At 41.2% G+C, this 72,089-nt stretch overlaps 4 protein-coding genes and 3 long non-coding RNA genes across 7 annotated transcripts; 5 read left to right on the top strand and 2 right to left on the bottom strand.

The window, feature by feature from the left end:
- Nucleotides 1-7,600: 7,600 nt before the first annotated feature.
- LOC134309253 (uncharacterized) lies at nucleotides 7,601-9,195 on the top strand. Its single transcript, XR_010011019.1, has 3 exons — nucleotides 7,601-7,645; nucleotides 8,182-8,282; nucleotides 9,151-9,195. It is a non-coding gene; the product is annotated as an uncharacterized LOC134309253 (long non-coding RNA).
- A 647-nt stretch (nucleotides 9,196-9,842) lies between these two features.
- LOC134309252 (uncharacterized) lies at nucleotides 9,843-10,537 on the top strand. Its single transcript, XR_010011018.1, has 3 exons — nucleotides 9,843-9,959; nucleotides 10,094-10,144; nucleotides 10,491-10,537. It is a non-coding gene; the product is annotated as an uncharacterized LOC134309252 (long non-coding RNA).
- A 199-nt stretch (nucleotides 10,538-10,736) lies between these two features.
- LOC134301900 (serine/threonine-protein kinase pim-1-like) lies at nucleotides 10,737-15,611 on the top strand. The gene is made up of 8 exons (XM_062986826.1): nucleotides 10,737-10,746; nucleotides 10,872-10,969; nucleotides 11,608-11,658; nucleotides 11,751-12,126; nucleotides 12,222-12,398; nucleotides 13,127-13,239; nucleotides 14,711-14,968; nucleotides 15,446-15,611. Exons 1-7 carry the CDS (start codon nucleotides 10,737-10,739, stop codon nucleotides 14,780-14,782), a joined length of 897 nt encoding a protein of 298 aa, XP_062842896.1. The 3' UTR covers nucleotides 14,783-14,968; nucleotides 15,446-15,611.
- A 2,513-nt stretch (nucleotides 15,612-18,124) lies between these two features.
- On the bottom strand, nucleotides 18,125-19,439 carry LOC134309251 (uncharacterized). The gene is made up of 2 exons (XR_010011017.1): nucleotides 19,379-19,439; nucleotides 18,125-18,308 (listed from the first exon to the last, which is right to left on the bottom strand). It is a non-coding gene; the product is annotated as an uncharacterized LOC134309251 (long non-coding RNA).
- Nucleotides 19,440-40,846: 21,407 nt separating this feature from the next.
- LOC134309250 (serine/threonine-protein kinase pim-1-like) lies at nucleotides 40,847-44,866 on the top strand. The gene is made up of 6 exons (XM_062990901.1): nucleotides 40,847-40,891; nucleotides 40,984-41,359; nucleotides 41,455-41,631; nucleotides 42,368-42,480; nucleotides 43,962-44,236; nucleotides 44,713-44,866. The coding sequence occupies exons 2-5, from the start codon at nucleotides 41,023-41,025 to the stop codon at nucleotides 44,031-44,033; spliced, it is 699 nt and encodes a 232-aa protein (XP_062846971.1). The 5' UTR covers nucleotides 40,847-40,891; nucleotides 40,984-41,022; the 3' UTR covers nucleotides 44,034-44,236; nucleotides 44,713-44,866.
- A 9,518-nt stretch (nucleotides 44,867-54,384) lies between these two features.
- amdhd2 (amidohydrolase domain containing 2) lies at nucleotides 54,385-66,999 on the top strand. Its single transcript, XM_063016852.1, has 12 exons — nucleotides 54,385-54,467; nucleotides 56,492-56,606; nucleotides 56,735-56,871; nucleotides 58,695-58,834; nucleotides 61,337-61,391; nucleotides 62,378-62,590; nucleotides 62,678-62,766; nucleotides 64,034-64,178; nucleotides 64,301-64,408; nucleotides 64,482-64,550; nucleotides 64,639-64,740; nucleotides 65,907-66,999. The coding sequence occupies exons 2-12, from the start codon at nucleotides 56,524-56,526 to the stop codon at nucleotides 65,978-65,980; spliced, it is 1,215 nt and encodes a 404-aa protein (XP_062872922.1). The 5' UTR covers nucleotides 54,385-54,467; nucleotides 56,492-56,523; the 3' UTR covers nucleotides 65,981-66,999.
- Nucleotides 67,000-70,281: 3,282 nt separating this feature from the next.
- On the bottom strand, nucleotides 70,282-71,282 carry LOC134301889 (jmjC domain-containing protein 8-like). The gene is made up of 4 exons (XM_062986818.1): nucleotides 71,141-71,282; nucleotides 70,662-70,729; nucleotides 70,444-70,578; nucleotides 70,282-70,362 (listed from the first exon to the last, which is right to left on the bottom strand). Exons 1-4 carry the CDS (start codon nucleotides 71,280-71,282, stop codon nucleotides 70,282-70,284), a joined length of 426 nt encoding a protein of 141 aa, XP_062842888.1.
- Between the last annotated feature and the right edge of the window lie 807 nt (nucleotides 71,283-72,089).

The following is a 72,089-nucleotide window of genomic DNA, read 5'->3' as shown; positions in this document are numbered from 1 at the left end:
CGCACAAACTTTCATCTCTCGCTACTTGTTGATGTGCATGTTTGGACGTGGTATCATTAAACCTTTCATCACTTCTCACGTGTGTTTTCGTGACAAAACGTAGTTTTGGAGAGCAGAGAAGCTCGCCTGTGATTCCCCCTGGTGATAGATGGTGTAGTGTAAAACCCCCCATCGCCGATCAGTCGTGTAGTGTGAACATTACAGCGACCAGGTGTTAATCAGAGTGTCGTGTAGTGTAAACTTGGCATAAGCTGTTCAACAGCCAGGTGTATGTTTACATTTACAATGTTGTAGCGTGTCAGACATATAAAATAATAATAAAAAATGAATGTTACTGTTTTCTGTTTTGGATTAATTATTTATGTAAACAAAATACAAATATTTTTAATAATGAGTGTTCTTTGTACAATTTTCACATTCGTTCTCTGAACATCTGTACATATTTAAACAAAACCTGTTAATGTAACTAAAATATGCCTAAATGTGTTGAATCGAAATTGAATCGAAAATCAAATCGAAAATCGAAAATCGAAGATCGAATCGAATCGGGACCTTGTGAATCGGAATCGAATCGATCCAGGAAATTAGTGGCGATACCCAGCCCTACCCACACACACATTACCCAATTATACACACACACATGTCACACACACTTCAGTACACAATTATCACACGTTATACACACACATTACACACACACACATTACCCAATTACACACACACACTTCACACACGTCAGTTCACATTCAACACACCTTACACACACGTCAGTACACAATCACACCTTACACACACAACACACACACATTACCCAATTATACACACACACATTACCCAATTATACACACACACGTCACACACACGTCAGTACACAATTATCACACGTTATACGCACACATTACACACACATTACCCTATTATACACACACGTCAGTTCACATTCAACACACCTTACACATGTCAATACACAATCACACCTTACACACACATAACACACACACACACACACACACAATACCCAATTACACACACACGTCAGTTCACAGTCAACACACCTTACACACACATAACACTCAACACACACACACACATTACCCAATTATACACACACGTCAGTTCACATTCAACACACCTTACACACATGTCAATACACAATCACACCTTACACACACATAACACACACACAATACCCAATTACACACACACGTCAGTTCACAGTCAACACACCTTACACACACATAACACTCAACACACACACACACATTACCTAATTATACACACACGTCAGTTCACAGTCAACACACCTTACACACACGTCAGTACACTATCACATCTTACGCATAACACACACACACACACACACACACACATTGCCCAATTATACACACACAGGTCACACACACATCAGTACACAATTATCACACGTTATACGCACACATTACACACATCACCCAATTATACACACACATTACACAATCATTATATATACACACAAACACACATCAGTACAGTCATCACACCTTACACACGTTACCCAATTATACACACACACACGTTACCCAATTATACACACACGTTACACCATCATTACACACGTTACCCAATTATACACACAAGTTACCCAATTATACACACACGTTACACCATCATTACACACGTTACCCAATTATACACACAAGTTACCCAATTATACACACACGTTACACCATCATTACACACGTTACACCATCATTACACACGTTACCCAATTATACACACAAGTTACCCAATTATACACACACGTTACACCATCATTACACACGTTACACTATCATTACACACGTTACCAAATTATACACACAAGTTACCCAATTATACACACACATTACACAATCATTACACACACGTTACCCAATTATACACACACATCACACCATCACACACAAGTTACTCAATTATACACACACCTTACACACACACACACACACACACACACGTTACCCAATTGTACACACGCGTTACTCAATCATTATGCACACACACACAATAAACACAACCATTATTAAAACACGTTACATTATACACACACTCATTACACAATCATTACACACACACACACACACAGACACACACTTTTACAAGTGATCAATGAACAGAGAGATAAAGAAATACTTACTACAAAAGAGAGAGAACCACTGATGTCCACACACAATTCATCTCTACACACACACACACACACACACACACAATTTACAACTATTGCTGTGTATTTACCTTAAAAGAACAATAACATCAATAAAAATAATAATAATAGTAATAACAGTAATAGTAATAATGATATTAAAAATATGGAGCACCTTGTTTTAATGGCTGTAATGGTCTTCAATCTTCTGTAAAAGCTTTTTATAACATTTCAGTGTGTCTGTGAAGATTTACATTTATTTACATTTATGACATTTAGCAGATGCTTTTTATCCAGAGCAGCTTACAGTTGTGACCGTATGTATACAGTCCAAGCAACTAAGAGTTAGAAGCCTTGCAGGGACCCAGCAGTGGCAATGAGGCAGATGTGGGGCTTGAACTGGCAACTATATGATTTCTGGTCCAGTACCTCGACTTCTGAAGACCATTTGTATGATCAGCCATGTTAGATGATATGGTCTGGCTCATAGTCGACATGTCAATTCATCACTAAGCTGTTCAGGTCAGGGCTCTGTGCAGACCACTGGAGTTCCTTCCAACCAAACTCATCAACACAGTGATACTGCAAGAGGAAATGGCTACGATGAACAAAGTGGCAGCATATATTTATCTACCATTGGGTGGCGACTGGTGTTATTGTAGGACCTGGTGGTCAGCGAGAAGGTGTCGGGCTTGATTCTCAGGAGCGGACCAGGTCCTTTATGTATGGAGATTGCATGTTCCCTCCGGGTTCAGCAGATAAGATCAAACCATGTTCTGTGTCTGTCTGAAAACCTAGTGAGCTGCCTTGCTGCCTACTACCTACCTAATCAGCTGCCTCAGCAGAGAGGATTCTAATAAGACATTGAACTCATAATTTAGATTATTTAGATGCACTACTTATTTAGCTTACTATTACTATTACTATATCAGGCCATTTAAACCAACGGGCTGAGGCGACACAACCCGCTAGCAACCCGCGTCTCCCTCCGTGTACCGCAAACAGTTAAACTGTCCCTGACGAGCCTGAATTTACAAATAAACGACACTTGTGCACCTTTATACCAATTAAAAATCACTGAGAATTTATTTACATTTAAAAAGATCTCTGTTGGTAAGGCACCTCAGTAGGAGCATTTTAAGGAATCTAGGAATTTAGACATGCCCTCTTCTCAGGAGTGTAGGATGATGTAAAATGTGTCTATGTAGAGAGATCACGAGGTTTTCACACAGACCCTGTATACAGTATAGACAGAATATGGGATATATAGACAATATTTTAAGGTGCATATACACTGCCTGGCCAAAAAAAAGGTCACACATATTTGGTTGGACCGCCTTTAGCTTTGATAACGGCACGCATTCGCTGTGGCATCGTTTCCACAAGCTTCTGCAATGTCACAACATTTATTTCTGTCCAGAGTTGCATTAATTTTTCCCCAAGATCTTGTATTGATGATGGGAGATTTGGACCACTGCGCAAAGTCTTCTCCAGCACATCACAAAGATTCTCAATGGGGTTCAGGTCTGGACTCTGTGGTGGCTAATCCATGTGTGAAAATGATGTATCATGCTCCCTGAACCACTCCTTTACAATTTGAGCCCGATGAATCCTGGCATTGTCATCTTGGAAAATGCCCGTGCCATCAGGGAAGAAAAAATCCATTGATGGAATAACCTGGTGGTTCAGTATATTCAGGTAGTCAGCTGACCTCATTCTTTGGGCGCATAATGTCGCTGAACCTAGACCTGCAGCAACCCCAGATCATAGCACTGCCCCCACAGGCTTGTACGGTAGGCACTAGGCATGATGCGTGTAGTGTGAGAGGCTCTTAATCAGGAGGACTAGGTACGATATATACAGTGTATACATGGGTAGAGTTATATGGGAATGGTCCTTGTTTAGGAGGATGATAATCTGGGGAGAGAAGCTGTGTCATTAAGGCTCTCACCATTAGTCTTCACTGAGATGAAAACCTTTGGCCAGGGAGTGACCCGAGCGTGAGGGGTCAGCCATAACCTTCCCTGTCCTCTTCCTTAGAAGTAGTAGCAGTAGTAGCTCAGTGGGGAGCAATGTTGTCAATCAAAATGTTGTGGGTTTGATTCTCTGCTCTGCTAAGAAGCCACTAATGGGACTTTGAGCAAGGGGTAAAGTCTCACAGCTCCAGGGCGCCTAACTATAGCTGAGCCTCTGCTTCCAAACAAACTGGGATAAGTACAAAAAATAATTTATTGTACTTTATTGTACAAATAAGGAAACCTGAAAATTTTTTAATGTACTTCATTCCATGAACCCTAAGAATTAATAATTTAAAAAACTATACAGTACCAGAGCCTTTTAAAGTGCCTCGAAAAGAAGGAATAGTTGGATTCCTCTTAAGAATTACAGGGTGACCAAAGTATTTAAAGAAAGAAACAGGTTAAGATGATCTAGAGTCCCAAAATATTATGAAGAATGTCATATAAAAGTTTATGTAAGGTAATAGAGTGCACCTTTGTACCTTATACTTACACAAACGAGGGTAGATCACCCCTCCAAAAAGTGGTCAGTGCAAAGAAGGCAATATATGTGGCTCATTTTATATGCCAGGACAATTATTGGCATATACATATATTCAGGCCAAGGCTCATTGATGCGCGTGGGGAGCCAATTGGTGTACAACAGGCCAATTGGTGTACATGTGGCTGCTCAGCCCAGCCAGCAGGCAGAGCAGAGATTCAATATGATGTATTTGAGATCCCAGCTCTGGTGTTCCAGTGTGTGTTTTTATCGCCACCTGAGCGGCTGGAATAGAATTATTTAATATAACTGTGTGAATGAAACTTGTGGTGCATGTTGTTGAAAACGTTTGATTTATTTGTATATTTGGGGCGGCGTGGTGGCTCGGTAGGTAGCACTGTCGTCCCACAGCAAGAAGGTCCTGGGTTCGATCCCCAGATGGGACGGTCCGGGTCCTTTCTGTGTGGAGTTTGCATGTTCTCCCCGTGTCTGCGTAAGTTTCCTCCGGGTGCTCCAGTTTTCACCCACAGTCCAAAGACATGCAAGTGAGGTGAATTGGAGACTAAATTGTCCATGACTGTGTTTGACATTAAACTTGTGAACTGATGAACCTTGTGTAGTGAGTAACTACCGTTCCTGTCATGAATGTAACCAAAGTGTAAAACATGACGTTAAAATCCTAATAAACAAACACTGTCAAACCGAGGGGAACTTTAGTAGCTACAATGAACCTGACTGCATATATTTGGACTGTGGAAGAAAACAGGAGCACTTAGGTTACGCAGACATGGGGAGAACATGCAAACTCCACACAGAAAGGACCCAGACTACCCCACCAGGGAATCGAAGCCAGGACCTTTTTGCTGTGAGGCGACAGTGCTACCCAGGAGCCACCTAATAATTGTAATAATAATAATAATCAACTGGAAAGTTGGAACTGTGACTTGATTTTGTAATGCAAAATGGCTGCAGTGGACAAGGGTACAGGTACTGGACTGGCCTGTTTGCAGTCCTGACCTGTCCCCAATAGAGAATGTGTGGAGAATTTATAAACAAAAATTGCAGGAAGAAACTGACACATTTGCAGCCAAAACGTCTTTTAAGTGTTGTGAGAAGGAACAGCGACATTACGAGGTGGTAAATGCTTTACTTTGAGATGTATCTAATTCACAAATAGGTAATATGTCTTTTTACCTAGCTTTACCAGGGCTGCCAATAATTGTTGAAGGAGCTGTATGCAGCATATACAGTTGTGCGTATATACAACCCCAAATCAGAAAAAGTTTAGACTGTGTGAAAAATAATTAAAAAAGTGTTTTTATATGTTTACTTTGGCTTTGTTAATGTACAACCTCAAATCAGAAAAAGTTGGGACAGTAAGGAAAATGCAAATAAAATAAAAACACAGCGTTTCTTACATTTACTTTGACTTTTATTTGATTGCAGACAGGATGAACCTGAGATATTTCATGTTTTATTTACTTATCTTAATTTCATTTATTAATAAACAACCATTCCTGCATTTCAGGCTTGTCTGCAACCAAATAAAAGTCAAAGTAAATGTAAAAAATTTAAGTTTTTTTATTATTTGCTTTTTCCATGCTGTCCCAACTTTTTCTGATTTGGGGTTGTATTTACTTTGGCTTTGTTAGTGTACATAATGTGTCAGTTTGCAGGAAGAACGGGACAAAATAACACCTGAAACACTAAATCACTTGGTCTCCTCAGTGCCAAAACGTCTTTTAAGTGTGGTGAAAAGGAATGGCGACATTAAAAAGTGGTAAATGCTTTACTGTCCCAACTTTTTTTGGAATGAGGAAAGCCAGAAATGCAGGAATGGATGTATATTAACAAGTGAAATGAAGCTGACCCGACAAAACATGAAATATTATGGTTCATACAATCTGCAGTTATATAAAAGTCAAAGTAAATGTAAGAGTTGTGTGTTTTTTATTATTTGCTTTTTCCATGCTGTCCCAACTCTTTCTGATTTGGGGTTGTTATTGAACGCAGGTACATGTGTGGAGTAGTTTCCATATATAGTAATGCTAAACTCAAGCCTACAGTGAAAGGTGCTCTGCAATGTTCCGGCATTGTGACATCACTCTGACATCACAGTGGATGTGAGCTCCAGTGGAAGAGCATTCTGTATTTAGTGAAGCTTCACTGTCTCCACTCCTCACTCACGATGGCTTCTCCTGTGATGCAGAGGTTCTTGTGTTTGATATTTTGCGGTGCTCCTCCTCAAACTTTTTCTCAGGACGATTCGAACGATGAGGGGAGACAGGAGGACGACCTGGGTGTGGAGAACAGGATCCTCATGGAGGGATTTCTGTATAAGAAGAGCAGCAGTGTGTTTAAAACATGGAAGAGGTTTGTGGAGAGCTAAATCATGTGCTGGGCTGTAATATTCAGTATATACACCGACTAGGCATAACATTATGACCACTGACAGGTGAAGTGAGTAACACTGATTATCTCTTCATCACGGCACCTGTTAGTAGGTGGGATATATTAGGCAGCAAGTGAACATTTTATCCTCAAAGTTGATGTTAGAAGCAGGAAAAATGGACATGCGTGAGGATTTGAGCCAGTTTGACAAGGGCCAAACTGTGATGGCTAGACGACAGCACACCTTCAGGGGTCTAGTGGAGCCCGTGCCTCGGCGGGTCAGGGCTATTTTGGCAGCAAAAGGGGGGCCAATACAATATTAGGATATTATATATATATATATTAGTCATAATGTTATGCCTAGTCCGTGTATAAAGATTCCTCTTTAATCATCTCATACAGGCATGGATTAGAATTGATCACATCTATTTAAAGCGTTAAACAAACCTGGTTATTTAAATACACAATAAAAACTATCACAAATGCACTCAAAACAATAAAATAATAATAAAAATGTTTCATTTCTGTGTTTTTCTCTGCAGGCGGTTCTTTATTATCCAGAATAATCAGCTGTTGTACGAGAAAAGGTTTAAGGTTAGTCACATGGCAGTTCTACACTGAGATCAGCTCTCTGAGCAGCCTTATTTATTTATTTATTAGGATTTTAATATCGTTTTACACACTTTGGTTACATTCATGACAGGAACAGTAGTTACTGGTTACACAAGGTTTATGAGTTCACAAGTTTTGCTGGGGGCGGCACGGTGGCTCAGTGGGCAGCACTGACGCCTCACAGCAAGAATGTCCTGGGTTCGATCCCCAGGTGGGGCGGTCTGAGTTCATTCTGTGTGGAGTTTGTATGTTCTCCCCGTGTTTGCGTGGAATTCCTCTGGGAGCTCCGGTTTCCCCTAGAGTACAAAGACAAGTGAGGTGAATTGGAAACACTAAATCGTCCATGATTGTGTTTGATATAACCTTGTGTAATGAGTAACTACCGTTCCTGTCATGAATGTAACCAAAGTGTGTAAAACTATGACATTAACATCCAAACAAACAAACATTTTTGCTGCTTGTTTCATCTGTGCTTGATTTTACTGGCTTGATTTCCAATCTGATGTGTTTTTTCCCAGCGTAACCTCACAGTTCTGATGGAAGATCTGCAGCTGTGTTCAGTCCAATGCTGTGAGGACGTCAGGCGCCGCTTCTGTTTTCAGGTGGTTTCACCAACAAAGTAAGTCCAGTTTTAAAATAATCATAATTAAACTTTATTATATTCTGTTATTTATAAATCAGCTTTCCCTAGCTGTGGAAAATATAGCAAGTCAAAAAAGCCGGTTTAAGCTTGTCAGGGTGGCTGTGAGAGCAGCTAAACCGACCCAGACCAAGTAAATCAAACAAAGCGTTTCACGTTTACATTATCTGCATTTAGCAGACGCTTTTATTTAAAGCGACTTACAGTACTGCGACAGTATATTGTCTAAGCAATTGAAGGTTAAGGGCCTTGCTCAAGGGCCCAACAGTAGCAACCTGGCAGTGATGGGGCTTAAACCAGCTAACTTTTGATTAATAGTCCAGTACCTTAACTGACCTTTTAAGCTAGCTCAAGCTAGTCGCTTACAGCGAGAAGGTACGTAGCTTCTGGTAGCTCCTGGGTTTGATCCTCAGGTGGAGCCGTCCGGGTCCTTTCTGTAGGGAGTTTGCATGTTCTCCCCGTGGCTGCATGGATTTCCTCCGGGAGCTCTGGTCTCCTCCCACAGTCCAAAGACGTGTACTGAGGTGAATTGGAGATACAAAATTGTCCATGACTGTGTTTGCCCTGAACTTGTGAACTGATGTAATGTCATGGAGCTGCCATATAGCACCACAGTAGCAACACCGGGGCTCTGCTTAAACTGTCCAACACCCTTTCCACCCACCCGTCTAGTCTGCTGCGTTTTTGTGTAATATGCAGATGCATTTATGCAGCATTTGAGCTATCCCACTTATCTAAACATGACGTAACCATTAGCGGTATCTCGGGTACAGTATGTGTTATCTGTTAGTGTTAATATGTAAGTTTGCATTCTATATGATACGCTTATATCACTACGTGTGTCCAGGAGTCGTACGTTTCAGGCCGATTCAGAGGCGAGCAGACAGGCTTGGATTGAAGCCATTCGTAATGTGGCTCATATTGAAAGAACAGAAGAGACTGAGGTACATTTTTTTTTAAGTCAACATACACACAACTTTTAGATTTACACAAATATGGTAAATAATTATAATTATATAAGAATAAAAAATGACACAACATAATGTCCAGAAAGACGCCTCTAAGAAGGATGGGTCTGAGATTAAGTCTTGCTCCTCTTGCAAGGGAATATTATTCTTGCCACTGTTGTTATCTGTAGCACTGTCCCCTCACAGCGAGAAGGTCCTGGGTTTGATCCCCAGGTGGGGCGGTCCTGGTCCTTTCTGTGCCGAATTAGCATGTTCTCCCTGTGTCGATGTGGGTTTCCTCTGTGAGCTCCGGTTTCCTCCCACAGTCCAAAAACATGCAGTCAGATTAATTGTAGACACTGAATTGGGTTTGTGTATGTATGTGTGTGTGTGTGTGTGTGTGTGTGTGTGTGTGTGTGTGTCTGCCCTGCGATGGACTGGCAGTGTTACTGTGTGCATTGCGCCCATTGAAAAGCTAGTAAAGGCTCTAGCACCCCCAGTGACCCAAATTGGATAAATGGTTAAGTGAGTAAGCGAGTAAGTGATTGAGTGAGTGAGTATTTAACACTAGTTTAATGTGTTTGACAGAAATCAGAAGGGTGCGAAGTTTGTTTGGAGTCAAATTCCATTCAAATCGTATCGAATGGAGAAATTAAGTTGGAGGTCTTGGAAGACTCCCACCAACCACAAGCATCATCTAAACCTCCAGGTACCTTCAAAATCACATTTCAGTCCAACAATCTGAGCAGACTATTAAGAACTAATTTTTACTCCATCAGAAATCTAACTTTTTGGCTTTTCTTTCTTTTAACCCTGCATCCTTTCAATCTTTGACCTATGTAGCTATGGCCAGTCTTGGAAAAGTTATCTGTGATGCTGCTGATGAGAACAATGGTAAGTACAGCAAGATCCATGCTACCAGCATCACCTATTATGCCGGTGTTTTTCACATACCCAGCTCTCTATGGGCTTGTGTTAATGTTTTTTTCTTTATTTAAACTCCTCTCTCACATTTTTAAAATCATAATTATACATTTACACAAATGTAGTCAATAAGCCAGGACAACTTTAGTGTCTTTAACTGGCATAATATATTTTTGAGACCTACAAAGCGTAGGTGTGTATATGTTATATTAGCAGTGAAATACTGACTGCATGCTTAACCCTTAGACAATGACTTGTAATTGGTATATATAATACATGATTGCTGATACTAATAGAAAAGGTGTGTGTGTTAAAGATGCTGAAGGAAAAATCGACAACGAAGGACGCCAAGAGGAAATGACCACCAGCACAAACCTAAACAACCTGAACCACAAAGGTCAGCCACATCTCCACTAATCCCTGTTACATGTTTTCTTTCATGTGGGTAAACTGGTGAGGTTTCATAATTGAGTTTGTTTAGTGTTTCATGCACATCCATTGCTATTAATTCTCTAATATGATTCATATGTTTTAACCCTATTTAGCCCTATCTTGTTCCAACATGAATTTTGGTCATATTAGCATATAAACACGTTATATATTGCTGACAGGCTTTAGTAATATAGAGCTAAATCTTTGCCTGATATAAATGATATTATTTACTAAACATAACTTCTATCAAATAAATCATTCACAGAGAGTTTTGATAGCCAGTATAGCACTAAGTATAAGCTGCTGGGAAAAGGAGGCTGTGGTTCGGTCTATGAAGGAGTTTGTAAGGCAGATGGGAAGCAGGTGAGTATCAGATGTACTGTTTTTATCATATCAATACAATCTTCAAACTTCTTCAAGCTTCTGACAGTATATGTGCATTTACATTATAAAGGTTATTCGGCTTTCGTGGTAAAAAGCTAAAACTGGTAATTCGTTCACTAAACTGTCACTTATACCTCTACAACCAATCAAGAGAGAGTTTTTATTTTATTTATTGCTTTGGATTAGAAGAACAACTGAAATTCTGCCCAAAATCTGAATTCGGAAGCTCTGATTGGTTTATACAGGACTGACCCACGACTGCACTTTGGAACACATGAGCACTGATTCATGGAGTTGTTTACGCTCTCCGTACACACCGCTGAGCTGCACTGCACTCGTCAAAGTGTAGGTGATAAGATGCATACGGCATGCTGCCCACGTGTCGGAGGGGGCGTGGGTTAGCTTCGTTCTCCTCAATCAGAGCCAGGGATCGGCATTGGTGGAGTGGAAGCATGATGCAATCGGGCAATTGGACGTGATAAAAAGGGAGAAAAACGGGAGAAAAGTGCATAAACAAAATATAAAAAAAGACATGATTTGATTTGTTTGGTGAGGATGAGTACATTACAATAACACTTGTATTAAAAATCTACTAATATTTTTACTTGTGTGTATAGGTTGCCATCAAATATGTGTCGAAGACTCACTACCAACGATTTACCACTATTGTAAGTGACATTTTCAGTTTACCTGCCTGCTTATCTAAGGTTAAATCTATCGACTCTAAAACTCTTACTCACCTCGTCTCTTATACTATTAGCCCGAGGAGACGGACTCGCTTCCTGTAGAGGTGGCATTGATGCAGATGGTGTCCAGGCCGCCTTGCAGTCCACACGTGCTAAAGCTTCTGGAGTGGTTTGACACGCCTCAGCAATACATCCTGATTCTGGAGCGACCCGTTCCCTGCAAAGACCTCTTACACTTAGTAACCAGTAAAGACAAACTGAGTATGGAGCTCGCTCGACACATCATGTGGCAGGTGGTTCTGGCTACACGTCACTGCCATGATCGTGGGGTCTTACATAGGGACATCAAGCTTCAGAACGTCCTTATAAACACTGATACTCTAGAGGTCAAGCTGATAGACTTCGGCTGCGGTGACCTTCTCAAGGAAACTCCCTACAAAACATTTGCAGGTAAGTACACATTAGGGGTGAACGTTTACAGCACAGGATAAACCGGTTTTAGGGGAAGAAACTTATTACTAAGTGTTTTTTCTCTGTTCATGTAGGAACGAGGCTATATGCTCCACCTGAGTGGATTACAAATGAAGCATATCATGGCTGCCCTGCAGCCATCTGGAGTCTAGGTGTATTGCTGTTTCTGTTGGTTTGTGGACGCTTGCCTTTTTGGACTAATGAGCAGATTGTTGATGGGCGTCTGTTTTTTAAACATGGTGTGTCTAAGGGTAAGAAAATATTTACAAAATATTTACATAACAATATATATATTCTTACATTTACACAAACTATATTTTGAATTTGCAGTATAAGTCAATACTCACTCACTCACTTTCTTAACTGCTTATCCAATTGGACAATGGGTGCAAGGTACACAGTACCACCCTGGACGGGGTGCCAGTCCATTGCAGGGCACACACACACACACATTCACCTATATGGCAATGTTTCCAATGAACCTGACTGCATGTTTTTGGACTGTGGGAGGAAACCGGAGCTCCCCGAGGAAACCCACGCAGACACGGGGAGAACATACAAACTCACTGCACAGAAAGGACCCAGGACCTTCTTGCTGTGAGATGACAATGCTACCCACCGAGCCACTGCGCCGCCCATAAGTCAATACTATGTCAGAAAATGCATTAACCCCTGATTTGTCTACTTGACCATTTGAGTCTAAATACTTGTGTACAAATTAGCTGTATTTAAAAAATCTTGTTTGGGCCGTGTCGACTTTTAAACCTATATGTTAACTTACACAAATCATCCATGAAAAAAATCATATTCGTGATCATCTTGTTTGGTCGAGGCTCATTAAAAATACTGTGTGCACTAGTAGAAATATTCATTGTTTGTTGTTGGTTTAGTCCCAAGAAACTAAGAAATGCAAATAAATAATTTTTGAACATTATTTTCTTGGTTAAAGTAACAAATTGAATTATTATTGCACTCACAGCCTGCAGTAATCTGATTGAAAAATGCCTTCAGAAAAATCCCAGTAAGCGTCCAAGCCTGGAAGAGATCCTTCAGGACGAGTGGTTTGAAAAGGAACATGAATATCAAGTCCAGGTTAGTCCAAATAAAATAAAACAGAGATCATTAGCTAAGAGACGTTACAGTAATGTTGCCTAGATCTCACGGATTATATTACAATATTACAAAAGTACAGGTTCCAATGTTAAAATGTAAACTTATCAAGCATTCGTTTCATTGTACTGTATAAGTACAGTATTGCTGCCACACAGATGAAAAAAAAGCCGTTAGTATGTTGTTATAATTGAGAAAAGGATCTGTTAAAACAACGTACAGTAGAACCTTGAGTTACGAACCGTTTACCATACGAACATTTCGGGTTACGAACGATCTGTTTCAACTTAACGTACGAACAAATTTCGGATTAATAACCGCAATTCGCGAAACACGTGACATCACGAACAAGTTGACTCCGACCATCTCTCTCTCTCTCTCTCTCTCTCTATATATATATATATACAGTGAGTGAACATTCGGACAGCGGACGGTGTTTTTTCGGTGTTTTCTTTATATTTTGTAAAATTCAATATTAAAATGTCCCCAAAGAAGGTGCAGAGGAAGTGCAGTGGTGAGAAAATGAACAAATCTATTACTATTTGTTGTTGTATAATTACTCCTGCCAGTAGCTGTCACTGTGTATCAGACAGAGGGAACAGTGAGTGAGAGAGAAGAAGGAAATCGCTGAGTAAAGTATTCTTTCTTTCGTGCAATTACACTTACAAAATACAACACTACTGAAATAAAGAAAGAAAATAATAGAGAAATATGAGAGTTATTGTTGTTTCTGGTAGATACATTTTATAAAAGAAGGAAATGTATTATGGTGTATGATACAGCACACGTACTGTACTGAAATGTGATGTGTGTTTATGTACAGTACTACTGTGTATTGTTGTTTATTATTGTTTATTACAGTATTATCTATTCTATAATTTAAGATTTAAGGGAAAATATACTTGTATTTATAACAAAAAAGACAAACGGATTAATACTATTAATTATTTCTTATGGGAAAAATAAGTTTAACTAATGAACATTAACTTAAGAACAACCCTTCAAAATCAATTAAATTCGTAAGTCAAGGGTCCACTGTATATCACAATCACAGGAAATACGTCTATGGTCTTTTGTGTATTTGATGGCGCAGTTGACTGAATTAATCAAATTTTACTTCATGCTTGGCTTAAGCCACAGTGAAATTTTGGTGTCACTGAGATGGTATTTTTATTAGTATTCGAACACTGCGAAGGATTCTTAAATCTCAGTCTTTATATAGACGTGAAAACCGGTCAGATATCTTAGACATTGCACTAATCATAATGGAGAATCTTCATGGTTACAAGCTACAGCATCTTAAATGTCTGCACTATTCTCATTTTAACGAGACCCTTTTCTCGTTATAACGACATACTGACGGCTTTTTTTTTTATTTGTGTGGCAGTAATACACTTCTGTATATAACCCTCTGTGTTGATATTTTTATCTTCTTGTCTTCTTTATTTTACAGACAGATGTAGATCTTGAGACGCAGATGAGTGAGCAGAGCAGTAACAATCATAACAATCACCACGTCTCATAAAACTGTCTTCTATTTGTACAGGATTTGTAATTGTACAGGATTTATAATTGTACAGGATTTATAATTGTACAGGTTTCCTGAGGTTGCAGGTAACAGTAAAAACAATGAAACTAATAAAGCTTTTACTAGTTTACCAGGAAAAAGAAGATCTAAGCGCAGAATGTGATTCAAGAACACTGGCAGTAGGTAAGTAGGCGTTTAAGAAGAACCAGTTCAATATGATCCTGTTATACAGAATTAGATAAACATGAGTACTGGATTTAGGGGTAAAGACTAAATCTACGTAAATTATACATATACTGCATTATGACGGTGTGTTAGGGACACCGCTAGATCTTGTTGTAGTGTGTATGATGTTAGCAGGTGTACGATGGGTTTGATGAATCGGATCCAGCTCACCGATCACTGTAAACTCCACTGTACTCGTATGTAGAAGCATTAAGTCAGGTGATGTATAAAAAACAAACATAAATAAAAACACAGCCTGGTGTAATTCATTTAATGCTTCTTTATATTTTGAAATCAGTATTTACAGGATCTCCTGGACATGAAAAAATACCGTAACAGTAAATTTTCTTTAAATGAATATTTTCCACACTTACTGGGCTGGATTGTGTATAATGGTATTTCTTTTCTTTTTTTTTTTTTTACTATTATTTGCAGGTGAACAAGCATCTCTCTTTGAAAGCTGAGGAGACTGAGGAGACCTTCTTACCATTATGCAACTTGTTATCAGCAGCTTTAGGATATATGTTATTATGTTAGTTTTACCAGTAAAAAGCTCGACTGTAAATAATCACATTGTATAATAAAGACATGAACTATGTAATTGTTTGTGTGTTATTACTTTAGGTAAAACTGATTGGTCAATCATAATGACGTCATGAATTAAACGTTCCATAACAATCTAAATCTGGGTAGCACTGCTACCTCACAGCAAGAAAGGACCGGGTTTGATTCCCCGGCTAGACGGCCAGGGTCGTTTCTGTGTGGAGATTGCATGTTTTCCCTGTGTCTGCATGGGTTTCCTCCCAAAAGTCCAAATACAATATTTACACCCTTTACTCAGTACCTATAAAACACCTTTTTGGGTGCAATTATATCTGCAGGTCGTCCTGGATATGTCTCTTAAAGCTTTTTATCTGGAGTTTGGAAGTTTATTCCCTTATTCATGGAAGATCGGATGGTGACCATCTGTGACCTCCTATCATTGAGTCTCATCACAGAATGGTCTGATTTCAGTATAGACAGTGTGACCAGTACCGTAAAACAGGGTTTAGATGTGCACTAAAACTTTCAGTGTAGACAATCCAACAATCCAATTATTCACACACTAAACACAACCATTACAAACACACACACCTCAGTACACAATCATTACACATTACACACATATACAGTGTATCACAAAAGTGAGTACACCCCTCACATTTCTGCAAATATTTCATTATATCTTTTCATGGGACAACACTATAGACATGAAACTTGGATATAACTTAGAGTAGTCAGTGTACAGCTTGTATAGCAGTGTAGATTTACTGTCTTCTGAAAATAACTTAACACACAGCCATTAATGTCTAAATAGCTGGCAACATAAGTGAGTACACCCCACAGTGAACATGTCCAAATTGTGCCCAAATGTGTCGTTGTCCCTCCCTGGTGTCATGTGTCAAGGTCCCAGGTGTAAATGGGGAGCAGGGCTGTTAAATTTGGTGTTTTGGGTACAATTCTCTCATACTGGCCACTGGATATTCAACATGGCACCTCATGGCAAAGAACTCTCTGAGGATGTGAGAAATAGAATTGTTGCTCTCCACAAAGATGGCCTGGGCTATAAGAAGATTGCTAACACCCTGAAACTGAGCTACAGCATGGTGGCCAAGGTCATACAGCGGTTTTCCAGGACAGGTTCCACTCGGAACAGGCTTCGCCAGGGTCGACCAAAGAAGTTGAGTCCACATGTTCGGCGTCATATATAGAGGTTGGCTTTAAAAAATAGACACATGAGTGCTGCCAGCATTGCTGCAGAGGTTGAAGACGTGGGAGGTCAGCCTGTCAGTGCTCAGACCATACGCCGCACACTGCATCAACTCGGTCTGCATGGTCGTCATCCCATAAGGAAGCTGACGCACAAGAAAGCCAGCAAACAGTTTGCTGAAGACAAGCAGTCCAAGAACATGGATTACTGGAATGCCCTGTGGTCTGACGAGACCAAGATAAACTTGTTTGGCTCAGATGGTGTCCAGCATGTGTGGCGGCGCCCTGGTGAGAAGTACCAAGACAACTGTATCTTGCCTACAGTCAAGCATGGTGGTGGTAGCATCATGGTCTTGGGCTGCATGAGTGTTGCTGGCACTGGGGAGCTGCAGTTCATTGAGGGAAACATGAATTCCAACATGTACTGTGACATTCTGAAACAGAGCATGATCCCCTCCCTTCGAAAACTGGGCCTCATGGCAGTTTTCTAACAGGATAACGACCCCAAACACAACCTCCAAGATGACAACTGCCTTGCTGAGGAAGCTGAAGGTAAAGGGGATGGACTAAACCCAATTGAGCACCTGTGGCGCATCCTCAAGTGGAAGGTGGAGGAGTTCAAGGTGTCTAACATCCACCAGCTCCGTGATGTCATCATGGAGGAGTGGAAGAGGATTCCAGTAGCAACCTGTGCAGCTCTGGTGAATTCCATGCCCAGGAGGGTTAAGGCAGTGCTGGATAATAATGGTGGTCACACAAAATATTGACACTTTGGGCACAATTTGGACATGTTCACTGTGGGGTGTACTCACTTATGTTGCCAGCCATTTAGACATTAATGGCTGTGTGTTGAGTTATTTTCAGAAGACAGTAAATCTACACTGCTATACAAGTTGTACACTGACTACTCTAAGTTATATCCAAGTTTTATTTCTATAGTGTTGTCCCATGAAAAGATATAATAAAATATTTGCAGAAATGTGAGGGGTGTACTCACTTTTGTGATACACTGTACATATTACACATGATTACACAATCATTTTATACAGACACACGTCAGTACACAATCACACCTTACACACAACACACACATGCACAATTATACACACACGTCAGTACACAATCACCCCTAACACACCTAACACTCACACACACACATTACCTACACTCTAAAAAGTCATGTGTTAACATGTACGGAGTGTGCTCAGGGACGACACATACTGTGTTGATTTAAACACAGTAAATGTGTCATCCTGTTTTTGCACACCCACCGTGTCAGGATAATTAACACACACAATGTGTTGTTCTTACACAATGTGTGTTGATTATGTGTAATCAAGAAAATGGGTAAAATAAAGACGAATACACGTGTAGCCATTTTATTTTACTGTATAATATTACTAATGTTTAAATACCATTCTTTTTTGTGACAAGTAATACATTAAAACAAAATTACAAACAGTTTTACAGTAAAAGTACAAAATATATCTTTCTTGAACTTTTCTTTTCCATTCTTAAAGATGACTCGTAAAAGCTCTGTTTCTCTGTCCTAAAAGAAAGACAAAAAATATCATTACAAGGTACTGTGTTTCTCTCTCAGAGAGTCTTGTGTAATCACAATACAAAATATTAACTGAATTAGACATTTACAACATTAAATATTTGATTAGTCAACCAACCAAATGAGTAATCAGCGAACACAACTAATATTCCTCCAAATTTGTCATGTCTCTAATATTCACATAAGCTGTTTAACAAATATTAAACAAGTCACCTGAAAACTACAGTTACAGCATACAAGCTAAAATGTTTCCTTTACCAGAATAAAGTAAATCGGATGATGTATTTTGGAAGAGTTGTGCTTTACCCTAAATACATCCACCACTACCAGCTTTAACGCTAATAACAATGAGCAATGTTCCTAACGATTCGATTTAAAGAACCGATTCTTCCGAACCGATTCTGCACTTCCGAACCGACTGCATTAGGTCCTTTTAAACTCTAATGAATCAATCGATTCAGTTTTTCGATTCGTTTAAACGGATGATTTAAAAGAACCGATTCAGTAAAACGAACTGAGCTAAACTAAGCTAAAGAAAAATGTAAAAATGATTAAAATTCGCTTCTCATAATGAGATTTAACTGAAATAATGTTACTCAATCACTGTAACCACACAGTCCCGATAGTTCAGTTAAGTAAGTTACCCTGAGAACACTGAACACACAGAGAGTTGCTATGGTAACCTCATCCACAGTCATTCTGTTGCGGCGCCTTTTTGACCAAACTAAAAGTCCAATTAATGGTTAGCCAGTTAGCTAACGATAAATAATACCAATAAAAAGAAAGACTAGTCAGGTTTAACAGAACATTTATTACTGAATAGGAAGAGAAAAGCAAACTTAGGTTTATATTAATGTAATTCAGTGCCTCCTTTTTTACCTAACTAAGTCAATTGTGAGTCTATTGTAAGTTAAAACAGGTCACAGGGTTAAAACCTACTTTTTATAGCTTTGCTTGACTTCATAAAACACACAACAAAACACTGATAAACATGAACTAAATAAACATTAATAAAACACTCAATACTAGTTTGAAACACCACTGCTTTTGAAACTTACCAGTAAGGACGGGTCCTGCTCCAGAATGGTCCAAAAAGAGGAAATCAACCATGAAACACAGATATACTTGATAGGAGAAATGTGATTGGTTAACGCATATTTTTATTTATTTATTTATTTTCCATGGGAAATAATCTATGTTTCTAGTCAGAAATGCCATTATTTTATCCAACAAATTTAAGTAAAATTCAATAAATATATATTTTTAAACAATGTATTTTTTCACAATTCTACACATGAATGTTTAGACTAACTATTGGAGTTACTTTACATGTCTGTGTAAAAAGTGGCCAGAAATGACACAACACATGTTACAGACCGCAGGACACAGTATAGCTGTGTAGAAAAAATGACACATTACTTATTAGAGTGTATAATTATACACACACGTCAGTTCACAGTCAACACACCTTACACACATAACACACAACACACATTACCCAATTATACACACACGTCAGTTCACATTCAACACACCTTACACACACGTCAGTACACAATCACACCTTACACACACACAACACACAACACACACACAATACCCAATTACACACACACACACGTCACACACACGTCAGTTCACAGTCAACACAACTTACACACACGTCAGTACACAATCACACCTTACACACACACAACACACAACACACTCACATTACCCAATTATACACACACGTCAGTACACAATCACACCTTACACACACATAACACACAACACACTCACATTACCCAATTATACACACACGTCAGTACACAATCACACCTTACACACACATAACACACACACACACATAACACACACACACACATTACCCAATTATACACACACGTCACACACACGTCAGTACACAATTATCACACGTTATACGCACTCATTACACACACATTACCCTATTATACACACACGTCACACACACGTCAGTTCACAGTCAACACACCTTACACACACGTCAGTACACAATCACACTTTACACACACATAACACACACCCACACATAGGGGTGGGTCTATAAAATCGATTTTTCGATTCGAATCGATCTTTATTTGAACGATCCGATATCGATTCATATAACCGCGAGATCGATCTTTTAAATACGCCCCTTTTTACGGTGCACACGGAAATCTGTTACCCCCTTTAATTTCTCGTGACCAGCCAGTGTTTTTTCATGCAACGAGATCTGACCTGCACATCAGTTTAGCATGGCAGAAGCTCAGGTTATGACCACTACACAACTTTTTGCACTGATTTTCGCTCGGCGACGGGTCGGTGCTGGATTCGGGAGGAACTCGGTGTTCGCTCTGCGATCAAAACTCGGCTCTCAGTCAATGTGAGAAACAGCGAGGGGAAACACAGGGGAGAGGTTGTAAACAGGTGGTGGAGCGCAATATAGTTTCTATCAGAATACATCAGCACACGCGAGTTTTACAGTATTTCTGACCTGATCGTTCTCTACAAAACAAAATATTTATTAACCTCCAACTCACTATAGAACAAGCCATGATGCTCGTGTTGCCAAATCCACTCAGATTCATTTATTTCATCAGCGCACAAACTTTCATCTCTCGCTACTTGTTGATGTGCATGTTTGGACGTGGTATCATTAAACCTTTCATCACTTCTCACGTGTGTTTTCGTGACAAAACGTAGTTTTGGAGAGCAGAGAAGCTCGCCTGTGATTCCCCCTGGTGATAGATGGTGTAGTGTAAAACCCCCCATCGCCGATCAGTCGTGTAGTGTGAACATTACAGCGACCAGGTGTTAATCAGAGTGTCGTGTAGTGTAAACTTGGCATAAGCTGTTCAACAGCCAGGTGTATGTTTACATTTACAATGTTGTAGCGTGTCAGACATATAAAATAATAATAAAAAATGAATGTTACTGTTTTCTGTTTTGGATTAATTATTTATGTAAACAAAATACAAATATTTTTAATAATGAGTGTTCTTTGTACAATTTTCACATTCGTTCTCTGAACATCTGTACATATTTAAACAAAACCTGTTAATGTAACTAAAATATGCCTAAATGTGTTGAATCGAAATTGAATCGAAAATCAAATCGAAAATCGAAAATCGAAGATCGAATCGAATCGGGACCTTGTGAATCGGAATCGAATCGATCCAGGAAATTAGTGGCGATACCCAGCCCTACCCACACACACATTACCCAATTATACACACACACATGTCACACACACTTCAGTACACAATTATCACACGTTATACACACACATTACACACACACACATTACCCAATTACACACACACACTTCACACACGTCAGTTCACATTCAACACACCTTACACACACGTCAGTACACAATCACACCTTACACACACAACACACACACATTACCCAATTATACACACACACATTACCCAATTATACACACACACGTCACACACACGTCAGTACACAATTATCACACGTTATACGCACACATTACACACACATTACCCTATTATACACACACGTCAGTTCACATTCAACACACCTTACACATGTCAATACCCAATCACACCTTACACACACATAACACACACACACACACAATACCCAATTACACACACACGTCAGTTCACAGTCAACACACCTTACACACACATAACACTCAACACACACACACACATTACCCAATTATACACACACGTCAGTTCACATTCAACACACCTTACACACATGTCAATACACAATCACACCTTACACACACATAACACACACACAATACCCAATTACACACACACGTCAGTTCACAGTCAACACACCTTACACACACATAACACTCAACACACACACACACATTACCTAATTATACACACACGTCAGTTCACAGTCAACACACCTTACACACACGTCAGTACACTATCACATCTTACGCATAACACACACACACACACACACACACACATTGCCCAATTATACACACACAGGTCACACACACATCAGTACACAATTATCACACGTTATACGCACACATTACACACATCACCCAATTATACACACACATTACACAATCATTATATATACACACAAACACACATCAGTACAGTCATCACACCTTACACACGTTACCCAATTATACACACACACACGTTACCCAATTATACACACACGTTACACCATCATTACACACGTTACCCAATTATACACACAAGTTACCCAATTATACACACACGTTACACCATCATTACACACGTTACCCAATTATACACACAAGTTACCCAATTATACACACACGTTACACCATCATTACACACGTTACACCATCATTACACACGTTACCCAATTATACACACAAGTTACCCAATTATACACACACGTTACACCATCATTACACACGTTACACTATCATTACACACGTTACCAAATTATACACACAAGTTACCCAATTATACACACACATTACACAATCATTACACACACGTTACCCAATTATACACACACATCACACCATCACACACAAGTTACTCAATTATACACACACCTTACACACACACACACACACACACACACGTTACCCAATTGTACACACGCGTTACTCAATCATTATGCACACACACAATAAACACAACCATTATTAAAACACGTTACATTATACACACACTCATTACACAATCATTACACACACACACACACACAGACACACACTTTTACAAGTGATCAATGAACAGAGAGATAAAGAAATACTTACTACAAAAGAGAGAGAACCACTGATGTCCACACACAATTCATCTCTACACACACACACACACACACACACAATTTACAACTATTGCTGTGTATTTACCTTAAAAGAACAATAACATCAATAAAAATAATAATAATAGTAATAACAGTAATAGTAATAATGATATTAAAAATATGGAGCACCTTGTTTTAATGGCTGTAATGGTCTTCAATCTTCTGTAAAAGCTTTTTATAACATTTCAGTGTGTCTGTGAAGATTTACATTTATTTACATTTATGACATTTAGCAGATGCTTTTTATCCAGAGCAGCTTACAGTTGTGACCGTATGTATACAGTCCAAGCAACTAAGAGTTAGAAGCCTTGCAGGGACCCAGCAGTGGCAATGAGGCAGATGTGGGGCTTGAACTGGCAACTATATGATTTCTGGTCCAGTACCTCGACTTCTGAAGACCATTTGTATGATCAGCCATGTTAGATGATATGGTCTGGCTCATAGTCGACATGTCAATTCATCACTAAGCTGTTCAGGTCAGGGCTCTGTGCAGACCACTGGAGTTCCTTCCAACCAAACTCATCAACACAGTGATACTGCAAGAGGAAATGGCTACGATGAACAAAGTGGCAGCATATATTTATCTACCATTGGGTGGTGACTGGTGTTATTGTAGGACCTGGTGGTCAGCGAGAAGGTGTCGGGCTTGATTCTCAGGAGCGGACCAGGTCCTTTATGTATGGAGATTGCATGTTCCCTCCGGGTTCAGCAGATAAGATCAAACCATGTTCTGTGTCTGTCTGAAAACCTAGTGAGCTGCCTTGCTGCCTACTACCTACCTAATCAGCTGCCTCAGCAGAGAGGATTCTAATAAGACATTGAACTCATAATTTAGATTATTTAGATGCACTACTTATTTAGCTTACTATTACTATTACTATATCAGGCCATTTAAACCAACGGGCTGAGGCGACACAACCCGCTAGCAACCCGCGTCTCCCTCCGTGTACCGCAAACAGTTAAACTGTCCCTGACGAGCCTGAATTTACAAATAAACGACACTTGTGCTGTTATAATGAGAGAGGCGTAGGACCCAAAGGTGCGGAGCAAAAAATAATATTTATTAACAATAAATAATATAAATACAGTACAACATAAACAAAACTCAAACAGAAGACAATTCGGGAAATCCCGAACGAGGCCGCTGGTGTCGCTGGCAACTGAAAAGGAAACACAAAACAAAGAAATAGAAAAGGAGCTGAAGCGAGGCGCGAACCCGGGTTGTACACACGCGTTACTCAATCATTATGCACACACACAATAAACACAACCATTATTAAAACACGTTACATTATACACACACTCATTACACAATCATTACACACACACACACACACAGACACACACTTTTACAAGTGATCAATGAACAGAGAGATAAAGAAATACTTACTACAAAAGAGAGAGAACCACTGATGTCCACACACAATTCATCTCTACACACACACACACACACACACACACACACACAATTTACAACTATTGCTGTGTATTTACCTTAAAAGAACAATAACATCAATAAAAATAATAATAATAGTAATAACAGTAATAGTAATAATGATATTAAAAATATGGAGCACCTTGTTTTAATGGCTGTAATGGTCTTCAATCTTCTGTAAAAGCTTTTTATAACATTTCAGTGTGTCTGTGAAGATTTACATTTATTTACATTTATGACATTTAGCAGATGCTTTTTATCCAGAGCAGCTTACAGTTGTGACCGTATGTATACAGTCCAAGCAACTAAGAGTTAGAAGCCTTGCAGGGACCCAGCAGTGGCAATGAGGCAGATGTGGGGCTTGAACTGGCAACTATATGATTTCTGGTCCAGTACCTCGACTTCTGAAGACCATTTGTATGATCAGCCATGTTAGATGATATGGTCTGGCTCATAGTCGACATGTCAATTCATCACTAAGCTGTTCAGGTCAGGGCTCTGTGCAGACCACTGGAGTTCCTTCCAACCAAACTCATCAACACAGTGATACTGTAAGAGGAAATGGCTACGATGAACAAAGTGGCAGCATATATTTATCTACCATTGGGTGGCGACTGGTGTTATTGTAGGACCTGGTGGTCAGCGAGAAGGTGTCGGGCTTGATTCTCAGGAGCGGACCAGGTCCTTTATGTATGGAGATTGCATGTTCCCTCCGGGTTCAGCAGATAAGATCAAACCATGTTCTGTGTCTGTCTGAAAACCTAGTGAGCTGCCTTGCTGCCTACTACCTACCTAATCAGCTGCCTCAGCAGAGAGGATTCTAATAAGACATTGAACTCATAATTTAGATTATTTAGATGCACTACTTATTTAGCTTACTATTACTATTACTATATCAGGCCATTTAAACCAACGGGCTGAGGCGACACAACCCGCTAGCAACCCGCGTCTCCCTCCGTGTACCGCAAACAGTTAAACTGTCCCTGACGAGCCTGAATTTACAAATAAACGACACTTGTGCTGTTATAATGAGAGAGGCGTAGGACCCAAAGGTGCGGAGCAAAAAATAATATTTATTAACAATAAATAATATAAATACAGTACAACATAAACAAAACTCAAACAGAAGACAATTCGGGAAATCCCGAACGAGGCCGCTGGTGTCGCTGGCAACTGAAAAGGAAACACAAAACAAAGAAATAGAAAAGGAGCTGAAGCGAGGCGCGAACCCGGGTCGCGCACTCGCAGTGCAATGGTAAGTCCCACTAAGCTACGGTGTAGCCAGGACAACAGGCTCGCCTACTAAATAAGAGGCAGTTGAAAAGAGGGGGAAATATGGAAATAATCCGTTACAGAGACAAAACTAACACAAGGGTGCTATTTAACAGCAGCAAATCGGTTGTGTCACCAGCATTTAGAGGCTGGGAAGAAACCGATATTTACTTTGACACAAGGTTCAAATGAGTGGATTAGAACCGGGGATTCTCGAGTGGAGGAGCGGAGAGTTACCGCTGCACCAAACAGGCAGAGAATAGCCCGGGAAAAACACACGCCTTTAATGGCCTGCGGAATGTGGCTGTTAGCCCAAAGCTAACCCGCTGCTAGCTTGGCAAGCAGGGAACAAGCGGCAAAGCCAAAACAACCGCAGCGCGAGGGCTGCACCTAATCGCACCGGCTCTCCCTAATCAGTGAAACAAAAACCCTAGTTACCTCAGCCTTACAGCTTACACACCCAACCGCTCTAGGAAGCGCCTGGGGTAACCGTTCTTGCCCTGATAAAAGGAATGGCTGGTGCAGAGCAGCCGTGTGACAAACACAGAACAAAGGTGCGACGCCTGCAGACTGGCGACGCCCCCTTAAATAGGGAGCTGACAGCTGCAGGTCGTTGCCCTAATCAGCTGGCCTCCTATTTGAGGCCATGCTGCTCTTTGTTCTGTAACGCCTGCAACGCTGGGAACTGGTGGTATGTTCACCAGACGTCGCAGGCACCCTAACAGGACCCCCCCCTCTAGGGACAGCTCCCGAGGTCCCAAGACCCGCGGACCGGTTTCTTCGGTACTCACGGATCAGTTCAGGGTCCAGGATGCGTCGAGCCGGTACCCATGAACGTTCCTCGGGGCCGTAACCTTCCCAATCCACCAGGTATTGGGTGCTGCCCTGCACTTTCCTGCTATCCAGGAGACGGCGGACCGTAAATGCAGGGGCACCCTGGATGATACGAGGGGCGGGAGGTTGTGGGGGGGGTAAAGCTCCCCTACCCGCGAACGGGCGAAGTTGGGAGACATGGAAGGTCGGATGCGCCTTCATCCTGGGGGGCAACTCCAACCTATATGTCACCGGGTTAATCCGTCGGACTACCTTGAACGGGCCAATGTACCTCGGTGCCAGCTTGTGAGTGGTACCTTTGACGGGGAGATCCCTCGTCGATAGGAGGACACGTTGGCCCGGACGGAACGTAAGAGCCGGCTGCCGCCTACGGTCAGCATTGCGCTTCATGGAGCGCTGAGAGGCCAAAAGGGCCTGTCTTGCTTTCCGCCAGGCGGCGCGGCAGCGACGGATATGTTGCTGCACAGTCGGCACCGCAACCTCTTGTTCCTGATCAGGAAACAGCGGAGGGGGATAGCCGAACTGTGCCTCAAATGGTGACATACCCAGAGCGGCATGGTGCAGGGTATTGTGAGCAAATTCAGCCCACAACAGCTTATCCGCCCAAGTGGCTGGATTACCTGCAGTCAAGCACCGAAGCATCTTGCCTAGATCTTGAATGACCCGCTCCGATTGCCCGTTGGACTCGGGATGATATCCCGAGGATAAGCTGGCCGTCGCGCCAAGAAGTTGGCAAAAGGCTCGCCAGCACTGGCTAATGAACTGTGGACCCCGATCCGACACAATGTCGGACGGGACCCCATGTGCTCTCACCACATGTTGCAGAACAGCCTGTGCGGTAGCCATGGCGGACGGGAGCTTGGGCATCGGAACGAAAAGGCAAGATTTAGTGAACCGGTCTACAATCACCAGTACCACCGTGAATCCCCTGGATTTTGGCAAACCCGTGACAAAATCCAGTGCCAGGTGGGACCACGGTCTAGAGGGTACTGGTAATGGATGGAGGAGTCCACGAGGACGCTCTCGTGTGCTTTTATTAGTCGCACAGACAGCGCAGGTACGGACAAAGTCCTTAACCTGACTCTCCATCCCCGGCCACCAGAACCTTCGACGCAAGAACACCAGGGTCTTAGAGACTCCTGGGTGAGCCGCAAATGAGGACGCGTGAGCCCATTCAAACACCTGACGACGGACTGTTGATGGTACAAACATCCGGTCAGGCGGACCTCCACCTGGGTCGGGCTCAACAACTTGAGCGTCTCTCACTGTTTTGAATATACCCCATGTTACTGGGGCAGCAATTTGACTAGGGGGAATGATAGGATCAGGGTCGGTTTCCGGTCTGGTCGGTTCCCACTGCCTAGACAACGAGTCAGGCTTTACATTTTTCGACCCTGGTCTATAAGACAGGGTGAAATGAAACCGACCAAAAAAAAGTGACCACCGAGCCTGACGGGAATTCATCCGCTTCGCTTGCTGGATAAACGACAGATTCTTATGGTCTGTCCAGACAAGGAAGGGATGTTTCGCCCCCTCTAGCCAATGTCGCCACTCATCAAGCGCCAGCTTGATGGCCAAAAGCTCCTTATCTCCTACCGGGTAGTTACGCTCAGCAGGAGTTAGACGGTGCGAAAAGAAAGCGCATGGGTGGAGCTTCTTTTCCGGACCCCCTCTCTGGGACAAAACCGCCCCAACCCCAATGTCAGAGGCATCCACTTCTACTATGAAAGGTTCCTCTGGGTCGGGCAACTGCAATACAGGAGCAGTTGTCAAGAGAGACTTGAGCCTATTGAAGGCTTGTTGGGCCTGCACCGTCCATTTAAACGGACCCTTCCCTGTGAGAGCCGTCAAAGGAGCGGCGACCGAACTGAAGTTCCGAATGAACCGCCGGAAAAAGTTTGCAAAGCCCAGAAATCTTTGCACATGGCGTACGGAACTAGGAGTTGGCCAATCCTCCACAGATTTGATCTTAGCCGGATCCATTCGCAGGGCACCTTGGGAAATTATAAACCCCAAAAAAGACACTGATGGGGTATGGAAAACGGACTTCTCCAGCTTGACGAACAAATGATGGTCGAGCAAAAGCTGGAGAACCCGACGAACGTGCCTGACGTGTTCTTCGATGGATCGGCTAAAGATTAAGATATCGTCCAGATAGACATAGACGTATCTGTCAAGGGCCTCCCGCAAAGCCTCATTGATAAAGCGTTGGAAGACCGCGGGGGCATTCATTAACCCAAAGGGCATCACTAGATATTCATAGTGTCCCGTGGGCGTAATGAACGCAGTCTTCCATTCATCCCCTCGCCGGATACGGATCAAGTTATACGCGCTGCGTAAATCTAGCTTCGTAAAAATGGAAGCCCGCTGAAGAGCTTCAAAAGCTGTGGCCATCAGCGGCAGCGGATAACGATCCTTAACCGTTATAGCGTTCAGACCTCGATAATCGATACAGGGGCGCAAGGTTCCATCCTTCTTACCCACAAAGAAGAATCCTGCCCCAGCTGGGGAGGACGATGGTTGGATGAACCCCTGATCGAGTGCCTCCTTGACATACTCCTCCATGGCGATTCTCTCCGGTCCCGACAGGGAGAAGAGGCGCCCCCTAGGAGGAGAAGTGCCAGGAAGCAAATTGATCGAACAATCAAAAGGTCTGTGTGGGGGCAAGTCCCGCGCCCGGGACTTGCTAAATACCTCATGTAGGTCATGGTACACGGGGGGTACCCGGGCCAAATCAGGGGTCATCGCAACAGGCGATGGTGGTGCCGATGACATGCTTGCTGGCAGCAGGCAAGCATCTTGGCACCGTGTTCCCCAGGCAAAGATTGACCCGGTTTGCCAATCAATTAGAGGGTTGTGTTTCTTCAACCACGAGTGCCCCAGAACCACTTGGAGTTGAGGAACCTGGGTCACTAAAAATGTGACCCGCTCCTCATGACTCCCCAAACGCATCGTGAGAGGAGGCGTTTGAAATGTGATTGGACTCCCGGCCACCGCCCGGTCATCCACAGCATGAACCACTATGGGGACTCGTAATGGTTGAAGATCAATCCCCAACCCGTGCACCAGATGGCGATCTATGAAATTTTCCACCGCGCCTGAATCGACACAGACCTGGAGATCAGTAGCCCCAGACTCCCAACGCAACGACGCGCTAAGGAAGAGGCCCTGTTCAGGGATGATGGTACGGCTCGCCCTCGACTCCCTGCCCCGAGAGCGGCCTACTCGTTTAACCGAGGTCGGCCTCTCGAGGCGGAGTTGGATGGTCGTGGGGCGGCCCCCCGGGTCGATCCCAGTTGCATGGGTTCTGGGTCCTGATCTCCCGAAACGGGCCGGGGCTGGCCTTGAGGCCGACAATAGGGTGGGTGAGACCCTCGCTCCCGGGTTCGTTGTCGGAGTCGGGTGTCGATTGAGGTGGCTAGGAGATAGAAGACCTTTAGAGAAGTGGGAAGTTCTCGAGTGGCCAGCTCGTCTTTAATTCTCTCTCCTAGACCGCGGTGAAAAATGGCGGCTAATGCCCCCTCGTCCCAACCACACTCAGCCGCCAGAGTGCGAAACTCGATGACGTAATCGGCGACTGAGCGCCCCCCTTGGGACAGCTCGAGCAAACGCGGGCCCGCTTCCCTTCCCCCTGTGGGATGAAAGAAAGTATCCTTCAGAGCCTCCTTGAACAGAGACTCTGAAGAACACTCTGGAGCGTTCTGTTCCCAGAGGGCAGTAGCCCACTCCAAGGCTTTGCCTGTCAGCAAAGATATTATAAACGCAACCTTGGAGCGCTCAGAAGGGAAGCGGGACGGCTGAAGCTCGAACGTGAGGGAGCATTGTAGGAGGAAACCTCGACATTTCTTCGCCTCCCCTGAAAAACGCTCGGGGGGCGGAATGGGGGTTTCGACTCCTACCAGAACCGCTGAAGAAGCGGGAGGATGGTTGGGGGAACCCGAACCGGCACCCCAAGATGGCAACAGCTGGGCAATTTCGGTTACCCGCTGTGCCAGCTCTGAAAGCGCCAGCTCGTGTCGCCCTAAAGCAACCCCCTGGTGACGAAGCACGTCAGCCACAGGGGGACTCTCCGCTGGGTCCATAACTGGTCGCACCTTTCTGTTATAATGAGAGAGGCGTAGGACCCAAAGGTGCGGAGCAAAAAATAATATTTATTAACAATAAATAATATAAATACAGTACAACATAAACAAAACTCAAACAGAAGACAATTCGGGAAATCCCGAACGAGGCCGCTGGTGTCGCTGGCAACTGAAAAGGAAACACAAAACAAAGAAATAGAAAAGGAGCTGAAGCGAGGCGCGAACCCGGGTCGCGCACTCGCAGTGCAATGGTAAGTCCCACTAAGCTACGGTGTAGCCAGGACAACAGGCTCGCCTACTAAATAAGAGGCAGTTGAAAAGAGGGGGAAATATGGAAATAATCCGTTACAGAGACAAAACTAACACAAGGGTGCTATTTAACAGCAGCAAATCGGTTGTGTCACCAGCATTTAGAGGCTGGGAAGAAACCGATATTTACTTTGACACAAGGTTCAAATGAGTGGATTAGAACCGGGGATTCTCGAGTGGAGGAGCGGAGAGTTACCGCTGCACCAAACAGGCAGAGAATAGCCCGGGAAAAACACACGCCTTTAATGGCCTGCGGAATGTGGCTGTTAGCCCAAAGCTAACCCGCTGCTAGCTTGGCAAGCAGGGAACAAGCGGCAAAGCCAAAACAACCGCAGCGCGAGGGCTGCACCTAATCGCACCGGCTCTCCCTAATCAGTGAAACAAAAACCCTAGTTACCTCAGCCTTACAGCTTACACACCCAACCGCTCTAGGAAGCGCCTGGGGTAACCGTTCTTGCCCTGATAAAAGGAATGGCTGGTGCAGAGCAGCCGTGTGACAAACACAGAACAAAGGTGCGACGCCTGCAGACTGGCGACGCCCCCTTAAATAGGGAGCTGACAGCTGCAGGTCGTTGCCCTAATCAGCTGGCCTCCTATTTGAGGCCATGCTGCTCTTTGTTCTGTAACGCCTGCAACGCTGGGAACTGGTGGTATGTTCACCAGACGTCGCAGGCACCCTAACATGTGCACCTTTATACCAATTAAAAATCACTGAGAATTTATTTACATTTAAAAAGATCTCTGTTGGTAAGGCACCTCAGTAGGAGCATTTTAAGGAATCTAGGAATTTAGACATGCCCTCTTCTCAGGAGTGTAGGATGATGTAAAATGTGTCTATGTAGAGAGATCACGAGGTTTTCACACAGACCCTGTATACAGTATAGACAGAATATGGGATATATAGACAATATTTTAAGGTGCATATACACTGCCTGGCCAAAAAAAAGGTCACACATATTTGGTTGGACCGCCTTTAGCTTTGATAACGGCACGCATTCGCTGTGGCATCGTTTCCACAAGCTTCTGCAATGTCACAACATTTATTTCTGTCCAGAGTTGCATTAATTTTTCCCCAAGATCTTGTATTGATGATGGGAGATTTGGACCACTGCGCAAAGTCTTCTCCAGCACATCACAAAGATTCTCAATGGGGTTCAGGTCTGGACTCTGTGGTGGCTAATCCATGTGTGAAAATGATGTCTCATGCTCCCTGAACCACTCCTTTACAATTTGAGCCCGATGAATCCTGGCATTGTCATCTTGGAAAATGCCCGTGCCATCAGGGAAGAAAAAATCCATTGATGGAATAACCTGGTGGTTCAGTATATTCAGGTAGTCAGCTGACCTCATTCTTTGGGCGCATAATGTCGTTGAACCTAGACCTGCAGCAACCCCAGATCATAGCACTGCCCCCACAGGCTTGTACGGTAGGCACTAGGCATGATGCGTGCATGACTTCAGCCACCTCTCTTCTTACCCTGATGCGCCCACCACTCTGGAACAGGGTAAATCTGGACTCATCAGACCACCTGACCTTCTTCCATTGCTCCAGAGTCCCATCTTTATGCTCCCTAGCAAACTGAAGCCGTTTTTGCCGGTTTGCCTCACTGACAAGTGGTTTTCTTAAGGCTACACAGCTGTTTAGTCCCAATCCCTTGAGTTTCCTTTGCATTGTGAGTGTGGAAATGCTCTTACTTTCACTATTAAACATCCCTGAGTTCTACTGGAGTTTTTCTACCATCTGATTTCACCAAACGTTTAAGTGATTGCCGATCACGAGCATTCAAGATTTTTTTTCGACCACATTCCTTCCTGGAAGATGATGATTCCCCCCCACTGTCCTTCCACTTTTTAATAATGTGTTGGACAGTTCTTAACCCGATTTTAGTAGTTTCAGCTTCTCCTTACATGTTTTCTCTGCTTGATGCATGCCAATAATTTGACCCTTCTGAAACAGATTAACATCTTTTCCACGACCACAGGATGTGTCTTTCAACATGCTTGTTTAACAAATGAGAAGCTTCTCACTGCATCAGTTAGGGTTAACTAACTTGTTGCCAGCTGAAACATAATCACCCATGCAGTAATTATCAAATGGGAGGCTCTTACCTATTTGCTTAGTTAAATCCAGGTGGTGACCTTTTTATTGGCCAGGCAGTGTATGTGCACGGACTGCAGAATGGAAAAGTGTGAGAGGCTCTTAATCAGGAGGACTAGGTACGATATATACAGTGTATACATGGGTAGAGGGATATGGGAATGGTCCTTGTTTAGGAGGATGATAATCTGGGGAGAGAAGCTGTGTCATTAAGGCTCTCACCATTAGTCTTCACTGAGATGAAAACCTTTGGCCAGGGAGTGACCCGAGCGTGAGGGGTCAGCCATAACCTTCCCTGTCCTCTTCCTTAGAAGTAGTAGCAGTAGTAGCTCAGTGGGGAGCAATGTTGTCAATCAAAATGTTGTGGGTTTGATTCTCTGCTCTGCTAAGAAGCCACTAATGGGACTTTGAGCAAGGGGTAAAGTCTCACAGCTCCAGGGCGCCTAACTATAGCTGAGCCTCTGCTTCCAAACAAACTGGGATAAGTACAAAAAATAATTTATTGTACTTTATTGTACAAATAAGGAAACCTGAAAATTTTTTAATGTACTTCATTCCATGAACCCTAAGAATTAATAATTTAAAAAACTATACAGTACCAGAGCCTTTTAAAGTGCCTCGAAAAGAAGGAATAGTTGGATTCCTCTTAAGAATTACAGGGTGACCAAAGTATTTAAAGAAAGAAACAGGTTAAGATGATCTAGAGTCCCAAAATATTATGAAGAATGTCATATAAAAGTTTATGTAAGGTAATAGAGTGCACCTTTGTACCTTATACTTACACAAACGAGGGTAGATCACCCCTCCAAAAAGTGGTCAGTGCAAAGAAGGCAATATATGTGGCTCATTTTATATGCCAGGACAATTATTGGCATATACATATATTCAGGCCAAGGCTCATTGATGCGCGTGGGGAGCCAATTGGTGTACAACAGGCCAATTGGTGTACATGTGGCTGCTCAGCCCAGCCAGCAGGCAGAGCAGAGATTCAATATGATGTATTTGAGATCCCAGCTCTGGTGTTCCAGTGTGTGTTTTTATCGCCACCTGAGCGGCTGGAATAGAATTATTTAATATAACTGTGTGAATGAAACTTGTGGTGCATGTTGTTGAAAACGTTTGATTTATTTGTATATTTGGGGCGGCGTGGTGGCTCGGTAGGTAGCACTGTCGTCCCACAGCAAGAAGGTCCTGGGTTCGATCCCCAGATGGGACGGTCCGGGTCCTTTCTGTGTGGAGTTTGCATGTTCTCCCCGTGTCTGCGTAAGTTTCCTCCGGGTGCTCCAGTTTTCACCCACAGTCCAAAGACATGCAAGTGAGGTGAATTGGAGACTAAATTGTCCATGACTGTGTTTGACATTAAACTTGTGAACTGATGAACCTTGTGTAGTGAGTAACTACCGTTCCTGTCATGAATGTAACCAAAGTGTAAAACATGACGTTAAAATCCTAATAAACAAACACTGTCAAACCGAGGGGAACTTTAGTAGCTACAATGAACCTGACTGCATATATTTGGACTGTGGAAGAAAACAGGAGCACTTAGGTTACGCAGACACGGGGAGAACATGCAAACTCCACACAGAAAGGACCCAGACTACCCCACCAGGGAATCGAAGCCAGGACCTTTTTGCTGTGAGGCGACAGTGCTACCCAGGAGCCACCTAATAATTGTAATAATAATAATAATCAACTGGAAAGTTGGAACTGTGACTTGATTTTGTAATGCAAAATGGCTGCAGTGGACAAGGGTACAGGTACTGGACTGGCCTGTCTGCAGTCCTGACCTGTCCCCAATAGAGAATGTGTGGAGAATTTATAAACAAAAATTGCAGGAAGAAACTGACACATTTGCAGCCAAAACGTCTTTTAAGTGTTGTGAGAAGGAACAGCGACATTACGAGGTGGTAAATGCTTTACTTTGAGATGTATCTAATTCACAAATAGGTAATATGTCTTTTTACCTAGCTTTACCAGGGCTGCCAATAATTGTTGAAGGAGCTGTATGCAGCATATACAGTTGTGCGTATATACAACCCCAAATCAGAAAAAGTTTAGACTGTGTGAAAAATAATTAAAAAAGTGTTTTTATATGTTTACTTTGGCTTTGTTAATGTACAACCTCAAATCAGAAAAAGTTGGGACAGTAAGGAAAATGCAAATAAAATAAAAACACAGCGTTTCTTACATTTACTTTGACTTTTATTTGATTGCAGACAGGATGAACCTGAGATATTTCATGTTTTATTTACTTATCTTAATTTCATTTATTAATAAACAACCATTCCTGCATTTCAGGCTTGTCTGCAACCAAATAAAAGTCAAAGTAAATGTAAAAAATTTAAGTTTTTTTATTATTTGCTTTTTCCATGCTGTCCCAACTTTTTCTGATTTGGGGTTGTATTTACTTTGGCTTTGTTAGTGTACATAATGTGTCAGTTTGCAGGAAGAACGGGACAAAATAACACCTGAAACACTAAATCACTTGGTCTCCTCAGTGCCAAAACGTCTTTTAAGTGTGGTGAAAAGGAATGGCGACATTAAAAAGTGGTAAATGCTTTACTGTCCCAACTTTTTTTGGAATGAGGAAAGCCAGAAATGCAGGAATGGATGTATATTAACAAGTGAAATGAAGCTGACCCGACAAAACATGAAATATTATGGTTCATACAATCTGCAGTTATATAAAAGTCAAAGTAAATGTAAGAGTTGTGTGTTTTTTATTATTTGCTTTTTCCATGCTGTCCCAACTCTTTCTGATTTGGGGTTGTTATTGAACGCAGGTACATGTGTGGAGTAGTTTCCATATATAGTAATGCTAAACTCAAGCCTGCAGTGAAAGGCGCTCTGCAATGTTCCGGCATTGTGACATCACTCTGACATCACAGTGGATGTGAGCTCCAGTGGAAGAGCATTCTGTATTTAGTGAAGCTTCACTGTCTCCACTCCTCACTCACGATGGTTTCTCCTGTGATGCAGAGGTTCTTGTGTTTGATATTTTGCGGTGCTCCTCCTCAAACTTTTTCTCAGGACGATTCGAACGATGAGGGGAGACAGGAGGACGACCTGGGTGTGGAGAACAGGATCCTCATGGAGGGATTTCTGTATAAGAAGAGCAGCAGTGTGTTTAAAACATGGAAGAGGTTTGTGGAGAGCTAAATCATGTGCTGGGCTGTAATATTCAGTATATACACCGACTAGGCATAACATTATGACCACTGACAGGTGAAGTGAGTAACACTGATTATCTCTTCATCACGGCACCTGTTAGTAGGTGGGATATATTAGGCAGCAAGTGAACATTTTATCCTCAAAGTTGATGTTAGAAGCAGGAAAAATGGACATGCGTGAGGATTTGAGCCAGTTTGACAAGGGCCAAACTGTGATGGCTAGACGACAGCACACCTTCAGGGGTCTAGTGGAGCCCGTGCCTCGGCGGGTCAGGGCTATTTTGGCAGCAAAAGGGGGGCCAATACAATATTAGGAAGGTGGTCATAATGTTATGCCTAGTCCGTGTATAAAGATTCCTCTTTAATCATCTCATACAGGCATGGATTAGAATTGATCACATCTATTTAAAGCGTTAAACAAACCTGGTTATTTAAATACACAATAAAAACTATCACAAATGCACTCAAAACAATAAAATAATAATAAAAATGTTTCATTTCTGTGTTTTTCTCTGCAGGCGGTTCTTTATTATCCAGAATAATCAGCTGTTGTACGAGAAAAGGTTTAAGGTTAGTCACATGGCAGTTCTACACTGAGATCAGCTCTCTGAGCAGCCTTATTTATTTATTTATTAGGATTTTAATATCGTTTTACACACTTTGGTTACATTCATGACAGGAACAGTAGTTACTGGTTACACAAGGTTTATGAGTTCACAAGTTTTGCTGGGGGCGGCACGGTGGCTCAGTGGGCAGCACTGACGCCTCACAGCAAGAATGTCCTGGGTTCGATCCCCAGGTGGGGCGGTCTGAGTTCATTCTGTGTGGAGTTTGTATGTTCTCCCCGTGTTTGCGTGGAATTCCTCTGGGAGCTCCGGTTTCCCCTAGAGTACAAAGACAAGTGAGGTGAATTGGAAACACTAAATCGTCCATGATTGTGTTTGATATAACCTTGTGTAATGAGTAACTACCGTTCCTGTCATGAATGTAACCAAAGTGTGTAAAACTATGACATTAACATCCAAACAAACAAACATTTTTGCTGCTTGTTTCATCTGTGCTTGATTTTACTGGCTTGATTTCCAATCTGATGTGTTTTTTCCCAGCGTAACCTCACAGTTCTGATGGAAGATCTGCAGCTGTGTTCAGTCCAATGCTGTGAGGACGTCAGGCGCCGCTTCTGTTTTCAGGTGGTTTCACCAACAAAGTAAGTCCAGTTTTAAAATAATCATAATTAAACTTTATTATATTCTGTTATTTATAAATCAGCTTTCCCTAGCTGTGGAAAATATAGCAAGTCAAAAAAGCCGGTTTAAGCTTGTCAGGGTGGCTGTGAGAGCAGCTAAACCGACCCAGACCAAGTAAATCAAACAAAGCGTTTCACGTTTACGTTATCTGCATTTAGCAGACGCTTTTATTTAAAGCGACTTACAGTACTGCGACAGTATATTGTCTAAGCAATTGAAGGTTAAGGGCCTTGCTCAAGGGCCCAACAGTAGCAACCTGGCAGTGATGGGGCTTAAACCAGCTAACTTTTGATTAATAGTCCAGTACCTTAACTGACCTTTTAAGCTAGCTCAAGCTAGTCGCTTACAGCGAGAAGGTACGTAGCTTCTGGTAGCTCCTGGGTTTGATCCTCAGGTGGAGCCGTCCGGGTCCTTTCTGTAGGGAGTTTGCATGTTCTCCCCGTGGCTGCATGGATTTCCTCCGGGAGCTCTGGTCTCCTCCCACAGTCCAAAGACGTGTAGTGAGGTGAATTGGAGATACAAAATTGTCCATGACTGTGTTTGCCCTGAACTTTTGAACTAATGTAATGTCATGGAGCTGCCATATAGCACCACAGTAGCAACACCGGGGCTCTGCTTAAACTGTCCAACACCCTTTCCACCCACCCGTCTAGTCTGCTGGGTTTTTGTGTAATATGCAGATGCATTTATGCAGCATTTGAGCTATCCCACTTATCTAAACATGACGTAACCATTAGCGGTATCTCGGGTACAGTATGTGTTATCTGTTAGTGTTAATATGTAAGTTTGCATTCTATATGATACGCTTATATCACTACGTGTGTCCAGGAGCCGTACGTTTCAGGCCGATTCAGAGGCGAGCAGACAGGCTTGGATTGAAGCCATTCGTAATGTGGCTCATATTGAAAGAACAGAAGAGACTGAGGTACATTTTTTTTTAAGTCAACATACACACAACTTTTAGATTTACACAAATATGGTAAATAATTATAATTATATAAGAATAAAAAATGACACAACATAATGTCCAGAAAGACGCCTCTAAGAAGGATGGGTCTGAGATTAAGTCTTGCTCCTCTTGCAAGGGAATATTATTCTTGCCACTGTTGTTATCTGTAGCACTGTCCCCTCACAGCGAGAAGGTCCTGGGTTTGATCCCCAGGTGGGGCGGTCCTGGTCCTTTCTGTGCCGAATTAGCATGTTCTCCCTGTGTCGATGTGGGTTTCCTCTGTGAGCTCCGGTTTCCTCCCACAGTCCAAAAACATGCAGTCAGATTAATTGTAGACACTGAATTGGGTTTGTGTATGTATGTGTGTGTGTGTGTGTGTGTGTGTGTGTGTGTGTCTGCCCTGCGATGGACTGGCAGTATTACTGTGTGCATTGCGCCCATTGAAAAGCTAGTAAAGGCTCTAGCACCCCCAGTGACCCAAATTGGATAAATGGTTAAGTGAGTAAGCGAGTAAGTGATTGAGTGAGTGAGTATTTAACACTAGTTTAATGTGTTTGACAGAAATCAGAAGGGTGCGAAGTTTGTTTGGAGTCAAATTCCATTCAAATCGTATCGAATGGAGAAATTAAGTTGGAGGTCTTGGAAGACTCCCACCAACCACAAGCATCATCTAAACCTCCAGGTACCTTCAAAATCACATTTCAGTCCAACAATCTGAGCAGACTATTAAGAACTAATTTTTACTCCATCAGAAATCTAACTTTTTGGCTTTTCTTTCTTTTAACCCTGCATCCTTTCAATCTTTGACCTATGTAGCTATGGCCAGTCTTGGAAAAGTTATCTGTGATGCTGCTGATGAGAACAATGGTAAGTACAGCAAGATCCATGCTACCAGCATCACCTATTATGCCGGTGTTTTTCACATACCCAGCTCTCTATGGGCTTGTGTTAATGTTTTTTTCTTTATTTAAACTCCTCTCTCACATTTTTAAAATCATAATTATACATTTACACAAATGTAGTCAATAAGCCAGGACAACTTTAGTGTCTTTAACTGGCATAATATATTTTTGAGACCTACAAAGCGTAGGTGTGTATATGTTATATTAGCAGTGAAATACTGACTGCATGCTTAACCCTTAGACAATGACTTGTAATTGGTATTTATAATACATGATTGCTGATACTAATAGAAAAGGTGTGTGTGTTAAAGATGCTGAAGGAAAAATCGACAATGAAGGACGCCAAGAGGAAATGACCACCAGCACAAACCTAAACAACCTGAACCACAAAGGTCAGCCACATCTCCACTAATCCCTGTTACATATTTTCTTTCATGTGGGTAAACTGGTGAGGTTTCATAATTGAGTTTGTTTAGTGTTTCATGCACATCATTGCTATCAATTCTCTAATATGATTCATATGTTTTAACCCTATTTAGCCCTATCTTGTTCCAACATGAATTTTGGTCATATTAGCATATAAACACGTTATATATTGCTGACAGGCTTTAGTAATATAGAGCTGAATCTTTGCCTGATATAAATGATATTATTTACTAAACATAACTTCTATCAAATAAATCATTCACAGAGAGTTTTGATAGCCGGTATAGCACTAAGTATAAGCTGCTGGGAAAAGGAGGCTGTGGTTCGGTCTATGAAGGAGTTTGTAAGGCAGATGGGAAGCAGGTGAGTATCAGCTGTACTGTTTTTATCATGTCAATACAATCTTCAAACTTCTTCAAGCTTCTGACAGTATATGTGCATTTACATAATAAAGGTTATTCGGCTTTCGTGGTAAAAAGCTAAAACTGGTAATTCGTTCACTAAACTGTCACTTATACCTCTACAACCAATCAAGAGAGAGTTTTTTTTTTATTTATTGCTTTGGATTAGAAGAACAACTGAAATTCTGCCCAAAATCTGAATTCGGAAGCTCTGATTGGTTTATACAGGACTGACCCACGACTGCACTCTGGAACACATGAGCACTGATTCATGGAGTTGTTTATGCTCTCCGTACACACCGCTGAGCTGCACTGCACTCGTCAAAGTGTAGGTGATAAGATGCATACGGCATGCTGCCCACGTGTCGGAGGGGGCGTGGGTTAGCTTCGTTCCCCTCAATCAGAGCCAGGGATCAGCATTGGTGGAGAGGAAGCATGATGCAATCGGGCAATTGGACACGCTAAAATGGGAGAAAAACGGGAGAAAAGTGCATAAACAAAATATAAAAAAAGACATGATTTGTTTGGTGAGGACGAGTATGTTACAATAACACCTGTATTAAAAATCTACTAATATTTTTACTTGTGTGTATAGGTTGCCATCAAATATGTGTCGAAGACTCACTACCAACGATTTACCACTGTTGTAAGTGACATTTTCAGTTTACCTGCCTGCTTATCTAAGGTTAAATCTATCGACTCTAAAACTCTTACTCACCTCGTCTCTTATACTATTAGCCCGAGGAGACGGACTCGCTTCCTGTAGAGGTGGCATTGATGCAGATGGTGTCCAGGCCGCCTTGCAGTCCACACGTGCTAAAGCTTCTGGAGTGGTTTGACACGCCTCAGCAATACATCCTGATTCTGGAGCGACCCGTTCCCTGCAAAGACCTCTTACACTTAGTAACCAGTAAAGACAAACTGAGTATGGAGCTCGCTCGACACATCATGTGGCAGGTGGTTCTGGCTACACGTCACTGCCATGATCGTGGGGTCTTACATAGGGACATCAAGCTTCAGAACGTCCTTATAAACACAGATACTCTAGAGGTCAAGCTGATAGACTTCGGCTGCGGTGACCTTCTCAAGGAAACTCCCTACAAAACATTTGCAGGTAAGTACACATTAGGGGTGAACGTTTACAGCACAGGATAAACCGGTTTTAGGGGAAGAAACTTATTACTAAGTGTTTTTTCTCTGTTCATGTAGGAACGAGGCTATATGCTCCACCTGAGTGGATTACAAATGAAGAATATCATGGCTGCCCTGCAGCCGTCTGGAGTCTAGGTGTATTGCTGTTTCTGTTGGTTTGTGGACGCTTGCCTTTTTGGACTAATGAGCAGATTGTTGATGGGCGTCTGTTTTTTAAACATGGTGTGTCTAAGGGTAAGAAAATATTTACAAAATATTCACATAACAATATATATATTCTTACATTCACACAAACTATATTTTGAATTTGCAGTATAAGTCAATACTCACTCACTCACTTTCTTAACTGCTTATCCAATTGGACAATGGGTGCAAGGTACACAGTAACACCCTGGACGGGGTGCCAGTCCATTGCAGGGCACACACACACACACACACACACATTCACCTATATGGCAATGTTTCCAATGAACCTGACTGCATGTTTTTGGACTGTGGGAGGAAACCGGAGCTCCCGGAGGAAACCCACGCAGACACGGGGAGAACATACAAACTCACTGCACAGAAAGGACCCAGGACCTTCTTGCTGTGAGATGACAATGCTACCCACCGAGCCACTGCGCCGCCCATAAGTCAATACTATGTCAGAAAATGTATTAACCCCTGATTTGTCTACTTGACCATTTGAGTCTAAATACTTGTGTACAAATTAGCTGTATTTAAAAAATCTTGTTTGGGCCGTATCGACTTTCAAACCTATATGTTAACTTACACAAATCATCCATGAAAAAAATCATATTCGTGATCATCTTGTTTGGTCGAGGCTCATTAAAAATACTGTGCGCACTAGTAGAAATATTCATTGTTTGTTGTTGGTTTAGTCCCAAGAAACTAAGAAATGCAAATAAATAATTTTTGAACATTATTTTCTTGGTTAAAGTAACAAATTGAATTATTATTGCACTCACAGCCTGCAGTAATCTGATTGAAAAATGCCTTCAGAAAAATCCCAATAAGCGTCCAAGCCTGGAAGAGATCCTTCAGGACGAGTGGTTTGAAAAGGAACGTGAATATCAAGTCCAGGTTAGTCCAAATAAAATAAAACAGAGATCATTAGCTAAGAGACGTTACAGTAATGTTGCCTAGATCTCACGGATTATATTACAATATTACAAAAGTACAGGTTCCAATGTTAAAATGTAAACTTATCAAGCATTCGTTTCATTGTACTGTATAAGTACAGTATTGCTGCCACACAGATGAAAAAAAAACGTCAGTATGTTGTTATAATTGAGAAAAGGATCTGTTAAAACAACGTACAGTAGAACCTTGAGTTACGAACCGTTTACCATACGAACATTTCGGGTTACGAACGATCTGTTTCAACTTAACGTACGAACAAATTTCGTATTACTAACCGCAATTCGCGAAACACGTGACATCACGAACAAGTTGACTCCGACCATCTCTCTCTCTCTCTCTCTCTCTATATATATATATATATATACAGTGAGTGAACATTCGGACAGCGGATGGTGTTTTTTCGGTGTTTTCTTTATATTTTGTAAAATTCAATATTAAAATGTCCCCAAAGAAGGTGCAGAGGAAGTGCAGTGGTGAGAAAATGAACAAATCTATTACTATTTGTTGTTGTATAATTACTCCTGCCAGTAGCTGTCACTGTGTATCAGACAGAGGGAACAGTGAGTGAGAGAGAAGAAGGAAATCGCTGAGTAAAGTATTCTTTCTTTCGTGCAATTACACCTACAAAATACAACACTATTGAAATAAAGAAGGAAATAATAGAGAAATATGAGAGTTATTGTTGTTTCTGGTAGATACATTTTATAAAAGAAGGAAATGTATTATGGTGTATAGTACAGTACACGTACTGTACTGAAATGTGATGTGTGTTTATGTACAGTACTACTGTGTATTGTTGTTTATTATTGTTTATTACAGTATTATCTATTCTATAATTTAAGATTTAAGGGAAAATATACTTGTATTTATAACAAAAAAGACAAACGGATTAATACTATTAATTATTTCTTATGGGAAAAATAGGTTTAACTAATGAACATTGACTTAAGAACAGCCCTTCAAAACCAATTACATTCATAAGTCAAGGGTCCACTGTATATCACAATCACAGGAAATACGTCTATGGTCTTTTGTGTATTTGATTCACCTTAAATGGCGCAGTTGACTGAATTAATCAAATTTTACTTCATGCTTGGCTTAAGCCACAGTAAAATTTTGGTGTCACTGAGATGGTATTTTTATTAGTATTCGAACACTGCGAAGGATTCTTAAATCTCAGTCTTTATATAGACGTGAAAACCGGTCAGATATCTTAGACATTGCACTAATCATAATGGAGAATCTTCATGGTTACAAGCTACAGCATCTTAAATGTCTGCACTATTCTCATTTTAACGAGATCCTTTTCTCGTTATAACCACATACTGACGGCTTTTTTTTTATTTGTGTGGCAGTAATACGCTTCTGTATATAACCCTCTGTGTTGATATTTTTATCTTCTTGTCTTCTTTATTTTACAGACAGATGTAGATCTTGAGACGCAGATGAGTGAGCAGAGCAGTAACAGTCATAACAATCACTACGTCTCATAAAACTGTCTTCTATTTGTACAGGATTTGTAATTGTACAGGATTTGTAATTGTACAGGATTTATAATTGTACAGGATTTATAATTGTACAGGTTTCCTGAGGTTGCAGGTAACAGTAAAAACAATGAAACTAATAAAGCTTTTACTAGTTTACCAGGAAAAAGAAGATCTAACCGCAGAATGTGATTCAAGAACACTGGCAGTAGGTAAGTAGGCGTTTAAGAAGAACCAGTTCAATATGATCCTGTTATACAGAATCAGATAAACATGAGTGCTGGATTTAGGGGTAAAGACTAAATCTACTTAAATTATACATATACTGCATTATGACGGTGTGTTAGGGACACCGCTAGATCTTGTTGTAGTGTGTATGATGTTAGCAGGTGTACGATTGGTTTGATGAATCGGATCCAGCTCACCGATCACTGTAAACTCCACTGTACTCATATGTAGAAGCATTAAGTCAGGTGATGTATAAAAATCAAACATAAATAAAAACACAGCCTGGTGTAATTCATTTAATGCTTCTTTATATTTTGAAATCAGTATTTACAGGATCTCCTGGACATGAAAAAATACCGTAACAGTAAATTTTCTTTAAATGAATATTTTCCACACTTACTGGGCTGGATTGTGTATAATGGTATTTCTTTTTTTTGTGTTTGTTTTCTATTATTTGCAGGTGAACAAGCATCTCTCTTTGAAAGCTGAGGAGACTGAGGAGACCTTCTTACCATTATGCAACTTGTTATCAGCAGCTTTAGGATATATGTTATATATGTTAGTTTTACCAGTAAAAAGCTCGACTGTAAATAATCACATTGTATAATAAAGACATGAACTATGTAATTGTTTGTGTGTTATTACTTTAGGTAAAACTGATTGGTCAATCATAATGACGTCATGAATTAAACGTTCCATAACAATCTAAATCTGGGTAGCACTGCTACCTCACAGCAAGAAAGGACCGGCTTTGATTCCCCGGCTAGACGGCCAGGGTCGTTTCTGTGTGGAGATTGCATGTTTTCCCTGTGTCTGCATGGGTTTCCTCCCAAAAGTCCAAATACAATATTTACACCCTTTACTCAGTACCTATAAAACACCTTTTTGGGTGCAATTATATCTGCAGGTCGTCCTGGATATGTCTCTTAAAGCTTTTTATCTGGAGTTTGGAAGTTTATTCCCTTATTTATGGAAGATCGGATGGTGACCATCTGTGACCTCCTATCATTGAGTCTCATCACAGAATGCTCTCATCTCAGTGTAGACAGTGTGACCAGTACCGTAAAACAGGGTTTAGATGTGCACTTAAACTTTCAGTGTAGACAATCCAACAATCCAATTATTCACACACTAAACACAACCATTACAAACACACACACCTCAGTACACAATCATTACACATTACACACATATACATATTACACATGATTACACAATCATTTTATACAGACACACGTCAGTACACAATCACACCTTACACACAAATGCACAATTATACACACACGTCAGTACACAATCACCCCTAACACACCTAAAACTCACACACACATTACCTACACTCTAAAAAGTCATGTGTTAACATGTGAGGAGTGTGCTCAGGGACGACACATACTGTGTTGATTTAAACACAGTAAATGTGTCATCCTGTTTTTGCACACCCACCGTGTCAGGATACTTAACACACACAATGTTTTGTTCTTACACAATGTGTGTTGATGTGTAATCAAGAAAATGGGTAAAATAAAGACGAATACAAATGTAGCCATTTTATTTTACTGTATAATATTACAAATGTTACAAACAGTTTTACAGTAAAAGTACAAAATATATCTTTCTTGAACTTTTCTTTTCCATTCTTAAAGATGACTCGTAAAAGCTCTGTTTCTGTCCTAAAAGAAAGACAAAAATATCATTACAAGGTACTGTGTTTCTCTCTCAGAGTCTTGTGTAATCACATTACAAAATATTAACTGAATTAGACATTTACAACATTAAATATTTGATTAGTCAACCAACCAAATGAGTAATCAGCGAACACAACTAATATTCCTCCAAATTTGTCATGTCTCTAATATTCACATAATAATAATAATAATACATTTTATTTATTGGCGCCTTTCATGACACTCAAGGTCACCTTACATCAACTAAAACAAGAATTAAAACATACAATAAGTTATTACAACTACAACAAACAAATTATCACAACACACAAGCATAAAACAAAAAGTACAAGATATGTTAAAGTGAATAAGCCAGTTTAAAAAGATGAGTTTTAAGAGCCGTTTTGAATTCTGCGATGGATTGCAATGTTCGAATATGGGTGGGGAGTGTGTTCCAGAGTTTAGGTGCAACATAGGAGAAAGCCCTGGTACCCATTGTACTAAGGTTAATGGCTGGTTCTGCCAAAAAACCTGCTGAGGAAGATCGCAACGAGCGGGAAGGAGTGTAAAACTGTAGGAGGTCTGTGAGATATGCAGGGGATAAATTATGAAGTGCCTTGAATGTCAGTAATAAAATTTTAAAATTGATCCGTTGTGATACTGGGAGCCAATGCAGTTGGTTCAGCAGTGGTGTGACATGCTCAGTGGACTTGGTGCATGTAATTATCCGTGCTGCTGAGTTCTGGATATGCTGACGTCTTTGAATAAGTTTTTTGGGAATGCCAGCCAGGATTGCATTGCAGTAGTCAATCCGTGATGTGACTAATGCATTGACTAAGACTTCCGTGGAGTGCTTTGATAAGACTGGCCTCAGTCTGGAGATATTTCGCAAGTGGAAAAAAGCAATCCGGGAGACACTATTTATGTGAGTTGAAAAAGAAAGGGTGCTATCCAAGATAACACCAAGGCTCTTAACATGGGTGGACACAGGTATGATATCCTTAGCAACGGAAAATGAACTAATATTATTTTTCGAAAGTGCAGCCTTAGATCCAATAAGAAGTATCTCGGTTTTACTACTATTTAGTTTTAAATAGTTGTTTGTCATCCATGTACAGTGTATCACAAAAGTGAGTACACCCCTCACATTTCTGCAGATATTTAAGTATATCTTTTCATGGGACAACACTGACAAAATGACACTTTGACACAATGAAAAGTAGTCTGTGTGCAGCTTATATAACAGTGTAAATTTATTCTTCCCTCAAAATAACTCAATATACAGCCATTAATGTCTAAACCACCGGCAACAAAAGTGAGTACACCCCTTAGTGAAAGTTCCTGAAGTGTCAATATTTTGTGTGGCCACCATTATTTCCCAGAACTGCCTTAACTCTCCTGGGCATGGAGTTTACCAGAGCTTCACAGGTTGCCACTGGAATGCTTTTCCACTCCTCCATGACGACATCACGGAGCTGGTGGATATTCGAGACTTTGCGCTCCTCCACCTTCCGCTTGAGGATGCCCCAAAGATGTTCTTTTGGGTTTAGGTCTGGAGACATGCTTGGCCAGTCCATCACCTTTACCCTCAGCCTCTTCAATAAAGCAGTGGTTGTCTTAGAGGTGTGTTTGGGGTCATTATCATGCTGGAACACTGCCCTGCGACCCAGATTCCAGAGGGAGGGGATCATGCTCTGCTTCAGTATTTCACAGTACATATTGGAGTTCATGTGTCCCTCAATGAAATGTAACTCCCCAACACCTGCTGCACTCATGCAGCCCCAGACCATGGCATTCCCACCACCATGCTTGACTGTAGGCATGACACACTTATCTTTGTACTCCTCACCTGATTGCCGCCACACATGCTTGAGACCATCTGAACCAAACAAATTAATCTTGGTCTCATCAGACCATAGGACATGGTTCCAGTAATCCATGTCCTTTGTTGACATGTCTTCAGCAAACTGTTTGCGGGCTTTCTTGTGTAGAGACTTCAGAAGAGGCTTCCTTCTGGGGTGACAGCCATGCAGACCAATTTGATGTAGTGTGCGGCGTATGGTCTGAGCACTGACAGGCTGACCCCCCACCTTTTCAATCTCTGCAGCAATGCTGACAGCACTCCTGCGCCTATCTTTCAAAGACAGTAGTTGGATGTGATGCTGAGCACGTGCACTCAGCTTCTTTGGACGACCAACGCGAGGTCTGTTCTGAGTGGACCCTGCTCTTTTAAAACGCTGGATGATCTTGGCCACTGTGCTGCAGCTCAGTTTCAGGGTGTTGGCAATCTTCTTGTAGCCTTGGCCATCTTCATGTAGCGCAACAATTCGTCTTTTAAGATCCTCAGAGAGTTCTTTGCCATGAGGTGCCATGTTGGAACTTTCAGTGACCAGTATGAGAGAGTGTGAGAGCTGTACTACTAAATTGAACACACCTGCTCCCTATGCACACCTGAGACCTAGTAACACTAACAAATCACATGACATTTTGGAGGGAAAATGACAAGCAGTGCTCAATTTGGACATTTAGGGGTGTAGTCTCTTAGGGGTGTACTCACTTTTGTTGCCGGTGGTTTAGACATTAATGGCTGTATTTTGAGTTATTTTGAGGGAAGAATAAATTTACACTGTTATATAAGCTGCACACAGACTACTTTTCATTGTGTCAAAGTGTCATTTTGTCAGTGTTGTCCCATGAAAAGATATACTTAAATATCTGCAGAAATGTGAGGGGTGTACTCACTTTTGTGATACACTGTATGTACATCATGGAGACAAGCAATAAGAGTAATCGGAGGAGTAGTAGAAGTTGGCTTAGTGGATACATAAAGCTGCGTGTCATCAGCATAGCAATGAAAATGAATGCCATAATGCCGAAAAATATTGCCAAGCGGAAGGAGATAAATGTTAAACAGGAGCGGTCCCAGCACTGAACCCTGTGGAACTCCATTACAGATGGTGAGACACTCTGACCTGTGATTCTGGATCTGTACAAACTGTGTTCTGTCAGCGAGGTAGGAGGCAAACCACTGATTCACAGTGCCACAGACCCCAATGCTAGTCAGGCGATCCATGAGGAGCTGATGGGATATGGTGTCAAAGGCAGCACTGAGGTCAAGGAGAATAAGAATAGAAAGTAAGCCAGAATCAGCTGCTCTAAGGAGGTCATTGGTTAACTTAACCAGTGCAGTTTCTGTGCTGTGTTTAGGGCGGAAACCAGATTGGAATCTTTCAAAAAGATTGTTATTATGAAGGTGAAGCTGAAGTTGAGCTGCAACCACCTTCTCAAGGATTTTGGAAATGAATGGTAAATTTGAAATTGGCCGATAGTTATTTAAATCAGAAGGGTCTAAACCAGGTTTCTTCAGAGTTGGTCGGATTATGGCAACTTTCAGTGAAGGGGGAACTATACCAGTGGTCAAGGAAGAGTTAATAATTCTACATATGATGGAAATGATCGAAGGCAAACAAACTTTTAGTAGGGATGTAGGAATTGGGTCCAAATAACAAGTAGACGTACTGGACTTGGAAACGAGTTCAAAAATATGACTTTCAGTTGGAAGACTAAAGTCACATAAAACAGAGGGTGAGAACAGATCTGTGATGCTTGCTGACAGTGAGTTAGACTGCACAGTTATTTCAGAGGACAGCTGCTCATGAATTGTGCAAATTTTGGAATTGAAAAACTTCAAAAAAGCTGAGCATTGTTCCTTAGTGCTGATACTGTTCATGTCGTGTGCAGGTGGCTTGGGTAGTCTTTTTACTGTTGAAAAGAGACACCTAGTATTCCCTTTACCTGCATTGATGATATTTGCATAGTGAGAAGTTTTCACCGCTGAGAGGACATCTTTATATTGCAGCATATGATCAAGGTACATTTGTTTATGCACAGTCAGTCCAGTCCTAGTGTAGAGCCGCTCTAAGCGCCGTAATTCAGGTGTATACCAGGGGGCAGTATGGGCAAATGAGACAGCGCGTATTTTCAGTGGGGCCAAAGAATCAAGCGCTGAGGATAAATTACTATTGTAATATTTGACCAGATCCATGGAAGAGGAAACTGAGGCTGAGATCGGACTAGACGTGATTAACCTGGCAAAGTCCTCTGGATTAACATGTCTGATGTTTCGATATGACATCATACGATGTACCTTTGATTTACCAAGTTGTAAATTAGCAATAAATAACACAGCTTTATGATCTGAAATGGGTAACTCAGCTGAAGAAATATCATAAGGTGTAATGCCAGAGCAGCAAACTAAATCAAGGATATGGCCCTTACTGTGTGTTACAAAATTCACACTTTGGGAAAGATCAAAGCAGTCTAATACTGCTTTAAAATCTTTTGTGAACATGTTTTCAGAGTTATCAAAATGAACATTAAAGTCTCCCATTAAAATGATATTAGGAGACATTGCACTAAGAGTGGTTAAAAGTGTTGATAGTTCATTAATTAAACTACTTGATGATGACTTGGGGGGGTCTGTACAGAACAGCAATGATGGTGGGTGTGGATCCACAGAGCTTCACAACCAACAGTTCAAAAGACGTCTGATCAGGTAACGAGAGTGGCGTTAGTTTTATACTCTCGCGATAGATCAGCGCGAGTCCACCTCCCTTACCGGAGAAACGCGATTTGCATATGTAAACAAATCCTGGTGGAACTGCAGAGTTCAGGTGTAGAAAGTCATTCTGTGGCTGCCAAGTATTTTGGAAGAGTTGTGCTTTACCCTAAATATATCCACTACCAGCTTTAACGCTAATAACAATAAGCAATGTTCCTAACGATTCGATTTAAAGAACCGATTCTTCCGAACCGATTCTGCACTTCCGAACCGACTGCATTAGGTCCTTTTAAACTCTAATGAATCAATCGATTCAGTTTTTCGATTCGTTTAAACGGATGATTTAAAAGAACCGATTCAGTAAAACGAACTGAGCTAAACTAAGCTAAAGAAAAATGTTAAAATGATTAAAATTCGCTTCTCATAATGAGATTTAACTGAAATAATGTTACTCAATCACTGTAACCACACAGTCCCGATAGTTCAGTTAAGTAAGTTACCCTGAGAACACTGAACACACAGAGAGTTGCTATGGTAACCTCATCCACAGTCATTCTGTTGTTGCGCCTTTTTGACCAAACTAAAAGTCCAATTAATGGTTAGCCAGTTAGCTAACGATAAATAATACCAATAAAAAGAAAGACTAGTCAGGTTTAACAGAACATTTATTACTGAATAGGAAGAGAAAAGCAAACTTAGGTTTATATTAATGTAATTCAGTGCTTCCTTTTTTACCTAACTAAGTCAATTGTAAGTCTATTGTAAGTTAAAACAGGTCACAGGGTTAAAACCTACTTTTTATAGCTTTGCTAGACTTCATAAAACACACAACAAAACACTGATAAACATGAACTAAATAAACATTAATAAAACATACTCAATACTATTTTGAAACACCACTGCTTTTGAAACTTACCAATAAGAATGAGTCCTGCTCCAGAATGGTCCAAAAAGAGGGAATCAACCATGAAACACAGATATACTTGATAGGAGAAATGTGATTGATTAACGCATATTTTTATTTATTTATTTATTTTCCATGGGAAATAATCTGTTTCTAGTCAGAAATGCCATTATTTGATGCACAAAACAAAAATGCTTCACTTCACTTCATGTAGGGTTGCAACTAACGATTATTTTCCTAATCAATCTGGTGATTATGTTTTTGATTAATTGCTTAGTTGGATTATTTAAAATACAAAAACAGAAACAATATTTACAAAAAAAAAGTTTTTAAAACATGAAAACATTTAAAATATTAAAACATTTTCCATTTATTCATTTACATTAGAATTTATATATTTTTTTCCATTTTCCATTGATTAATTTAAATTATTTGCTTGATAATAATAATAACATATAATAAATACAATATATTCTAACTGATTTTACCTCAGTTTATAAGGGATAGAAAAATTGAGGGATTGTTCTTTTTTCATTTTTCGTCCATTCAATTGAATTTGATTGATGATAATAAAACATTTTTTTTAAATAAATATGTTTGCATTGATTTTGCCTCATTTTATGTCAGAATTATCACATGAATTGTTTGAATTAGACCATCATAGCAAATGTTATCAGAGTGGTTCAGATATTTTTTTTAATTACTGGTAATGTCTGAGGGGGTTGGGGGGATCAAGACTGTAGTATATTAGAATTGTATTTGGTGGTATCTAACTGTAAGTTAGTTAACGGTTAGAAGGTGGCAGTAAATACTTAATGACTATATAAAATAATGACGGTAGATTCAATAGGAGAATGCACATGTAACGGGCTGGAAGCATGAATGTGTGTGTGTATGTGTTTGTGTGTGTGTTTGTGTGTGTGTATGTTGAGAATAAATGTGCAGAGTTAAACGGATTCTCTCTCTGCCTGCAATCTCCTTCATCCAATATATCACAAAAACAGAGACGGATTAACATTGTCCTGGATTAACATGATCTGTAGTTATGTTAAAAGTATGTTAAAGTAACATTTTAAACATTTACAAATATTTTGGGTATGTTCTTTAACGTATTAAATGTCTTGAGAATATTAGGAAAACTGACAAAAAACTGACAAAATAACGTTGAAGGAACGTTCTAATAAAACATTCATTCAACCAAAATAGAACGTTAAGGGAACGCTCAGAGAACCTTATTTAAAATGTTCTTAGAACATTCTAAGACAACGTTCCCAGAATGTTAAATCATGGTTACAAATGAGGTTTAGGTAACATTTTAGGAACGTTTTCATAACTTTAAAAAAACGTTCTGAGAACATCAAGAAAACTGGACAAAATAACGTTGAGGGAACATTCCAATGCAACGTTCCCACAACCAAAATGGAACGTTTGGGGAACGTTCTCAAAACATAATTTTGTTAGCTGGGAAGTGCTCTGTACTGGTTATAAGAGCTTTGTACTGGTTATAAAAGCTTTGTACTGGTTATAAGAGCTTTGTACTGGTTATAAGAGCTTTGTACTGGTTATAAGAGCTTTGTACTGGTTATAAGAGCTTTGTACTGGTTATAAGAGCTTTGTACTGGTTATAAAAGCTTTGTACTGGTTATAAGAGCTTTGTACTGGTTATAAAAGCTTTGTACTGGTTATAAGAGCTTTGTACTGGTTATAAAAGCTTTGTACTGGTTATAAGAGCTTTGTACTGGTTATAAGAGCTTTGTACTGGTTATAAAAGCTTTGTACTGGTTATAAAAGCTTTGTACTGGTTATAAGAGCTTTGTACTGGTTATAAGAGCTTTGTACTGGTTATAAGAGCTCTGTACTGGTTATAAGAGCTTTGTACTGGTTATAAGAGCTCTGTACTGGTTATAAGAGCTTTGTACTGGTTATAAGTGCTCTGTACTGATTATAAGAGCTCTGTACTGGTTATAAGAGCTTTGTACTGGTTATAAGTGCTCTGTACTGGTTATAAGAGCTTTGTACTGGTTATAAGTGCTCTGTACTGATTATAAGAGCTCTGTACTGGTTATAAGAGCTTTGTACTGGTTATAAGTGCTCTGTACTGGTTATAAGTGCTCTGTACTGGTTATAAGAGCTTTGTACTGGTTATAAGTGCTCTGTACTGATTATAAGTGCTCTGTACTGGTTATAAGAGCTTTGTGCTGGTTATAAGAGCTTTGTACTGGTTATAAGTGCTCTGTACTGGTTATAAGAGCTTTGTACTGGTTATAAGTGCTCTGTACTGATTATAAGTGCTCTGTACTGGTTATAAGAGCTTTGTACTGGTTATAAGTGCTCTGTATAAGTGCTCTGTACTGGTTATAAGAGCTTTGTACTGGTTATAAGTGCTCTGTACTGGTTATAAGTGCTCTGTACTGATTATAAGTGCTCTGTACTGGTTATAAGTGCTCTGTACTGATTATAAGTGCTCTGTACTGGTTATAAGAGCTTTGTACTGGTTATAAGTGCTCTGTACTGATTATAAGTGCTCTGTACTGGTTATAAGAGCTTTGTACTGGTTATAAGTGCTCTGTACTGATTATAAGTGCTCTGTACTGGTTATAAGAGCTTTGTACTGGTTATAAGTGCTCTGTACTGATTATAAGTGCTCTGTACTGGTTATAAGAGCTTTGTACTGGTTATAAGTGCTCTGTACTGATTATAAGTGCTCTGTACTGGTTATAAAAGCTTTGTACTGGTTATAAGTGCTCTGTACTGGTTATAAGAGCTTTGTACTGGTTATAAGAGCTTTGTACTGGTTATAAGTGCTCTGTACTGGTTATAAGTGCTCTGTACTACTCTCACTATTTTAACACAGAGAATGTCTGACAAGCTCATTCGGCCGTATTTTGTATTGATATTGGTGCAGCGCGGGCTGAATCACACGCACTAGTTAGGCGCCCTAGTTAGGGAGCATGATTGAAACACAGCCGGTGTTTTGGTTCTGTTAGGCCACGCCCCCTCGCTCAGCTGAGCGGTCGCATGACTCAGAGCCGCCGTCTTCACTTCCTGAGGATATAGGGACTATTTAATGCACATGTAACATAACGGTAAGTGTATTTTGTCTCATTTATAACTATTTAGAGCTGTAAAAGTGTGGTTTAGAACTGTAAAAGTGTGCGTGGGTTATTGCTGCAACTTTAGTTGAGGTTAATTACACTAAATCGTTATAATAAACAGTTCCTCTTACTCATAAACAGTGTTTATATTCATCCGCAGGAGGTTGAATTAGTATTTTTTTATTATTATTTCTCAATATTTTGTCCCAATTTGGACGCATTCATGGATAAAAGATGTTGTATGTTTTTATTAATTAAAGCCTTAATAGCAACTGTGTGGTCCTCATAAACTGCTATAAACAGACGAAAAGGGAAAACAAAGAAAAAATACAGCATATTTTAATTTTTAGTCATTTAAAAATGATTCAGAAAGGTTTAAAATGTGCATTCAACCTACTTCCATGATCAGCCAGGTGTTACTGATCAAATAAAAGCAGAACTTTGGAGTTTGGTGTTCTGGAGCACTTAGGTGTGTGTCTACATCATGCCAAATCATTAATAATGTCAAAAAGCATTTATTCCTGCTCATGAATCTGGGAAATGGTTATGACGCCATCTCCAAACAATTTTATATTCATTATAGTACAGAGAGAAGGATTGTTTACACACAAGGAGACTTTCAGATATCATGAAGAGATAGTGGCCACTCTTGCCATCAGATAGAGTCCAAGGTCAGACGGTTTAATGCTCAGAGATATAAACATGATTTATAGGCTTCTGTAAGCACATTCAGTATTTGTTTATGACAATTAGGAAAGGAAAGCACACTTCATTCCAAACAGCTTATATCATGCTGCTTCTTTTTATCTGGAGGTAGCCAAAAGGGATTTCAACCATAGGTGAGTTCCATCTTACTTCTTTAGTCCACGACACTTGTTTCCAAAATACATCTGGACTATCTAAATGTTATTTTTGTGTACTTTAGACATGGACATTTTGTGATAAGGTCACAAACAAGGTTTTCTTTTGATTACGCTAACATACAAATCATGTTTGTGTGTGCAGTCAAATTTTCCTGCAGGTTATCTGCTTTCAGAATTTTACACATTATATATTTTATATATAATGTTATCTTTTAGTGACATTTTAGACATTGGATGCAACAAACTGGAAGCAGTTTGCTTTTCTGTTAATGCCTTTCCCTGGTTTGTGGGCATTTTGCATATTCATATATCTGTGACTATCTATCTGTCTGTCTGTCTGTCTGTCTATCATCTATCTATTAAAAATTAGTCTAAATATGTCTTTTGACCAGGAGCACTAAAACTTAATGTTTGAAGTTTTTTTCTATTTTTATTTATGCATTTTTTTTAATGCAGCCTTCTGCTGCTGATGACTCTAATAGCGTCCAAGGAGGGTATATTTGGGGTAATTTACCTTGAGTAGGGTAATTTGATCAGGGGTGCCCAAACATTCGGACTTGCCACATTGTCTTTTTCAGTAATTAAGTATATTAAATGTAAATTTATTAAGAATTAAAATTTGCAGATGTTTTTTTGTTGTTAATAGTTTGCTGCAGACGTTAAAATACTCATAAAAGAATATTTTGCACACATTTGTAGTTTACAGTTTAGTAGTTACAGGTTTATCAGTCAGAAAGATCTTTGATAGCACGAAAACAGGTCAAAGTCAACTAGGCGTGTTTAAGTCTGATTCACCTGATTAGAAACCTTAAACAGTAAAGCTTTATACTGGTTCGGGTCGTGCCGGGTCTAGCGCCACCCAAAAAACCTGGACTAGACTTCATAGGGCCACACACATTTACTCACTGACTCACTCACATGTAGAGGTAATTCAGAGCAGCTAGTCCACCTACTGCATGTTTGGGACATGTGAGGGAGTCTGGTGTACCTAAAGGAAGCCCAAATAGACCAGAGGTGAGGACTGCACACATGTAGGTGTGTGCTCATTGTTGATTAAAAGTACTGTTTTAAACTTTAAGCCGTAAGTTTTGACCACTGGGTGTCTGGGTGAGGTCATGTGTCCATTTGTTAACATTGTGTTTTTTTTCACAGGGTGTGGCTGAGTCAGAGGCGGGGCTTGAAAGATGCCGTCCAATAAGAGTGTTTCAGATGCCTGCATCACTCAGTTTGTGAACTGTCGAATCCTCCGAGAGCATCGGCTCCAGAGGTACACACACACATATACACACACTTCATCTTAAATGCAACCGTATGATCATCAGGAGATTAGATAATTTGCTAATTATGGTCTGTCTGCGTGTGTGTGTATTTGTGTGTGTGTGTGTGCATGTGTAGAGAGGATCTGTGGGTGCGGGATGGAAAGATCTTGAACCCGGAGAAGCTGTTTTTTGACGAACAAGGTTTTGCAGACCATAAAGTCGACTGTGGGAATAAAATCATCGCACCCGGATTCATAGATTTACAGATCAACGGTAACACAGACACACACACACACACTGATACAAACTGCCTATAGGGTTAGACTGTAACATAAATTGGGTGTGGTTAGATGGAAGCGGTTCTGTGGTTATGGAGTTCTACTAGAAATACCGGGTCAAACAGAACTAACAATCAGCTGAAACTGAGACATAACCAGTGCAAGAAAAGTGACACATTTCACTACAGTCATTAAATTACACTCATAAAAATGTAAATCTAGAACATCCTGCGACTGATCTACAAGATGAAATTCTCGTCCGTATTTTCACACCTGAGTGTCAGTTGGGGTTTTTTCAAACTCACTTACCAGAGTCATGTTTTTAGCTGCTTTACTTCGACATGGACTTGGTTTTGACTAAGCGATTGCTAACTGAATTGCTGTAGGATTGCTAGGATGCCTCATAGTGCAGATTAACCAATAAATGTGAAGCACTTGAACGCTACACAGGTGAAAAACATTAAATCATTGCAAATTTAATACTACACAGGAAAAGACTCCAGGTCCGTGACGTGATATTTGCAGCTGTATGCCTACACAGTATTACATTTTCTGTCAGGAATAAATGTGGTTTTTAAAAGGTCAAGTGTTTTATAGATGATACATGATGTAAAAAGTTTGAAAACCACTGTAATAACAGATAGGTGTACCTAATAAAGTGCTCAGTGAGTGGAGTGTAGCAAGCACACACTATGGTTGAACTTTTTACACCTTTGCTTTTGCAAACTTTATTATGTTGCGGGTGTGATTTTAAATGGATGTTATTGCCATTCTTTACCATCAATCTACACCCACAATAATGAATGAACGTGTGTTACCTCTCTGACCAGGGTTCCCAGTTTGGCTGACGAGGAAGGTTTAAGGTTATTTAGAGCATCTTCCATTTCAATATTGTTGAGGCCACTGTAGTCCTGTGATCACTCAAAGCTTTAGATATGGTTTTATATTCTTACCCTGATCTAAGCCTTGTCTATAATTCCACAGACAGTTCCTGGGATCATATGGTGTAGTTTTATGTCCTGACCCTGCAGGGTTATTTATGGCCCTTATAGACCCAAGCGTGGCCTATCAAACGATGTCTAATCGACAGATTGGAAAAAGTTGAGTTCTAGAAATGTCTGAAGAATAATTAAAGTAAACAAGATGCACATTACCAGAATTTTGGAGCACAACAACAAAGTGTCTGAATACTTTTGTAAATAAGAGGTTTCAGTTTTGGAAACAAAAGTGTTGACTGATGTTAAAAATAGTAATTATTTCCAATAAAAATCAAGAGGGGACAGTGGTAGCCTAGTGGGTAGAGCTTTGGGTTATCAATTGGAACATTGTCGGTTCAAATCCAGGCTCTTCTATGCAACCACTGTTGGACCCTTGAGCAAGGCCCTTAACCCTGTCTGGCCCCAACTTCCAAACAAGCTGGGATATGAGAAGAAAGAATTTCATTGTACTGTACACGTGTGTCTGTATAAATGACAAATAAAGGCATTCTTCTTCAAATCCACAGCACAATAAAGTGTGCAAATTGTCAAGGGGTCTGAATACTTTCTGAACCCACTATTTATGAATTTATTTTAGTTATTTGCAAAACTTACTGGGTGAAGGTCAAAAGAAAAAAAGAAAAAGTCACTTCGGCTGAGGAAAGTAAGTACATATGGTCAGACTTTTTCCAAGAACCACCAAAATGCTGGAGCACAGGTGCCTCGGTCCACAGCCAAGCAAGCTTTACATTAGCATGGTCCCCTTGGCACAGGCAAGTGAACCAAATGTGTTTGAAATGCAGATAGCGGTTTATTTATGAACGTAAATCAACCTTTACAGGTGGATACGGCATCGACTTCTCACAGGCCACCGATGACATCACAGGGGGCGTGGCCCAGGTGGCCAAAAGATTATTAGAACACGGCGTCACTTCCTTCTGCCCCACCCTGGTGACCTCTCCTCCCGCGATTTATCACCAGGTACAGCACATCACACTGTTCTTCACTTCTGAACACATTGGTTTAATGTTTACATATAAAATCCTGATATTTGTATAACAGTAGAGCACAGTTAGAGCTTGATGAGCACGAGTGAATTACTTTTAGTGGTTTAATAGCTTCACAAATGGCAGTTGGGGCTTGAGCAATGACCCTAACCCTCAGTTGCTTCAGCTGTATTCTTTCACAGTTATAAGCAGCTTCAGATAAAAAGTCTGGTAAGTATTCTGGTGCTGATGCTTCCTGTAATAACCTCCCAGTGTTTACAATATGGTATGGTGCTTCTTACACCGGTATGAGTGCATCAGGTGCAGCAGTGTTGTAAACACTCAAAACCTTAGATATAGTTTATGCTTGTTGTAATAACCTCCCAGTTTGTATAATGAGTGTATTAGTTGCAGCAGTGTTGTTGGGATTATAAATCCTCTTAAAACTTCCTGACCCTTTTTATTAGGAACACAAACTGTATTAGCACTGGTTATACATGGACACTTAGAGACACTTTGTGTTCATCTTCATCTAGTCTTTAATCAGTGGACACTTGCTAATCACAAAATGCTGTTGGCTTCATATTTTTTGGTTGAAGCTTCATTCTCCTACCAGCATTTACAATGAGGTGTTTAAGGTGCAGCAGTGTTGTTGGGATTATAAATCCTCTTTAAACTTCCTGGCCTATTTATGAGAAACACAAACCGTATTAGTATTAGTCTGTCCAAACATCCAAAAACCTTAATCACCTTTTTGCTAAGCACTTAAGCTGAGAACTAACATGTACTAAGTGGGTGGCACTGTCGCCTCACAGCAAGAAGGTCCTGGGTTCGATCCCCAGGTGGGGGTGGGGGTCCTTTCTGTGTGGAGTTTGCATGTTCTCCCCGTGTCTGTGTGGGTTTCCTCTGGGTGCTCCGGTTTCCTCCCACAGTCCAAAGACGTGCAAGTGAGGTGAACTGGAGATACAAAATTGTCCATGACTGTTCGAAATAACCTTGTGAACTGATGAATCTTGTGTAATGTGTAACTACCGCTCCTGTCATTAATGTAACCAAAGTGTGAAACATGACGTTAAAATAAAATCCTAATAAACAAACAAAAAACATGTACTTAGTAACATTCTTAATTCTAAATGCAGAACATGTAATAATCCCAACAACACTGTTGCACCTGAAACACTTATACTAGGGCGGGACCAAATGTACAATGCAACAGATGGGCTATAGTCAGTAATTGTATACCCACAAATGTCATCTGTATAACAAATAACGCATATAAAATACTGTATGTACCTCAACTTTCTACATCGGTTTGGTTTTGGTGCCTCCTAGTGGACAATTTTAACAACGATGTAAATTAAATGTGAAAATTTGTTTTAAAATGTACAAAAATGACCTTTAAATTCAATGTCTAAAGCAAAATAAAAACATATTGTATGTTCATATGGACTTTGAGAGTCAGCAACAACAACATATTTGTGAAACTGATGGTTTTGTAGATTCACATTTAGATAAAAGTCGGTTGATTAGCTTAATTCTTGGTCTGGATGCTGCACTTATAAAATATATTTATTATTTCTGTGACAAAATGTTCCTAAACGATTGTTTTCAGTGAATAAACCTTAAAATTAAAGCGTGTTGTTTTGTAAAGTGTGTGATTGTATCAGCAACATCAAAACAAGCTCTGCTTCTATGATGTACTTAGCAACTTACTTGAAATTTGACTTAGCATTTTAGCTAATCCAAGTAAAATTTGAGATGTTGGAATTTACTCATTTTGCAGCTCTTTGACTGCAATTTATGAATTCATTTAGAAAACTAAAACAGGTTTTACATTTACACAAAATTTTACACATCAGGTGTTTGTTGGCATCTGCCTTTCCTGTACAAACAGTTATTAGCAAGCTAAGCTAAGCTAACTAAGCCCTCATAAGAAACAATAATAAAAACCCACAGACATTTAGACATTCTAATCATATCATTCAGCCTCCAGACTGATTGTTTACCACATTCTTACATTATTGTTGAATTATTTGTTTGTCAGATTGTGTAATATTGTATTAATGCATGTATCACTGTGTTATAGGTCAGTAAACCTGACAGACCTGTAAAAGATAAATCATAATGAAAGGTGCTTTCTGTACCTGTGGTGCTTGGGCACTTAATTTCATTTCATTTGTATGTTTTACCAGCGCTTTATCCTGGTCAGGGTTGCAGTGGGTCCAGTTTTCCCAGCAACACACATTCCAGACAGGACGCTAATCCTTCAAATGGCTTTGGCCGCCCTCTTCTCTTAGACATAATCAAATATGTCTGTGTGTAGACGCCTGACTGTCCTGTAGCACCGCTGGGATCTAGGGTTCGGATTTGTATAGGGGTTGACCCCTATTTATTAGGTCTTAATATTTACACCTGATTTCTTTGCATTAGAAAAGGAGGGGTGCATGTGTCATATGTGCTATTTCATTATGGACACTGAAATATGGGGTGTGTGCAGGTGATCCCTCAGCTGAAGGTGAAGGATGGAGGAGCAGATGGAGCTGGAGTGCTGGGTGAATTAATTTATTTTTTTATGTCAGTTCATTTTAATTTTCATCAGAGATAACCCCCCAACATGTGAAAGATTCAAAACATGGCTCACAATAAAGGATATTCTGATCAGATGCCCCTAATTCACCAGAAACACACACACACACACTCACCAGAAGCCTCTTTGAATTGTCTGACACACATGTCCATGGTGGCAATGCTGCCGCTCAACCTTAAACATAACACAGACCATGCCATAAAGTGGGGGTCAAACTAGGCATGAAAAATTAGGGCAGTTTTTGCCTAGTGGTTAAGGTACTGGACTAATCACAAGATCACTGTAGCATACACACACTATCAAGTCAAGTCGAGTTTATTTCTATAGCGCCTTTTACAATAGACATTGTCTCAAAGCAACTTTACAAAATACAGGACCAACAGATACAACACCCCCTTGTTGAGCAAGCCGAGGGCGACTGTGGCAAGGAAAAACTCCCTTAGAATTACAGGAAGAAACCTTGAGAGGTACCAGACTCAGCAGGAACCTTCATCCTTCTTGGGTGGCCTGGAGGATACTTTAAATAAATAGGATTTACACAAATCATACACACACAGAATTAAGTGAACTAAAAGTTATAACTGGCAATAAATAAATAATAGTTATTTTTCAGTCCAGTCTGTAGTGAGTTCTTGACGTTCTTGGTGCAAACACGCCAGGTTCCCGTCAAGCTTTGTAAGCTCTTTTGCTAAACTATTCACAGCACATCTAATAAAATATGCCTTTGTGACCCTTGCTGTCTGGTTGAGATGCTGCATCGGTAGTGGAGGAGTGCACAGAGCATAGCATGACTCTCTGAAAATCCATAATTGAACAGTGTAATAAAAAAGCAGACGTGTCAGAGGCTGCGGGTGCAAACGGCGAGGTGTAAGTGGCAGAGGAATTGTAGTGGGAATTGGAAATGACTAAATTTGGAGAAAAGTGCTACATAATTAATGATCTCTTTCTCAGGTCTTCATCTGGAGGGGCCGTTCATCAGTGAGGAGAAGAGGGGTGCACACCCTCCCCGCTTTCTCAAACCCTTTACAAAAGGGGGCATGGACGACCTGTTGGAGACCTACGGGCAGCTGGAGAATGTCGCCATGGTTACGTTGGCTCCGGAGCTGCCCGGCAGCGGGTCGGCGATCCGTGAGCTGGCACGAAGGGGCATCACGGTGTCACTGGGTAAGCATCCAAATTTCTACTAATATAAGCTACAAGGCCAAAAGTATGTGGACGCCACTCGTAATGATGTTTGTTTGTTGTTGTTAGGTCACTCCATGGCTGATCTGTCTCAGGCTGAGGAGGCCGTCATGAACGGAGCTTCATTCATCACACACCTCTTCAACGCCATGTTACCTGTAAGCCACACACAGATACACTTTGGCCAAAAGTATCTGGACGCCTGACCATGAGTGTGTCAGAGTGTGTTCTTATCAATCACTCTTCTGACCTGACCTATGTTCAGTGACTGGACCCACCGCATAGTTGACCAGGATAAAGTGGATGATAAAATTAAAAAATTAAAAAAATACCAACGCCAAAAGTATTTGCACACCTGACCATGAGCTTGTTTTCATTAACATTTACATTTTCAGCATTTAGCAGACGCTTTTTATCCAGAGTGATTTACAGTACTGTTACAGTATATTGTTTAAGCAATCAAAGGTTAAGGACCTTGTTCAGGGGCCAACAGTGACGACCTGGCAAAGGTGGGGCTTGAACCAGCGACCTTTTGATTACTAGTCCAGTACCTTAACCACTAGGCTACAACTAAATAAGATTGAATGTGATCTTTTCTTTTGAGAAGTGCAGTTGTATCCTAGAGGTTAAGGTACTGGACTAGTAATCAGAAGGTCACTGGTTCAAGCCCCACCACTACCAGGTTGCCACCGTTGGGCCTTCAAGCAAGACCCTTAACCCTCAATTGCTTAGACAATATACTGTCACAGTACTGTAAGTCACTTTGGATAAAAAGTGTCTGCTGAATGGCAAAACTGCAAATGTAAACATAAAGAAGGCTTCTCATGAGACTTTGAAACATGTCTGTAGGAATTTCTGCCATTTCTGTCAAATTTTATGTCTAGTGATGTGGGTCAAGAAAGCATCAGTTGATGTTCTGGACCGCTTAGTTTGTGGGGGCAGTGAAGCTTGGTGCGTCGCAAAGTGGATAGGGTCACATGCAACCGAGCGCAGGTTCACCAAGGGGAGGGGGGCGTGTCGGATAACGCGCGTGGCAAACGCAACCAAGAGCGGACGCAGTTCGAAGGGTGCTCATGGTCAGTTCTTGTGCATAAGGCCCACAATTTGGTGCTACGCCCCTGCTTGGGGGGGGGCACAGACACAATTTGGGGGGCAATGCCCCCCTCAGCCCCCCCCCTAGCGCCGGCCCTGTTCCAGTTCATTCCAAAGCTACAGCTGTTAGCAATTGTAGTGGCTGAAAGATATAAAGTCAATAATTAGAAGGGCGTCCCAATACTTTTGTCCATGTAGTGTGTTAGGAATAGTGAGCTGGGAATCAGGCGCACCCTATGGTGCAAACATACTTTTATGCTTATCTAATGTACTGTAACGTACCACTCAATCAATCAAACATAACAGTTTCTCTCTCTCTGTATGTGTCTGTAGTTTCATCACAGAGACCCGGGAATTGTGGGATTGCTGACGAGTGACCGTGTACCCGCGGGTCGCACTGTTTATTATGGGATGATCGCTGATGGGATACACACACACCCAGCAGCACTGAGAATCGCCCACCGTGCTCATCCTGCAGGTACACACACACACCCAGCAGCACTGAGAATCGCCCACCAAGCTCATCCTGCAGGTACACACACAGCTTACACAGGTTTACATCACTCTGTGTGTGTGTGTGTGTGTGTGTGTGTGTTGCAGGGTTGGTGTTGGTCACAGATGCGGTTCCAGCAATGGGTCTGCCTGCTGGTCGACACACGCTCGGACAGCAAGAGATTCACATACAAGGACTGCACGCCTACGTAGCAGGTCTGTTACACACACACACACACACACACACACGCACAGTAGATCATTTTAATCCTGTCTTTTCTTCCTGCAGGAACCAAGACACTGAGCGGCAGCATCGCCACTTTGGACATGTGTGTCAGACACTTCAAAGAGGCTTCTGGTGAGTGTGTGTGTGTGTATTCAGGATGTAAAACACAGAGTGGTTAATACAAGCGTTCTAATGTGTGTGTGTGTATGTGTGTGTGTAGGCTGTACGGTGGAGGCGGCATTGGAAGCTGCCTCTCTGCACCCCGCTCAGTTGCTGGGTATCAACCACAGAAAGGGAACCCTGGACTACGAGGCTGATGCAGGTGTGTGTGTGTGTGTGTGTGTGTGTGTGTGTGTGTGTGTGTGTTCTATATTGTAGAGATCAAATGTTTACACACATTTGTGTGGAATATGTTACATGGTCAAAAATATACATACAGCAGCATAGATGATGGTGGCTTGGAGGGTACCACTGTCGCCTCACAGCCAGAAGGTCCTGGGTTCGATTCCCAGGTGGAGCACTATGGGTCCTTTCTGTGTTGTTTGCATGTTCTCCTCATGTCTGTGTGGGTTTTCTCCTGTCAGGATAACTGAAGCTACTAAATTGCTTAAAGTGTACTTGGCTTTACTTTACTTTTACCTCAGAGGGCGGATGATGTGAAGGTGCCCGGTGAGTACTGGCACATCAGCCATACATCAGCCCCCCCAATATTATTTTAATTTCTTGAAGGTTTCATGGCTGTGTTTGACTGAATGACACTATTATATAGAAGATATAGAGATTATTCATGTAAATAAACTGCTGCTTATTCTACAGGGTTGCTTTTCTTCCTCCTATCATTTGGGGTGGGGCAGGGTGGTCGGGGCAGATCAGCCAAATGCTTTTGATTAATTTAACCACAATTTACATTTTTGGCATTTGGCAGACGCTTTTTATACAAAACGACTTTTTGTGACTGTATACAAAGTGGCTCTAACAGTGGCAACCCGCTAGATGTGAGTCTTGAACCAGCAACCTTTCGATTACTAGCCCTGTACCACTGAGCAACCCCTGCCTATTGACACCTTAAAGCTTCACTGAAGTTTGTTGCTGAATACTAAATACTAAAGGAATACACACTGGACAGGGCGCTAGTACTCATCTGCCTTGTGTATGTTGTTCAGAGGTGGAGGGAAAATAAAAGTGAAGCCAAATGTGGGGAAAACATGCCAAACTTCCATCAGACAGTGACTGGAAGTAAGGGTTCAAACCCACATTACCAGGACCTGGTGCTTTGCAGCACCCACACTGTCAGTTTCCCATTATAAAAGGTTAGGCAGTTTATTTTTCGGTGTAGTCTAGACTGCCGGGATCAGGAATTGGAATTGGAATGTAAATAATTCACTCAGACGCTCACAGCGAGGGGCGGTCGGAGCAGCCAATCCACCCTCTGCATGTTTCAGGAGGTGGAGTAATCGATTGTGTCATGATTGTGGTCTCTGTGTGCAGATTTCGTCGTACTGGAAGACACACTGGCAGTTCGAGAAACCTACATCGCTGGCCAACTGGTCTGGAAGAAGTGATGTCATCTGGATAGTGTTCTCTGATTGGACGGCTTCTATCGCTGGGGGGGGGGGGGGGGGATCAATAAACTGACTGAGCTGTAAGCAAAAGGATTTTAATTATTAAAGTAACATGTGACATTGTGAGGTATTGGGTCACCACGAGCCACCAGAGGAGCTTCAGTTCAGCAGGGCTTCGGTTCGAGTCTCTGGACCAGTTCTGGATTGATGGAACACTGGTCTTCTGAAAGATTTTCCCTTGGCTGGTGTGTTTATGATGGTGCACAAGACACCAAAATCCAGTACGTGTGTTGAGATCTGGCGTGTTTTACATCATTTTTCATCCTGGAAGAGACCACACCCATCAGGACAGCGATCCATCAGGATAACCTCGTGCTGCTGATTTACAAAGATTTACTTTTTTTAGCATTTAGCAGACTCCTTTATCCAAAGCAACTTATATTACAGTTACAGTATACAGTCAATTTATGGTTAACGGCCTTGAACCAGCAACCTCCTGATTACTAGTCCAATACCTTAACCACTAGGCTACAGCGTGTCCTCTTCAGCAGGAAAAGAGGACAAATTATTGTAGCGTAACTGTATTACTCTAGGGGGTTAAGAGTTTAGGCTTTCGCTGTTCTCTTGGTACCTGAAAACAAAAGTCTCTGCGAGCAAACCCCTTTTCACCGAGGTCACCGAGATCCATTCTGCGTAACGTCTTGATGGGATTTGAATCGCGTCCTGCAGTACAAGCCACCTGGATGCGCCTGTTTTATTTTCCTGGATACTGTCACCCGTTTGTCAGAGCCATGAGGGAGACGTTCTGGGTGCAGGTCAGGAAATTTAGTAAATGAAGGGTTCAGCCATTTCAAACTCCAAGAAATCCCTGGGGAAAGGAGGGGTGGGGGGGATGGGGGGGTCCTTTGCTTTCTCAATATTATTTCAATCTCTTGAAGGTTTCATGGCTGTGTTTGACTGAATTACATTATATAGAAGATATAAAGATTATCCATGTAAATAAACTGCTTCTTATTCTACAGGGTTGTTTTTCTTCCTCCTATCATCCGGGGTGGGGTGGGATGGGGCAGGCTGGCCGGGGCAGATCATCCAATGGCTCTTGGTTAATTCAACCACAATTAATATTTTTTGGCATTTGGCAGATGCTTTTTAGTCAGAACGACTTATAATTGTGACTGTATGCAAAGTGGCTCTAACAGTGGCAACCCGATAGATTTGGGTCTTGAACCAGCAACCTTCCGATTACTAGCCCTGTACCTTAACCACTGACACAGTGTTAAACAATTCCACAGAATCTTCTGCACCATCTAAGTTGGTGTATGTATATTTTTGACACAGCAGATTTTCTGAAAACAGAAGTACACACTTCTGATGGGTCAAAAGTATGTGGACACCTGACCATGAGTGTGTTGGACGTATTATTCCTAACGTATGGCCATTTAAATGGAGTCGCTACTCTTTTGTTATGTCCATTCAGTCAGGGGAGTCAGATGTTGGGCAAAAAGGCCAGCTCACAGTCACTTTATTGGGCTTAAGGTCAAATCTCGGGTTAAGGTTGGCGTAGAGTTTCTCTACGCCAACTCTTCAAACCAGGTCTGTATGGACAGTGTAGTATAATATACGACCTTCCCCAAACTTTTAGCTCACTGTTGAAAGCTCAGCATCGTATACACTATATCGCCTGCCTTCACACACATATGAACTTGAGTTCATCCTGTAAAACCTTACTATATAGAAGCACTTTGTAGTTCTACAATTACTGACTGTAGTCCATCTGTTTCTCTACATACTTGTAATCCTGCTTTCATGCTGTTCTTCAATGGTCAGGACCACCACAGAGCAGGTATTATTTGGGTGTTGGATCATTCTCAGCACTGCAGTGACACTGATATGGTGGTGGTGTGTTAGTGTGTGTTGTGCTGGTATGAGTGGATTAGACAGCAATGCTGCTGGATTTTTTAAATACCGTGCCCACTCACTGTCCACTCTATTAGACACTCCCACCTAGTTGGTCCAGAGACGATCACTCATCTATTGCTGCTGTTTGAGATGGTCATCTTCTAGACCTTCATCAGTGGTCACAGGACGCTGCCCACGTGTCTGCTGTGTTTGATCCACTCATACCAGCACAACACACACTAACACACCACCACCATGTCAGTGTCACTGCAGTGCTGAGAATGATCCACCACCTAAATAATATCTGCTCTGTGGTGGTCCTGTGGTGGTCCTGGCCAGTGAAGAACAGAGTGAAAGCAGGTTAAAAAGCATGTAGAGAAACAGATGAACTACAGTCAGTAATTGTAGAACTACAAAGTGCTTCTATATGATAAGTTTTTCAGGATGAACTCAAGTTCATATGCATGTGAAGCAGGGCCGGCGCTAGGGGGGGGGCTTGTGTCTTTGCCCCCCCAAGCACAATGCAAGCAACGGCTATTTTTAAAATTATCTCTGAACCAATCACAAAAATGCATTTTGTTTTACAGTGTGAAGATATTTCCTTGCTTATTCCTGATTGGCTCTTTGAGTCATATAAAAATCGGCAGACTGCCCCAAACAGTTCAGTTCGGCAGTATATGTTCTGTTAGTGTGAGCGAGAGGCAGGTATACTGGTAAACACTTTTTTTTTTACAGAATTAGTATTCTTTTGTTTTCTTTATATTTTAATTTCCCAATAATATAAATATTCTCACTCATTCCTATTTCCACGTTTGAATATTCTCAGTCTGTGTGTAGGTACATTTGTCAGCTTTTACTTAAATTTGTATTAAAGCCTTTCAAGAAATAGAGTTGTTCTATTAGTAATGGCAATTTAATTAAGGGGGCGTATTAAAATGAAATACAATTAGATAATCTTTTTTCTCCATTTACATAATCAACATGTATTTCTTAATCATTGGGTTTTAAGTTTAAGTTCGAAAACATGCATTTTTATTTCTTTACCTCATACATCACTTTAAGCCAGTATCAATAGCTTGGCTGTCATCATTCATGCACAAATCAAGCCTTGAATATATTTCTGGCTTCAAAAACATGACTATCAACATGCCCCCTCATTAGGTTTTACTGCCCCCCCAAGCAAAGCAGTCCAGAACCGGGGCTGATGTGAAGGCAGGCGAGCGAATACTTTTGGCAATAGATTGTAGGTAGGTTGTATTTTTATACCTGTTAGCCATGGGTTTGTAAGACACGTAGACTAGTAAGTAAGGGTGTACGCATATACTTTTGTCTGTCACAGCCAGAATGAGTAGCCCACCACTGTGGAGATTCAAGTTAGAATCTCAGTTGTGCTATCAGCCGGCCAATCGTCTACACAGACGGGACATGAGCCCTAAGATGGACAGACACTCTGTCCAGGGTATTCTTAGTATTTCCGGGTGGAACTAGACCTGACCAGGTTGTTGTACATACTAAGTGTGGTTACCTCAGGAAGCAACTATGGCTCGGCTGTTAAGCCACACAATCACAGAACAGCAGTTCAACAGCAACTATAGTGTTAAAATATGTATGTAATAAGCCCATGACCAACATACTCAATACGTATTAGTGTAAATTACACCACAACTGGACTCTGGAGCGATAGGGAAGAGCTACTGAGCGATAAATTTACCCACACAGTCTTTACACATATAAAGGAACATGTTAAAAGTTTTCTTAATAATAAAGAACCTAAGACATTATTTAGACATTTCATTATTTAGTATAAATTATCTTTAATTGTTTAAAAATCAGGGTACAACAATAAAAAAAAACAGCTTTCCATATATTTACTGGATATAAAATCATAATTAACAATTTATCCTAAACCAAGATCACAAAAAACAGCTGTAGTTGAGGTTTTTAAAAGCATATTTACTGATTTAAAGACCAACAAGGCAAGTCAGATATCCGGCTCAAATGATTGGTCCTCCAGGTGTGATTACTGTAAAGCTGGAGCTCTGATTGGTGTTCTTGATACAATGTCGCTTCATAATCGCTTTATCTGCTTAAAAATAAATAAAAACAATGCCTATGTACCAAGACTGTTACACATGCCTGGGATTTACTGGAGCTCAGTTTGGACGGTCTAACTGGTTTCTTCATGGTATGTTGGCACATGATAAGTGATCGAACTGGTGGTACGAATGACACATCTGGACAGATGTTCCACGAATGAGAAGCTGATTGGTACGTTGAGGGGTCCTGTTGGTCAGTATTAGAAGCTCTTCTTGGACTGATGCAAGTAAATGAAAAGCTGTGGTTGACCCATCATGTGGTCAATCAATATCTGAGCAAATCAGTGATTTCTAAATCTCGAGCGTTCAGCCCAGGAAGGTGGAGATGAAGACGCTGGTGTCCAAGTTCAGTGTAGCGTGCCACCATCGATCTGGAAAATACAGCACCTGATACACACACAGACAGGTTACACCAGGTACAGGAACCGGAACTGAAGGGGGTGAGGATTTCTGTGGGTGTGTGTGTACCTCTCCTGGTCGAATGGTACACTCCAGTGGTGTGTTGTGTTCCTCCAGGTTGGGGTAGGAATGTTTGATCCACATCAGCGTTGTATGATTGGGGGGGAACTCGGGAGCTTGATCAGGAGGGTACAGGAACCAGCACTGTACACACACACACACCTTTTATTATACATTTGGGTTAACAAAGGTGCACCAGCACCACTTCCCAAAATGTATACACCTACCTTTCTACCATAGATGACCTCAGAGTAGCCAGGACCGTGCCAGTGGAACGGAACACCAGTACCAGGACCTGAGAGATGGAAGATCATACAGTTAATTATACAAAAACGTCATTTTGCAGATGAAGGCACTTCTAACCATCAAAAACCGCCACCTCTTTGATGTTGGAGGCTGGGTAATGTCAGTTTTTGATCAATAGGTGAACAGAAGGTGCCCTCCCTAATACCCGGACAGCGGCACCAATTAGGTTGGCTTGGACTCCCAGCCATGGGTGGCTATGGTGTAGGAATTAGATGATAGACCAAATACCTATATTTTTTTATTATTTTTATAGTATTTGGATATAACCGATTTCCCAGTTCACTCTGGTGACCCCCTGCCTGGTGCATGACACCTCCGCCATCCCCATCTGAGCCCCCTCCTCCAGTTAACTGTGTAAGTATGTGTGAATATGTTTCATCAGACAGGTGTGGGCGTGTACCTGCGATGCCGAAGCTGTACGTTAGTCTGGTGTGTGGAAGACCGTAGGGTGGGGCTTCGTACTCCTCGAACAGAGCACACCATTCAGTGAAGTTATTATCGCCGAAGATGTACAGCGTGTCTATAACACACACACGATCCATGTTTTGTGATCACTAAAAGCTCACGATCAAACGTTGTGTACCTGTTTTTACGTGCACTTAATTAGGAACACCAAAATAAGACTGGGCCGAACCACCTTTGCTTGCAAAACAGTCTGACTTCTTCGTCACATCCACCTCCCATGTACTTCTCTCAGAAATAATTTTGTTTCAAGCATGTGATGCTTGTTTAAACTCACCTGTGGCAAGTAACAGGTGTGGGCAATATAAAAATCACACCTGAAACCAGATAAAAAGAAGAGACGTTGACTCTTTGCATTGTGTGTCTGTGTGCCACACTAAGCATGATGAACAGAAAGAGGAGAAGAGAACCGTCTGAGGACTCTTAGAACCAAAACTGTGGGAAAAAATCAACAATCTCAAGGTTACAAGTCCATCTCCAGAGATCTTGATGTTCCTTTGTCCACGGTGCGCAACATAATCAAGAAGTTTACAACCCATGGCACTGTAGCTAATCTCCCTGGACGTGGATGGAAGAGAAAAATTGATGAAAGGCTGCAATGCAGGACAGTCCGGATGGTGGATAAGCAACCACAATCAAGTTCCAAAGAAATTTAAGCTGTCCTGCAGGCTCAGGGTGCTTCAGTGTCAGCGCAAACTATCCATCAACATTTGAATGAAATGAAACGCTATGGCAGGAGACCCAGGAGGACCCCACTGCTGACACAGAGACATAAAAAAGCTAGACTGCAGTTTGCCAAAATGTATGTGAGTAAGCCAAAATCCTTCTGGGAAAACGTCTTGTGTGCAACCAAATATTAAGTTGAGAGTTCCAATAATTTGGTCCGG

Source organism: Trichomycterus rosablanca, chromosome 2 (genome assembly GCF_030014385.1).
Source record: "Trichomycterus rosablanca isolate fTriRos1 chromosome 2, fTriRos1.hap1, whole genome shotgun sequence".
Taxonomy (NCBI): domain Eukaryota; kingdom Metazoa; phylum Chordata; class Actinopteri; order Siluriformes; family Trichomycteridae; genus Trichomycterus; species Trichomycterus rosablanca.
This window is presented reverse-complemented; position numbering and strand designations above follow the sequence as displayed.

Bases quoted from the DNA above. Each gene is read 5' to 3' on its own strand.
- amdhd2 (XM_063016852.1), top strand. From the start codon at position 56,524: ATGCCGTCCAATAAGAGTGTTTCAGATGCCTGCATCACTCAGTTTGTG. The intron at 61,392-62,377 runs GTGAATTAATTT...TCTCTTTCTCAG, and splicing joins AGATGGAGCTGGAGTGCTGG to GTCTTCATCTGGAGGGGCCG. The intron at 62,591-62,677 runs GTAAGCATCCAA...TGTTGTTGTTAG, and splicing joins GGGCATCACGGTGTCACTGG to GTCACTCCATGGCTGATCTG.
- LOC134309250 (XM_062990901.1), top strand. From the start codon at position 41,023: ATGCAGATGGTGTCCAGGCCGCCTTGCAGTCCACACGTGCTAAAGCTT. The intron at 41,360-41,454 runs GTAAGTACACAT...CTGTTCATGTAG, and splicing joins TCCCTACAAAACATTTGCAG to GAACGAGGCTATATGCTCCA. The intron at 41,632-42,367 runs GTAAGAAAATAT...TTGCACTCACAG, and splicing joins TAAACATGGTGTGTCTAAGG to CCTGCAGTAATCTGATTGAA.
- LOC134301889 (XM_062986818.1), bottom strand. From the start codon at position 71,282: ATGGATCGTGTGTGTGTTATAGACACGCTGTACATCTTCGGCGATAAT. The intron at 70,730-71,140 runs GTACACGCCCAC...TCCATCTCTCAG, and splicing joins GTACAGCTTCGGCATCGCAG to GTCCTGGTACTGGTGTTCCG. The intron at 70,363-70,443 runs GTACACACACAC...TGTGTGTATCAG, and splicing joins GTACCATTCGACCAGGAGAG to GTGCTGTATTTTCCAGATCG.
- LOC134301900 (XM_062986826.1), top strand. The intron at 12,399-13,126 runs GTAAGAAAATAT...TTGCACTCACAG, and splicing joins TAAACATGGTGTGTCTAAGG to CCTGCAGTAATCTGATTGAA. The intron at 13,240-14,710 runs GTTAGTCCAAAT...TTTATTTTACAG, and splicing joins AACATGAATATCAAGTCCAG to ACAGATGTAGATCTTGAGAC.